Source organism: Erigeron canadensis, chromosome 6 (genome assembly GCF_010389155.1).
Source record: "Erigeron canadensis isolate Cc75 chromosome 6, C_canadensis_v1, whole genome shotgun sequence".
In the NCBI taxonomy this organism is placed as follows: Eukaryota; Viridiplantae; Streptophyta; class Magnoliopsida; order Asterales; family Asteraceae; genus Erigeron; species Erigeron canadensis.
In genome coordinates this window covers 23,131,517-23,203,605 of record NC_057766.1, presented here as the reverse complement: position 1 = coordinate 23,203,605, position 72,089 = coordinate 23,131,517, and the positions used below count along the sequence as shown (strand labels likewise).

The 72,089-nt window shown below is 33.2% G+C and overlaps 5 protein-coding genes and 1 long non-coding RNA gene across 8 annotated transcripts; 3 read left to right on the top strand and 3 right to left on the bottom strand.

Moving 5' to 3' along the window:
- The first annotated feature begins 3,044 nt into the window (after nt 1–3,044).
- Nucleotides 3,045–9,227, top strand: LOC122606339 (potassium transporter 10-like). The gene is made up of 8 exons (XM_043779294.1): nt 3,045–3,339; nt 5,051–5,276; nt 5,359–5,604; nt 6,019–6,069; nt 6,172–6,432; nt 6,694–6,861; nt 7,023–7,277; nt 7,904–9,227. Exons 1-8 carry the CDS (start codon nt 3,226–3,228, stop codon nt 8,950–8,952), a joined length of 2,370 nt encoding a protein of 789 aa, XP_043635229.1. The 5' UTR covers nt 3,045–3,225; the 3' UTR covers nt 8,953–9,227.
- An 11,818-nt stretch (nt 9,228–21,045) lies between these two features.
- On the top strand, nt 21,046–32,017 carry LOC122602883 (protein CHROMATIN REMODELING 4). Of its 2 annotated transcripts, none has more exons than XM_043775492.1 (12): nt 21,046–21,155; nt 23,096–23,394; nt 23,476–23,577; nt 23,676–24,236; nt 24,334–24,438; nt 24,526–27,129; nt 27,211–27,368; nt 27,706–27,817; nt 29,517–29,587; nt 29,692–29,839; nt 29,919–30,143; nt 30,244–32,017. In XM_043775492.1, exons 2-12 carry the CDS (start codon nt 23,164–23,166, stop codon nt 31,813–31,815), a joined length of 5,889 nt encoding a protein of 1,962 aa, XP_043631427.1. In that variant the 5' UTR covers nt 21,046–21,155; nt 23,096–23,163; the 3' UTR covers nt 31,816–32,017. The 2 variants fall into 2 exon arrangements, with proteins under 2 accessions (XP_043631427.1, XP_043631426.1); XM_043775491.1 differs by having other exon boundaries at nt 30,241–32,017.
- An 838-nt stretch (nt 32,018–32,855) lies between these two features.
- Nucleotides 32,856–37,394, bottom strand: LOC122603320 (UDP-N-acetylglucosamine diphosphorylase 1-like). The gene is made up of 14 exons (XM_043775996.1): nt 36,989–37,394; nt 36,628–36,682; nt 36,380–36,531; nt 35,014–35,053; nt 34,770–34,862; nt 34,578–34,690; nt 34,377–34,491; nt 34,222–34,304; nt 34,051–34,128; nt 33,827–33,970; nt 33,666–33,733; nt 33,456–33,570; nt 33,211–33,367; nt 32,856–33,088 (listed from the first exon to the last, which is right to left on the bottom strand). Exons 1-14 carry the CDS (start codon nt 37,187–37,189, stop codon nt 32,991–32,993), a joined length of 1,512 nt encoding a protein of 503 aa, XP_043631931.1. The 5' UTR covers nt 37,190–37,394; the 3' UTR covers nt 32,856–32,990.
- A 5,834-nt stretch (nt 37,395–43,228) lies between these two features.
- LOC122603421 (WD repeat-containing protein 91 homolog) lies at nt 43,229–47,516 on the bottom strand. The gene is made up of 14 exons (XM_043776116.1): nt 47,064–47,516; nt 46,857–46,979; nt 46,296–46,437; nt 45,983–46,223; nt 45,762–45,856; nt 45,559–45,661; nt 44,953–45,047; nt 44,771–44,833; nt 44,591–44,666; nt 44,372–44,480; nt 44,171–44,283; nt 44,027–44,085; nt 43,834–43,942; nt 43,229–43,725 (listed from the first exon to the last, which is right to left on the bottom strand). Exons 1-14 carry the CDS (start codon nt 47,455–47,457, stop codon nt 43,591–43,593), a joined length of 1,857 nt encoding a protein of 618 aa, XP_043632051.1. The 5' UTR covers nt 47,458–47,516; the 3' UTR covers nt 43,229–43,590.
- A 3,884-nt stretch (nt 47,517–51,400) lies between these two features.
- Nucleotides 51,401–54,368, bottom strand: LOC122604484 (craniofacial development protein 2-like). Its single transcript, XM_043777377.1, has 3 exons — nt 54,361–54,368; nt 52,091–52,421; nt 51,401–52,033 (listed from the first exon to the last, which is right to left on the bottom strand). Exons 1-3 carry the CDS (start codon nt 54,366–54,368, stop codon nt 51,401–51,403), a joined length of 972 nt encoding a protein of 323 aa, XP_043633312.1.
- An 822-nt stretch (nt 54,369–55,190) lies between these two features.
- Nucleotides 55,191–56,888, top strand: LOC122606150. 2 transcript variants are annotated; one of them, XR_006324819.1, is made up of 3 exons: nt 55,191–55,391; nt 55,911–56,240; nt 56,665–56,888. It is a non-coding gene; the product is annotated as an uncharacterized LOC122606150 (long non-coding RNA). The 2 variants fall into 2 exon arrangements; XR_006324820.1 differs by lacking the exon at nt 55,191–55,391 and having other exon boundaries at nt 55,731–56,061; nt 56,151–56,240.
- The last annotated feature ends 15,201 nt before the right edge of the window (nt 56,889–72,089 follow it).

The following is a 72,089-nucleotide window of genomic DNA, read 5'->3' as shown; positions in this document are numbered from 1 at the left end:
GTTAAACTTTCACAAATTCTTTCCCACTCAAATTTTTCTCCTTCTATTTTACGGAACTTCTATATTTGTCTCTTGTTTTTACAAGCCAATAAGAACTGTAATCTTACTTTTATTTGTATCTTTTATAATTTTCGAAAATGATTAATATCATTTATTTGATTTAAATGATTTACCAACTGAAGATATGTTTGGAAGTCCCAATGAGAATTTTGAAAACCTAAAACACAAATTTGATACATCATTTGTGGGTCAATGTTTTTTTAATGAAGAAACATTCTATTAAAATTTTGCAAAAATAATGGATTTGTTTCCAATTAAAAAAATAGGTTTGTCAATAAAAATGGCAAAAAGCAACAAAGAGATTTTTTTTCACCATGAAGGATTTTCATAGGTTAAATTGATAGATTATACAAAAGAGCAAAAAATTCGGATTTAACAAGATGCAAATGCAAGGCTCATATGCATATAACATTGAAAAAAGCAAATGAAAATTTTCAAAGGAATGACAAGTTACTACTTTTATTTTAAATCCCATTTTTTGTTTGAAATTTTAATTTGTTGGTTAGTTTATTGTTTGTTTTGGATTTTAACTTTTACTATTTGATCTATGAATAATCAATTGGAATGTTATATTGAGATGAGATTAGTCTAGGTTTTTTATCTTGTTATAACGGAATTAAATTATTATTGGTCTAGTAAAATTTGTATTGATTAGACTAAAACAATGAAATACATTATGGAGATCTACTAAATAAATAAAAAATTAATTTTGTATGTTGAGATATTATTGTACTGATAAATAATTGCTAAATTTAAGAAACATTAAATTGGGAGCTACAAAAAGAAAAAAAAAATAGTATTAATGATGTTTATGTAAGGAAAGATTAGGAAATAAATTAATTACTATCATATGCCTAATAGGCACATAATAAAAATCTCTATTAATAATAGATAAATAGATACCTAAACAAACCATATCATTAAACTCTTATATCACAATAACTATCTATAAATATAACACAATAACTATCTATAAATATAAATAAATAAATGAGATTGAAGATAAATATAAATAAATGGGATTGAAGATGAATATAATGGAATGGAAATCATGTTCCTCTCGGCTAAAACAAAGGATACCTTATTTGTTACATATTCATCTATATCTCTTATATAAAGAAATAAATAATAAATATATAAAAATTAGAAGACAAAAAAAAAAAAGAGAGAAAAGAATTAAGCCTAAAAAAAAAAATCAGGGTGCCAAGTGTACCCCTAACCTCCTCTTTTAGTTATATTATTATTATATAGATTAGCAAATAACATTTTGAACTTTCAACATTCAACAATTTATCAAAACAACATTACAATAATAAGACTATCTCTCATGGGATGTCTTTGCATTAAAGCTTGTCCAAAAATAAAGATTTTTGTTTATGTATATCTTTATCTAAGGGCATGTCCTTAGGCTATCTATAATATTAATTTTTTTTGCTTGTATATAGATGTAAGGATATATAAGGATGTTTATATAGTTTGAGGTAAAACTAAAGGATTTTAAGGATTTTAAGGATTTGTAAGGATATGATGTGGCAGCTCAAGGACGCATGTCCTTAGCATTGGACATAGTCTAACCTACACTACTCACCGCCACCACCACCAATCGTCTTTGCCACCGCCACACGCTGACGCCACCTATCACCACCACTACCACCACCGCCGCTACTGCCTCAAGCCACCACCATCCATCACCACCATCGCCGTTCTGGTCTCTCTTAAAAGATAAAATATATTTAATAGAAATGATAAGTCCTAAATTAATAGTAGTTGAGCACCAACTTTATATGCTGGAGGTCTCGAGTTCGAAATATGGGAATGACATTTGAAGGAACTTTACAATAAAGTATTCCAGTTAAACAGGTTTAAGTCCTGCAAAGGGAACAGAGTTTTATCTCAACTAAATGTCGTGCCTTCGGGCGGTTTAGTTGGGAGTTTCACTTCCTACTAGGGATTGATGAGGGGCTCTCAAGCGCGGACCTGGTTAAAACAACGTAAGTTAGATACCCTAATACGAGCAAATGATCCACACTTTAAAAAAAAAAAAACTATTAGATGAAGTTGTGTGTTAAAATCATGAGATAAGATTATGAAAGAAGTATTAATGGAATTCACATATCACCCTTTATAGTTTCAGATAGATTTTTCAAATAGTCTTTAAATGGCTAATGATAAATTTATATCAAATTTTTGTCATCTAAAATAAATGTATATATTATACCCCACATTACTATATAAAACATGTATATTGTTGTATATGACAAAAACTTGTTTTACATTTATCAATTTCCTAACGATTGGTGTAATTTTAATTTCGTGTAAATAAGTGTATATATGGGCTGCCGGTGTTTTACCAGAGCATACATGAATAGAAGTTCAATTTTAAAAAATAGAAAAAAACATTTATCAATTTCCTTATTAAAATCATATACAGTACCATTTTCCTATATATAAAATTCTATTTTGTCAGAATCCAGAAGAATATTTAAACTTTCAGTGACGTTTATAAACGTGTTACCATGAAAACAACTGCAACCAATTTTCTCTCTCATGTCTCTCTCTCTCTCTCAATAATGTAAAAGACGACTTATTATTATATTATATATTTTTATTTTAACTCCATTAATGCTTCTGCCTTCTGTTAGTAAATAACAGCAAAACATAAAATTGTTCACCTCAACATCACTTCCATCCAAAACTTTGTTTTGCAACAAAAACATATCTTGTCATTATCATTCATACATATCTGTTTTTCTTGTTTGTGTTTTCTGTAGGGTCCTGTCACTCAAAAAATTTGTGGCTCATATCTATTAGTCCTTTTAACAAAAACCCACAAAGGAATAACAAAAAAGATCATTTCTTGAGCTATTTCAAAAGAATATATTATAATATAAGTTATATATATATTTATTAATATAATAAGAAAAACCACAGTGTTAAAAAATTGTGAGGAATTTGATTGAGAAAGGTGGTGACCCACTTGAATAATAGTGTTAAAGTTTGATTTTTGTTAGTGGGCTTTATTCCATTTAGTTGATTGGGAATTCACATGAAGTGAGTTTTGGATGGTTTGTAAAATTCTCAAACAAAAAAATTTTCTTTTTTAAATCTTGTGAATAGATTTAAAAGGAAAAAAAAAAAGGAAGTGGGTTATAGGAGGGGGTTGAAATGGATATGAGTGATGAAGATGGGTCAAAAGGTGGTATGTGGGCTTTGGAACAGAAGATTGACCAACCTATGGATGAAGAGGCTGGTAGGCTTAAAAATATGTATAGAGAAAAGGTAATTATACTCTTTTTTTTCTTCATCAAACTTTTTTAAGTTAATTTTCTATCTTTGTAGGCTTGCATTGGTTCTTTGTGTTTGACTTTTTTCAATGCTTATTCTTGTGTTTTTGGACCTTTCTTGTTGTTGCTGTTGTTGTTGTTCTAGTGTTCATCACCAAAGTTAGTTCTATTTGTGTTTGTCTTGATTGGGGTTGAATTTTATTTTTTTTTCATGAATAGTCAAAGTAATTAAGAAAATTGATGTATTTGACTACAATGGGGTTTGAACCCCAAATCTCACTAGTGAAAACTGCAACTGATATCGTTGGACCAGAACCCCGTTGGGTGATTGTAATTGGGCCTGAACTTATTTGGTGATAAGTGAGTAGTTTATTGATAAGATTAATCTTATTTTTGTTTGTGTGTTAGTTTTGATTTTGGTTTAACTTATTTATACGGGTGAAAGCTATACTTAATGGTTTTCAGATTTGTTTAATAAGATGAATCTTGTGGTGGTATTTGTGTTTTGGTTGACTAAATGGATGAAGAAAAGTGTGAGGTGTGTTTGATTTTGCAAGTTTTAATCTTATACCTATATAACTTTAACTTCTTATTTGACAATTAATCAAAGTTACGATTGCCCTCTCATGACCAATAGCATGGCTAAGTTGTAAGCGCATATGGTATAGAAGGGCTCTCATACACTCCTCACATTGTCATGTCAGCATCACACAATACTCAAATCCCATTAAAAGTGCACGAGGGGCATCACACCCTTCCAGCCGCGCAACTTTCCTCACCTTGCCTATATGGCGTCACTTTCAAGGGGAGATTGAGCCTGCTCACCCATGCCTCACACGCCTGCCGCTCGTGTCACTTGGGCTTACTTGTGCCATACCGATGCTCTGATGCTGACAATGGGTTCAATAGGTATCTTCAATTCAAAAATGGAACCCTGTGCAATTTTCATACTCTTTTGTAGGATTAGAAACTATGAGTTGTTTTAATCTATTTAGTAGAAGTACTTCCAAGATTTTGTGTAAAAACTATTCAAATGATGCTATTGTTTATAGAAACCTGGATTTTTTTTGTCATCATGGTGTATTTTTGTTGTAGATTTAGTTTTTATATTCGTACGAGGTCAATGCAAAATCACCTAAATTTAGATGACCCGGTAGCACTGCTCGTGAATTCACCAGACTTGTTAACAGGAAAGAACATATATGCACTTGTTCTATCTAAGTTTTACTAATTTCAATGTAATTGGACAAAAGAATAAAGGTAGAAAAAGCTGAGGAGGGAGATGAGGACTTCGAAGTTGAGAATATAGGAGGGTAAATTTCACTTGACAAGACAACTGTGGTTCTGGTTAAAAAGAAATGAATTGAAGATAAAGACAGCCACTTAACAAGTATTTACCATTTGCTTTTTTACCAGATATTTCATGTTACTTTTAATGCTAGCAAACTTGTTTCTGGGCGGGTATGCACCACCTTCTCAACAACTTTATACTCAAACGCCCAAAAATGGATGCACACCTGTCCACGTATCACTATATCCCTCCTTACTACCCTTTTTACCATAACTTTCTTGCTATAATAACCAACCTTTATTAATGTCCTGACTCTTATGAGATGACAACTGTTTAAAAAATGAAGGTAAAATTTTTTTGGTACTGTTAAAGAAATGAACGTATTAATTGTTTTGGTGCATCATTGTTGATGCAGACATTCTCTTCAATTTTGCTCCTGCGACTTGCGTTTCAGAGTCTTGGTGTTGTCTATGGAGATTTGGGTACTTCTCCTTTGTATGTATTTTACAATACTTTTCCTAAAGGGGTCGACGATACTGAAGACATTGTCGGTGCACTTTCCTTAATCATTTACTCTCTTACTCTAATACCACTCATCAAATATGTTTTCATTGTTTGTCGCGCAAATGACAATGGTCAAGGTACATATTTTTCGCCATACATTACTTAGAACGTACTAATATTACATTGTTATTGCATTCAATGATTTTGATTGCTTTTTAGGTGGAACTTTTGCTCTTTACTCACTTCTGTGTCGACACGCAAAAGTTAATACTATTCCTAATCAACATCGAACTGACGAGGAATTGACAACTTATAGTCGCAGCATAATCCGTGAGAGATCGTTTGCTGCAAAAACCAGGAAATGGTTGGAAGGACATGCGTTTAAAAAGAATTCACTTCTTCTACTTGTCCTAGTTGGTACTTGCATGGCTGTTGGAGATGGAATTCTTACTCCAGCTATTTCAGGTAAAAATCGCCTAAATATATATAATCTTTTAATTTCTCTGCATGGCTGCTGCCTTTTGAGTATTGACCTCTAATTCCTTTAAACAACCAGATAGGCAGAAGTAGAATATGCTCTCCTAACCCTCCTTCTTAATACTTGTATGTGTATATGTTACACTACTTTAACCAGTTATTGTAATTAATTTTGTTTTTCTAGTTTTCTTTTCTAGGCCAGATTGCCATGTATCAGTGAGGAAGATCATTTTTTTGCCAAAAATAGACCACAAAGTTCATATGTACTGTAATAGATATCTATTTTACGTATAACATTTACTTCGAACGGATTCATGCATACACATGTCTATACTTAGATCAGCTAGCATCTGATTTTTGTATATGTTACAAAATGTCTGACTAAATTAGCCTTGTTACCAGTTTTATCAGCTTCTGGTGGCATCAAGATCGACCACCCTAAGATGAGTAACGGTATGTTTTGAATATAGACGACTAAAAATTCTATATGTTTTCTGTTCACGTTTGAAAATTTTTGAATTTTGCTTAGTTTTTACAATTCGTTGTTTGTTGCAGATGTTGTTATAGTTGTTGCAGTTATTATACTGGTAGGTTTGTTTAGTCTACAACACTATGGTGTTGACAAAGTTGGATGGCTCTTTGCTCCGATCGTCTTGCTTTGGTTTCTTTTAATTGGAGGAATTGGGATTATCAATATCTGCAAGCATGACAGAGGGGTGTTGCGGGCGTTTTCACCGGTATATATATTCCTCTACTTTAAAAGAAGAGGAAAAGATGGTTGGACATCACTCGGAGGGATCATGCTTAGTATAACTGGTAATTTATCTCTCTCTAGGAAAAAGACAACATATATCCATTCTAAAAGTTAGATATTTATACAAATAATATCATCTTTGAAACTATTTGACTTGCATATTGTTAATCATTAAAAACAAAGGTATAAATGGTTTGAAAAATAGTGGTTTGGGGCACCCCACCCGAGGATGCTCGACTAGTACAATAAACTTGCACTGTCTGGAAACTGTGTAAGACATTCTTTATTGAGGTTGTACTGATTAACTGCTTACATTTTTACAGGGACTGAGGCACTTTTTGCTGATCTTGCCCATTTTCCAGTCTCGGCAATCCAGCTTGCTTTTACAGTTATTGTATTTCCTTGCCTTCTTCTAGCCTATTCCGGACAAGCAGCCTACCTCATGAAGCACAAGGAGCATGCACATGATGCTTTTTATCGTTCTATCCCAGGTTTATAATGCTAATTTAGATATCATTTACAAAATGTGATGACATTGATACGAGTGTATTTTGGTATTTACTGTAGTATAATGCTTTATTTGTCATATATACACGTGGATATATTATAATTTAGAGGAAGTTGAAGTAATAGGTATTTTGTGATTTTGCAGATGGTGTATACTGGCCTATGTTTATTATTGCGACACTAGCTGCTATTGTCGCAAGTCAGGCAACCATTTCTGCTACATTTTCAATAATTAAGCAGGCAAATGCACTTGGTTGTTTTCCAAGAGTTAAGGTCATTCATACATCAAGTAAATTTCTTGGGCAGATATACATTCCTGATATCAATTGGATCCTTATGGTTCTTTGCATCATTGTAACCGCTGCATTCAAAAATCAGAGTCAAATTGGCAATGCTTATGGTCAGTATATTATTTATCGCATTAAACAGATCATATACCGGTTATCATGTTTATTAATGTGTATGGCTGATGTTTTATATATATGCCACAGTCTGATGAGCACAGTATAAGCTAAATGGACTATACGAAATACAATAGCTATATACATTAATAAGTTAACATATACTCAGTATGAGCAGTAAACCTTATACATTAATAAGTTAACGTACACTCCATATGAGCAATTTGGTTCTACAATGTCTTTCTTCTTGATGAATATTGAATACCCAAAACTGAAAAACACCAGTATAACAAATAAACACTGCCAAAATTTAATAAGTTGTGTCTTTATTAATGCAAAAAATAATCCCTTTAAAATGAAGTATTGGACATTTAGACCGTATAAATGTGAATTGACTTTGTATAATCTATAAAGCCATTTTAGAGTAGATCGTCAGGAGAAAATTTTGGGAGGATAAATATTTCTGAATGATTCTTTTTTCTCTATATGTATAGATAGAGATAGAGTTATGGATAGTTAGAGATGCGTTACTGCTTATCTTTTCAAAATAAAGACATTGAAACACCATTTTATCATACTCTCTAAAGTATTTAAGACAATTACTTAATGTATATAATGTTTACAGGGACGGCAGTTGTCATAGTCATGCTTGTAACCACTTTTCTCATGATATTGATCATGTTATTAGTCTGGCGCTGTCACTGGATTCTTGTCTTAATCTTTGCTGCATTATCTCTAGTAGTTGAATGCACTTATTTCTCAGCTGTCCTGTTTAAAGTCGATCAAGGTGGATGGGTCCCACTTGTCATCGCGGCAGTTTTCCTTTTCATTATGTACGTTTGGCATTATGGTACGGTGAAAAGATACGAGTTTGAGATGCATAGTAAGATCTCGATGGCATGGATTCTTGGTCTTGGTCCCAGTTTAGGGCTTGTTCGGGTCCCCGGAATAGGACTAGTGTACACTGAACTTGCAAGCGGGGTTCCACATATATTCTCCCATTTCATTACGAATCTACCTGCCATCCATTCAGTAGTTGTTTTTGTATGTGTTAAGTACCTTCCTGTTTACACAGTCCCTGAAGATGAAAGATTTCTGGTAAAAAGAATTGGGCCAAAGAATTTTCACATGTTTAGGTGTGTTGCAAGGTATGGGTATAAAGATCTGCACAAGAAAGATGACGGATTTGAAAAGAAACTCTTTGATAATCTTTTTATGTTTGTAAGACTCGAGTCAATGATGGAAGGAGGATCTGATTCAGATGATTACAGCGTATATGGTCAGCAAAATTCTCGCTCCAAAGATTTCTTGCTGCCTAATAGTTCCAACAACAATACGTTTTCTTCAGTTGTTGACTTAACGGTTTCGTCTGGTGACTCCATAGTTCCTGCTAGATCACCATTGCAGGTTATCAATTCAGGGATGTCATCTGGGCAGGTAAGTAGTCATACAGAGGTTGATGAAATGGAGTTTTTAACGACCTGTAGAGATGCAGGGGTGGTGCACATTATGGGGAATACAGTAGTGAGAGCAAGGAGAGATTCAGCATTTTATAAGAAAATTAGTATAGATTACGTGTATGCGTTTTTGAGGAAGATTTGCAGGGAAAATAGTGTGATCTTTAATGTTCCCCATGAGAGCCTTTTGAATGTTGGGCAGGTGTTTTATGTGTAAATCATAGTATTGGATTCGGATTATCAATGTTTATAGTTCGTTCATGTCACCAGTCGATGACTGTGCATGATCATTAGTCTCTTTTTTTTCGCTTCTCATTTTTATTTATTTTTACATCTGAACGAATGTAAAGAACTAGCATATTAGATCTCATACCGATAGGGACATAAGGTCAAGTCGTCATAATTCGTACCATGTGAATAGAAGGTGAGAATAAGTCGAGACTAAAAAGTTTATGACACTCCCTAATGAATAAAGTGTAAAAAGTTTGAGCATCTTATAAGCTTAAAGTTGCGTGTAATTATGTGGTGATTCTATTATTTCAGATGCACCATATGCCATCGATCAATTATTTTCATTTTGCCAGGCTTTGTAAACATCCGTATATTTTTAACCTAAAATAATACTACGTGGGAATGACATGATTCATATTTATATATCATGTTTTTAGCTTCAAAGTTCAAATAGTATTACTTTGTCATTACCAGACCAAAAGAACCCAATCTGAACCACCCTATTGTTTTGTTTTATCTATGAATTTATTGGCTTGTAGCTATATATAAAGTTATAAAACTAATCATTTTGTTAAGTTAAAACTATATTTACTGTTCTTGATGCTATATTAATTCTTTCCATGGATATCCTCTACTTCCTTCCGCGATTCACATCTTTTGTTTCTAATATAAAACAAAAGTATACTTCATACAAGTTTATGGTGTATGAAGTTTTTTGGTCTAATATAAACCATACAAGTTTTTTAGCAACAATTATAGTGCATGCGGTAATTTTTTATGGTGTAATTACGTCATGTTATATGGTTTGGTTTTGACTACAACTCTTTAGTTTGTGCATAAACTTTGGAAGCCAACTCAAGTGTGAAAAAAACTTTTGCACCTATTTGATGAGTGTGGCAGCTACACCCACTGAACTACCCGTATCCTTTGTATAGCATCCTAATGTAAGTTTTAATGTTTTTTCACCTTTTGAAGTTGCATTTTACATCAAAGGTCACCAGCAATATCTACTATTGTCTCAAAAAAGTTGCATTCTATAGGTGGCCACAAAATATTAGCAACTTTTGTCAACAATATTATTCTCAAATTCTCATTCAGATTACGTATGACATTTGATTGTCATAGAGTATATATATATATATATATATTCATCTAATATACTTATAATATTTTTAATGAAATAACTTTACAAACGTAAATCCATCAAGTCTTAAAATATTACACTACATCCTTTAACATCAATTACTTTTACACTCACCATCATTACCCGTCACCGCCACCAGTTGTCCCCCCCCCCCCCCCATGCCGCTACCGCAATCGCTGCCGCATTGCACAGACATATGACTCGTATTTTGTTAAAAGGTTTCAGGTTCAAAATACTCTTAAATAAATATCTTGTAGGTGGCTTGGAAAATATTCGAAAATGATCATGAGAATTGAGATGTCCCAATTAAGTTGTGTACATCTAAGTTAAAAAAAACTAATCATCATTAGATAACTCGAATAAAAAAACCTTTTACCACATATCTAAATAAAAAGCCTTATTTGATGGGAAGTGATAAATCTACAACAAGTTTTTGTCATCTATCACAATGCATGATTTATACAGTTGTATATTGTGCAGTATAATATGTATAATTATTATAGATGCTAAAAATTTGATGTAAATTTATCATTACCCTTGTTTGATTCTTTAGGTAATATATAGTATCCTATGATGAAAGATTGAATGGAACACATCATTGGAACATGACGGGCACAATTTTGGTGCAACGGAATAGGAGATTATCGTTGACCACATTTTATGACATATAAGTATTGGTTGAAATTGAACATCTCTAATGATTGAATTGTTTGAGATATGAGGAACTATTATATTAATGGTCAAATTAAGCTTAAGAGCATGCTTCTTTATATATTCAATTTCAATTTCATAAAAAATTTTGATTTTTTTTTAAATAATATTTGTCTCCAACCCGATAGATTTTATTCACACCAGACTTAAGTTTTATATTATTTTTAAAAGCATAAACAAAGTCGTCATATTATATATAGAAATCTTTAAACACAAAGAAACTAAAATAAATATAAAAAGGAAAAGAAAACCAACAAAAACTTTGGTTTCTTTATGACAAAAATGCACACATTAAGTCCTTAACATGTTTTAAAATGTGGTTTTTTTTTAAACAAATCAAAATAACAAATGATATATGCTAAAAAATATCATGTAATAAAAAAAGTATTTGTATATATTTAAGTTTTAATTAAAACAAAACTAACACAAATAAAGTGTTTATAAAATAATATTTATCAGTAGAGTTAAAAATAAAGATAAGTACCTTTCAGACTAATGATGGTTTGAAAGGGTCAAGCGTTAGAGAAAACTAAGCATTAAGGGCCAAGTGAAAGTCTAAGGGTTATGGAAAATTAAGAAATGAAGATTTAAAGGGAGTGACTAGGTGATAAGCCTGATAATGATGAAGAGAGTGATAGCCACTTAGTTATTATAGAGGTGAAGAGTCTCATTTCTTTTATTTAAGTAGAAAACATTCTTTCAATAAATGTTTAATAAATTATATACCACCACGTATCGTGTGAGTATGATTCAAGTTAGTATTCATATTCAAAGCCTTGATAAACTAAGAAAATGCTAACTTTAAATAATAGAGAAAAAACATAACATATTATTAGTTATTCTAGTTTGTTTATATATAATAAAAAACTAATAAAGTAGGTAATATAATTTACATTTATTAGATATATTTAAAAGGATACTATTAATTATAAGTTAAATTTATGAAAAAAATTAAATACTCTATAAAAAAAAATTAATATATTAAACGAGAAGAAGGGGATGAAGTTTTTTTTTTTCCAAAAATATTCTAAAAGTGATATTTTCTCTCAGATCATGTTTTAGTTAGTCAATAGATATGAATATTGTATTTCTCATAAACTCAAATTTAAAGGGAACGGCTAGTTGACAGTGGTGATAATGATGAAAAAGTGATACTCACTTGGAGTTGAAGAGTCTCATTTCCTTATTTTAAGAGAAAAAAAATCCTTTGAAAAATGTTTATAAATTATATATCACCACACATCATGCGAATATGATTTAAGTTAGATAGTATTCGTATTCAAAGTCTAATAAATTAAATAATCTACATCTATTAGATATATGATATGAAAAGAAAAATCTTAATTATAAGTTAATATTAATGAAATAAAAAAATTATAAATAACATGTTAAAAAGAGAAAAAGTTAATTTTAATATATTAAATGAGGAGAGAGAAGGGATGAATTTTTTGTTTCTCTCAAAGGTGTTCTAGAAATGACATTCTCTATAGTTAGTCAATGGATATTAATATATTATAGTCTTTGTAAACTAAAAAAAATTAGTGAGAGAATTATACATCAATGGTGAATTGGAGGGTAACATATGAGAAAGAAAAATAAATATGAGAAAGAAATTATTTATGTGGAAAAAACCAGAAAACAACGAGAAAAATATAATTTAGTTCATATTTAAATGCAAATTAATTGCAACATTATTAAATATGTATTAGGTGCATATTAAAAACAAAAGCAAAAGCTGATAAATAAAAGTAAAAAAAATAACTCATTTTATGGTTTGATATTGCCATAAAATATTCTGCCATGCTAAACATTTTAACTATCATATAACAAAGGTTAACACATAATATATACTATTAGATAAATCATTTGGAGGATGTCTAAAAAAAATTGAAGGTCACTTTTTTTATGGATATGTTTGACAAAAATAGCTGGTAACTGTAACTTGTAGCTGTAATTTTTAGTTGGAGTTGTAAGATGTAACTTTTAAGCAAAACTTTTAGCTAGAGCTTTTATTTTTTAAAGTGTTTGGTATGTTAGATGTAGCTCTAACTTTAAGAGGTATTTGTGTAACTTTTAAATATTAAAAGCTTTATCGAAAAACTAAAGCTCTTGAAACGTTACTTAAAGTAGCGTTTCATTTTGGATCTTTTTCTTTCAAATAAAAACCAAAGTTAGTTGCATTTAAACAAAACTTTTAATACTTTAGGAGCTTTTAGTTTATAACAAAAAGTTAAAGCTCCTGAAAAGTTTGTGCTAAACATAGCCTATATCACGATTGATTACCGGCAGTCGACAGATCCGGACGCATTTACCCTTAATCTTATCTCTATGTTTAAACTGTACAACTTCTCACACTTCTAGTCGGATACAAATAACAATGATCCAGTTAACCCATTTAAGTTCCACATATTTTTTAGATCGTCTTAGGATTGGAACTTCATACACGGTTACTTCCAAGCTCTTAACCACTGAACGAGGTGTTAAAAGTAGATTTTCAGCCTATTAACCATAATGACTAGTTACATTTTTAAAATTAAACTTTACATTTAGTCATTAAAGCCATAATCCTTAGCTTGTCGAGTTGTCATAACTGTAATTTTTAGGTTTTGACATTTTGTCGAAATCAAGTTTTATCTATCTTTCTATAAATCTATAAACCCTTATAAAGAGAATAAGGTTTAAGACTTTAAGCACTTTTTACAATATCCTTAAATTACTCATAACTCTAAAATAAGTAACACAGTACTGCACGTTCACTTCACACCACTTATTTGTCTCCCTTTCCAGTGTGACAGTGTCCATCATCACCGACACCCCGACCATCGTCTTCCGTATACATCATCACCACACTTAACTATCGTTTTTTAAATGATACCGTTGCAACGCGCAGGCACCCATCTAGTTATAAAAGGCTGTTCTAAAAAAAAAATTAAAGCCATAATCCTAAATTCCTAATTAATGAATTTCTAACATAACCAACGTTTAACTTTTCTTAAATACAGCCAAATAAACTGGACTAGTCCACCATAATCATGGATTAATATATCTCTATCCATTTTGATCATTTGTAATTTTGTATACCAAAATCATCTTTTTCGGTATTACCGGTATTATTAGTATTACCGGAAATACCGGTCGGTACGACTATTTTAATTAATTTCATTAATTTTTTTAATGATCCTACAAAACTTGTTATAGTTTAACGAAAATAGTCAAAATATAATTATAATTCACTCAAAATAATACTCCCTCCATCCCACTTTAATTGTCTTATTTTGACTGGTCAAGTCTTTTTCTTTCGATTTTGACTGTAAATTCTTTTGTATGTGTTATATTTTAGTTGATGAAAGTTATATCTACAAAAAGTACATTTAAAACTCAATCAATTCATATATGTTATATCAATCGTTATATAACACAAACAAAAATATTTACGGGCAAAGTTGAAAGAAAAAGACTAAAAGGGTCAAACTGTGACACTTAATATGGGACGGATGGAGTACTAAATAGGTATTTCATAACAAAATATAAGGTTTAAAGTTCACAAATAACAACAAATAACATTAAAGTATCATAAATATAAAAATTTTAAGAATTAAAAAAAAATGAAGATACCAGAATAGTAATACCGGGAATACCGGCCGGTATTAAATAGTAAAAATACCAAAAAAATACCGGAGTATCCTTCAATACCGATATTTAAAACATTGCTTTTATAAGGGACTCAACACATACGACACATACATTCATAATACGCCATTTAAATAATCGATATATGGATAAATAATGATAAAATAATGATAAAAAACAGCAATACTAATAATAATATTATCTTAAAATTTAATGTGTTACTGTGTATGACATATTGACATGATATACTATGTTGATGACTGATGAGTAAGGCCATATTTTAATTTGTCGTATAAGTAATAACCAATAAATGTGCACCATGATAATAATTTAGCTTTACACTACTAACAATACGATCATGGTCAAAAGACAGACAATGTGCCTACCATGACTCTATTTGTTGATAATTTTTAGATAATTTGTACGTGTTTTGTTTGTTTAACATGCTCCAAGGGTTTTCACAAGCTAGGACGGTGTGCAATCTAAATGCTCGCTTGTAAGTTGTAATTCATATACTCCGTCCTACCTAGTTTCAAGTATTGAGATTTTTTTAATTAAAAGAGTATTTTATTTCAAATATATAATGTTCGTTAATTGTAGGTTGTATTTCAATTTTCTACAACTGAAAAGGTGCCAAATTGTGAATGTTAAAATCATTTCACGCTTGAAATAATATTTGAAAAAAATAATATTTTGACTATGAAGGCTAGATCAACTGGCTGGAGTCATCCTTGGTTTTACCGTAGGTCATGGGTTCGATTCTCTAGAGTGACATGGCCTGGGGGTTTTTTCTTTGAATCACTTGTAATGGCTTATGGTCTACATCTCGTAGTCTATAGTACGTGCAGGGCTTCACCATTATATGGTGAGGTTTCCCCTGATATCGAATACCGACTGGCTGTTAAAAAAAAACTAATTATGAATGTGAAAACATGTAACAAAACATTAAAAGTCTTGCTAATGACATCCCTTTGGAAATTATTTTTGGAGCAATGTCTCCCTGTGCCGCCCCTTGTGGGTCATGGGTCAACTTTGTTTAACCCATGACAAATGGTTGGCCCGTGGTTAGGGGTGAGCAAAAACCGAACCGAAAACCGAAAAAACCATAAAAACCGAAAAAACCCATAAAAAATGAAAAATCCGAACCGAAAAGTGTAACATCCCGAACTTTCTAGTTAACGGTTGACTTTACTCGTTAAGTCAAAATTCCGTGTCTATTAAGTCTTTAGATGATTCAATGCGTCTATATGTTTAATATGCTTTAAATGCAAGACTTTAATGCCTTAATAATTGATGTGTATAAGGGTTTAAAGGTATATTTAAATGCCTTTAGAGGTTCTTAAAGTGTTTAATGTGTTGTAAGTGTTCCCTATAGGTGTTTTGAGCTTAATATGAGTCGTTTGGAAGCTTAGGGACTACTTTTGACATAGGGTTAAACTCAAAAACGGGTTAAGGGTCTTGTAAACTATCATTAGACTCATAACACAGAGATTATACTCTTCCTTTGAAGCCCTAGCTGTCCCCTTGGTTCCATAGCATTCTATTATTCGATTTCATCGTCGTTTGGGTGATTCGATGGTGTTTTGATTAAGTTTTGCATCCCCTTTGCTATCTCCAGGTAATTGATGATTAGCCACATTGATTTTATGCATAATAAGTCCTTTCAACCCATTGATTTCTGGTTTTAGGGTTTGGGTTGGATTCAATTACGTTTATAATCGATTTTAGGGCATTACGGGTTTTAAATCGATTGTATAAAGTTGGTATATGATTCAAGGATTAATTGGTGTTTTCAATGAGTGATTTTGGTCTTATTTTAAGTGTATTTGATGTTCATAAAACCTGGAGTTGTGTTAAAGCCGTTGGAGATATGTTTGGTTAGGTTTTGGAGTTGTTTTTCACGACTGGTCGTCGTAACTCCCGTTATGGTTGTGTAACTCCCGTTAGCTGGGTAATTGCGATAACACCTCCACTGTAACTCCCGTTACAAATTTTCATAACTCCCGTTCTGTGCGTAACTCCCGTTAGGGACTGATTTTGTTAACATTTATAAACGACCATAACTTTTGAACTGTAACTCCGATTTTGACAAATAAGCTATCCACGGAACCGTGAGAGAGTCTACTTTCTAATGGTTATGATTTTAAAAGATGATGATAATTTCAAGTGTTCAGAAAGGTTAAATTAGTGAGTGAATGTCGAGTTCCGTCGAGTTATGTAAGTTCTAAAGCATTAATCGAACCTCCAACGCATCAAGTCTTGTCGTGAGTCATGTTTATAGGTATCGAGACTTGAGTTATGACCATAAGTAAGTGGGTATTTTATTAGCTCATTATGTCGTTTAATGATTATAGGTAGTCAGAATACTTGCAAAGCTCGGTAACTTACGTTATCATTTGTTGTGTGCTCCTACGAGATAAGATACACTACTTTGACACGCTGAGGGTTCAACAAAAACATAGTTTTCATATAATAACTTCCCCTAATGATATCTTGTTTGCTTATGGGTATTCGGGATTTTACGGGAGGTGGTATGAGCTATGTAAATGCATATGAAAGCCTGAAATGCTACCACAATGATACGTATTGCTATGAGATGTTATGTATGCTTAATAGATGATATGATATGAAATGATGTACGATCTAAGATGATAAATGTTATGCAATGTTGTAATGATATACGATATGCAATGATATATGACGATGTACGTGATGTAACAATGTATGCGATGTGATGACATGAAATGAAATGCTATGAAATGTGATGTATGATGATGATATGTGAAATGTGCATGATTACATGGCTTGTTCATCTAGTTCACTAGACTTACTAAGTTGTCATGACACGTGCACGTTTAAGGGTCCAAACGTAAAAGATGTATATGTGATGATTGTTTAGGTTGTGTAAACACCTAAACTATATGTGATGTGAAATTGAGCTCGTAAATTTGATGTGAAAGTGTTAAGCTTAACCCGTACTTGCCCTAGCCCGGTTAAGTGCGTTGATGTGGTTGCTCGGGTAGCTCCTTGCAACGAGGTACAACGTGAAAAGTAATACGGGAGGTCTTACCAGCCCCATTGTCCTTGAACATACGGATTACTCCTGGAATTGGCTTGCCATTCCTTAATGACATTGATGTACAACCGTAAGGTTGTTCATCTAGTCGGGTGTGACTTATGTCTCACTTATAATGATGTATATGTTATACGAGATGCGTAACTTATGTCACAATTATAAAGATGTTCAGATGTGATATGTGATGATGCAAAAGATGAATAGACACATTAGGATGACCCATCCTAATATGAATGATGTTGATGCTATGATATGTATATGAGATGATATGTTCGATGATATGTGCCTTAACGACTTAATATGACTTTTATATAATGTTTTAAATGGACAAACGTTTTATAAATTATGTGTTATCTTACTTAGCTAATTCGTTACCTAACACTTGCTCTTTTAAATGTGTTGTGCCCTCAGGTCCAACAATAGTGAGCAGGTAGATGTGAGAAGATGTGAGATATGGGTAGATGATCTTGAAGCTAGCTATAGTTTACCCATAGTGGCTGCTCGCTTTAGACATTTACTTTATGTTTAAATATTAATGACTTGTATTGATAATGTACTCGGTTGTTTAATGTTGGGCAACCGATGGATTTCCATTTAGACTTATTTTGATGATATGGCTAGTAACACCATTTAATGAATAAACCAAACAGATTTTACGGGTTTGGATTTTTAAAGTTAATTCCGCTTCTTTTAACGCCGTTAGGCAAAAGTTTTTGGAAATCCATATTTTTAAACGATGGGTGTTACAAAAAGACCGAAAACCGAAAAAACCAAAACCAATAACCGAAAGTTATGGTTCGGTTTTGGTTTCCAATTAAAAACCGAACCATAAAAAACAAACCGAACCAAAAATATATAGTGTTTACTTTATTTTATATTTATATCATTTTACTATTAGTTTTTGGTAATATATTTGCATTTTAAGTGTATATAATAATATCATTATATGTTTCAAATGAAAATACACAACAAGATTGATTTGTTTTAACAACTGTATAATTAAAAGCGCGCAAAATATATGAATAGTTATATATAAAATTTGTTTTAAGTTTGTACAACTTACTTTTATAAATTTGTTGTCATTGTTGTAGTGTCATTATTACTAATATTGTTTGAAAACTTGTTGAAATTATTTATGGTGTAATTATAGGGTATAAACTTATAAACTTTTCAACCCAATTTGACCCAAACCACAAGTGGTTAAAAACCGACTTAAACCGAACCGAAATAGACCCAAACCGAAAAAACCGAAACCGAAACCCAATGGTTTTAGTTTTCAAAAACCGAATTATAACGGTTCGGTTTTCGGTTTTAGTCAAAAACCGATCCAAATCGAACCGTACTCACCCCTACCCGTGGTTGTTGGTGCCCGACTCATTTCACAGTTTAAACTCACTCACCATTTTCAATCTATTTTTGTAGCTATTAGTTATTTAATTAATGATAGAATTTATTATAAATGAAGTTGAACTAACGTCTCGCTACTTTTCATGTGTGATTCTAAAAGCTTGTAAAAACTGAGCGTATATTTATATTGGAATATTTTCGCCATTTCAACACTCTAACCCGAGGATATCTGAATATAAGTAAAGTATAATCACAATGAACGTTCGTCTAGCAACACAAAATACATATTCATTCACGTATAGGGGCATTGTTGCTAAAATCTCAATTATAAATCTAACTAATTCCAATCCTAACTTTCTTACATGTCAATTATAACAACATAAAATGCTCATATAACTTCATAATTCAACCCTTCAAATCTCCAAAAACTACCTCTTTTTCCACCAACAGTTCAAAAGTACGAGAATTAAAAGACTACATTGAGTTAGGAATGATTATACTAGTTTAAATCCAATTTCTTGCATTCTTGGTCATTGATTTGATGATTTTTAGCTTAAACCCTTGTTTTCTACCCTAAACCCTAAACTCTAAACCCTAAAGAAACGACCTTATTTGCTTGCAATAGATTTGTTATTAATAGAGTATTTACATCCACAGTCCCTTTAGTCTTGGCCACTTAAATGAATACAACTTTTTTTTTTTGAACGACATTCTATCATACTCATACTCCTAAATTACACGTATGCCTGGAAACCAGGACTCTCGAAAAAACCCTGTTAATCCACCCCCACAAATGTGGTAAATGAGACTTGAACCCATGTGGATCCTCCCAAAGTCAAAGACCTTACCAATAGGCCACCAACCCCATTGGCCAATATTTAAACAACTAAATACGTAACTGATCATTACATGACTGACATCGAGAAACTTCACGCCCACATCCCCTCACAGTTCTTGACAATATTTGTGACTAGTATTGTTTTTTGCTCTTACGCGATTATTATTTTTTCTACTATGTTTAGATTGTTCTATTTATAACTTGTTTCAATTCTATATATAAAAATATAATATAAACTTATCTCAAAAGTTACTTACCAAATTATCTGAAATACCATCAATACTTTCCATTAAGATCTTAAAAATGAGATTACAAACCATACAATGGAGAATTAACAAATTACACTATTTATATATCTTATTTTTTTAACCATCAGTCGAAAATCGACTTTCACAAAACACTGAGCCATACAACAGACCAGCCCAATAAAACATTCATACAAACTAAAAGTTTAGGAGTTGTCAAAGGTATTCAGGAAAAAGACTTAAAAACTTGTCAATCAAGAAAATCTGACACAAAACATGTGAAAAAACCAAGGATTCAAAGTCGTTTGCTTACATTAGTCATATTATCACATTAAACGAATTGAGTAGTTGGATATAATGGTTGGAGCTTTTATCTTTTGAGACAAAGACCAAGAGTTTGATCATATTAGTGAGCTAGACATATAAGTTGTTAAAAAAACTATTATATTCGTTTTTTAAATTTTTAAAAGCGTATAGCATTTTTAATATAAAACAATATCTTTAACCAACATTTCCTTAAATAGATACAATCAACTTATAAATTTCACTCAAGTTCATAGATCTTCTGATTCCTCATCCTACCTAGTGTTTAAGGAATCTTTATTATTAACTAAATAATAATAATAATAATAAAATAAAATAAAAAATGTATAATTTTTCTTTTTAAAAAAAGGGTAAAAAAGAAAGAAAAGGCAAACTGCTGGCTACATTGCTGCTGCAACTACAAAAAAAAATGCACTACACAGAAAAGCACTTGATGATGATGATGATCATGAGAAGAAGACCAGTCTTTCCTTCATTATCTCTCTCCATCACTTTGTTTCTCTCAAGAAGAAGAAGAAGAAAAGAAAAAGGTGAAGTCTTGAGTTGAGAATTGAGATGAGAGTTCAAGAAAGGGGCACAGACAGTAGTTGTCCTGATGGTTCCACGTGGCACCACGACATTGGTTAAAGCAACTCCCTTTTTTCTCTCTCTCATCACAACAACAAAAACCCATGTCAGTATGTGTTTTCCAAAGTCATATATCTCTCTCTATATATATCTATAATCTATCTCTATATGTATTACGTGTCATATACTCTTTCTTTCTTTATTTCTCTCTCTTTATATTTATTCGTTTTGCCCCCTTTCTACCGCTTGCCCTAAACTCACACACATCTCTTCAAAACCCATCAATCAATCTCTTTGATCTGCTCTGGTGAGTGAATCTGGGCTTGTTTTTTGGTTAATTTGATGGTTTTTTGTATCAATTTTGTGTCTTTTTGGCTAAAAATGATAAATTTTGGTGTTTAAAGTTGTAAAGTTTGAATCTTTTGTGGTTCTGTGATATGAGTTTTGTTGGATTGAGAGTCTGCTGAATGTATGTGTTTGATCAAGCTCAAAAAGTGTCTTTCTTGAATTAGCTTTGACTGCTTTTTTTATGTTTGACTTTGTGGATGTTGTTTGAATTTGGGGTTTAATAGGATTGTTATGTCAATGCTGAATCTTGTTTAAATATTTGAACATTGTGCAGATTTGATGGAATTTGATAATTATAATGTGTTTGTTTTTGTTTTAAGCTGTCTGGACCGTTTTCTATATTAATAGGGAGGAAAATGGGCTGTTAAATGTAATTTCGGTTAAACATTTTTGCTTTTCGTGTAGCTGCAATCTTAGTGTATTAATGGTTTGTTTAGATTTATGTCTAGATTTAGGTAGGATTGTGTATAACGCTCATTGACGTCACCGAAAACGCCAAATTGTAGTTTGATTGAAAACTTTTTTGTATGGTTAGTGTCGATGGTTTTTTGTATTAGTTTTGTGTCCTTTCAATTAAAAATGATGAATTTTGGTGTTTGAAGTTATAAACATTGAACCTTTTGTGATTTTATGATGCGGGTTTTGTTGGATTGATGTATGTATTTGATGAAGCTCAGAAAAGGTGCTTTCTTGATTGGCTTTTTCATATGTTTGAATTTATATATATTGTTTGAATTTGGGTTTTGATGGATTAGTATATGAATGCTGAATGTATTTTGTATAGTTAAGCTTTTGCAGATTTGATGGAATATGATACATATGATGACTTTGTTTATGTTTTGGATTTTGTTATGTATGAATAGTCAGTGGAATAAGCGGATACTTTCGTTTCGGTTAAAGATTTTTGGTTTTCATGTAGCTACAATTCTAGCTCATTAATGGTGTATATTTAGGTAGGATTGTGTATAATGCTCATTGACGTCACGAAAACTGCCAAATTATTTGATTTTTATGGTTAGTTTGTTGGTTTGTTGTTTTAATTGTGTTTTTTTTTGGTTAAAATTGATGAATTTTGATGTTTAAAGTTATAAAGTTTGAAACTTTTGGGATTTGACAATATGGTTTTGTTGAATTGAGATGTTGAATGTATGTGTTTAATCAAGCTGAAAAAAGACGATTTCTTGAATTAGCTTTGACTGTTTATTTTAAGTCTGACTTTGTGGATGTTTTTTGAATTTGGGGTTTATGGGAATAGTATATGAATGCTGAATCTAGTTTGTGTATATGAACATCGTGAAGATTTGATTAATGAAGCGATAATAATGAGCTTTTTATTGGCTTTGTTGTATGTTGTTTGGATGCGTCATGCAATTAATAGGCAGTTAAATGGGCTAAATGTAGTTATCGGCCAAAGATTTTTTACTTGTCGTGTAGTTGCATACTAGTTCATTTATTGTTAATTTAGATTTATGGTCTAGATTTAGGTTGCATTTTCTACGATACTCATTAACGTTACGGAAACCACCAAAAATGTGGTTGTGATTGACGTAGCTGCCGACCAAGTTCATTCATTGTTTGATAAAAAAATTATCCCATGGCATTGTTTATCATTCTCATTGACTTCACATAAAACTGCATATTTTCTTGTTTATAAACCTTTTTGTGGTGTTTTGGTTCTATTTTGGATATCCTTTTTGTCAAATTTTCTTCAACGGAATTCTCAACTTCCTTGCAGAAATGTTGCAGTAATAGGTAGATACATAATGATATATACTCTAGAAACATGAATGTGTCAATGAAGTATACTTTTATTAGGAGGTTAAAGGACTTCCCTTACTGACATCCGCCGTTTATACTTTATTTTAACGCAATTAATATATGTGTTGTCTATTAATGCAGAGCGTTGAAGGTTAACTCATTAGACATGCAATGATTGTTCAAGTTAATGGTCTAAACCTAGCTGCTAAATGAAACAGCTAGATCCTAAAATGAAGAATAATGAATCTTCAACGAGCGATGTAATAAATGGAAATTGGGTTTTGAAGCGCAAGCGGAAAAAGATTGTCCCTGTCAAGTCAAATGGCAACAAAACCATATCTATACCAGTAGAGTCTCATACAAGCACTTCATCTAAATGCAAAGTTAAAAAAGAAGACTCGTCAGATACCTCACCTTCAAAAAAGAAAGGAAATGCCGGGGTGGGTTCTCATTTTTGATTTCAATCAAATAGGTTACTTGTTTATCGGCCATGCTTTAATTTGCTTCCTTTTTTTTTACAGTCTGATTATAACTGCGTCATATGTGCTCATGGTGGCGACTTGCTCTGCTGTGATGGATGCTCGGAAAATTATCATATTTCATGCCTCGATCCGCCTCTTAAGGTTGGTCTGATACATATTTGCTCATGCAGCTCTTAATGCAACATGTTGAAAATTATAATCTTTCTTTGTCTTGATTTATATTTTATTGTGATTTTCAGCGAATCCCAAATGGCACGTGGCAATGTCCAAACTGCTGCTCAGAAAATAATAGAGTTGAGGTGAATGACAAACCTGCTTCTACTTCAAAAAAGGCAAGAACAAAGCTTACGATTGGTAAATCTAAGGGTGAAAGCAAATCTGCAAAATCTGATGAGGTATCTCGAATTTTGAGGAGCACGGATATTAGGAACAAAAAGTCATCAAGAAAAGCAAGATCACATGTTTCATCCTTGGATGGCTCTTCAGAAAGGAGCACATCATTGAAAGAAAAGGCGGCCATGGAGTTGGAGAAAAATGAAGAACATCCCAAAAAGAAGCGTAATAAGGATCAATCTAAAGAAAACAAAGCTGTTCCTGCTGAAGATTCCAAGAAAAGGAAGAGAAATGCTCCTTCAGATGACGTGGAGAAAGAATCCCAAGATCAGGATAATTCTAATTTAGGAATTAGTGAAACAAGGAAATCTCAAAGAATTCGGAAGCCAGTTAAGCATCTAAAGACCAAGTCTTTATCAAAAAATGGCATGGGAAGTAAGATTGGTGATACCCGGATGAAAGACAAGGTATAAGTTTCTATAAACAACAAGATTTTACTTATTACTGTAATTAGAAGTAAATTTGTTTGAAACTAATTATGGTAAACTTGTTTCTACTAAACAGATAGAACCCAAAAAAGGAGCAAATACGTCAACCGAATCAAATGAAGCAGGAAACGTTGCTGAATTGCTCAAGCATTCTATACATGCCCAGCACAATATGCAACAAGTAAAGTTTCTCAATAAAATGCAAGGACATATATTAGTATGACCAAAATACTCATAAAAATGTGTTTTTGATCTTTGAATTTTTCAGGTTGATCGGATTTTGGGCTGTCGAGTGCAATGTGGTGAAAGTAAATCTGAAGTCTCTGCGTCCGAGATTAAAGAAATCCCACAAAGTTTAGTGACGCTTGACAACAAAGATGGAGAACCAGAGAAGAACCCAACAACTCTGGATGTTCAAGATGTCAGAATCCTGACTGAGGTCAACAAGAATATCGAGAGCAGTCCAAATCAAATGGTTATCGAGAACAATACAGGCTTAGAGAAGATAAATGAACCTGTGGTCAGTGATTCAACCGGTCAAGCCGCCGATGATCTTGGATCTATATTGATAGATGAGAGAAATAATAGTGATTCTGCTTTGACATCAGAAGATCTGGCAAAATCAACTGAAAAGCTTCCAATTGGGGACAACACTGATGTTATTGTAGATGATAAGAAGCTGGATTCAGCTAACTGTAGCACATCTGTATCGAATAACGAAAAGATAGTAGTATCGTATGAGTTTTTAGTTAAATGGGTCGGAAAATCTAATTTACACAATAGTTGGGTATCTGAATCTCAGTTGAAAGTTTTAGCCAAGAAGAAACTTGACAACTACAAGTTTAAATACGGGACAACCGTGATAAATATTAGTGAAGAACGTTGGAAGGTACCACAACGGGTGATTGCCATGCGTTCATCAAATGATTCAACAGAAGTACTTGTAAAATGGACTGGTCTTCCTTATGATGAATGCACTTGGGAAAAGACAGACGAACCCGTGATTGCAAAATCTTCACATCTTACTGATTTATTTAATCAATTTGAGTCCCGGACAGTTGAAAAAGATGCTTTAAATGATGAAATTATTAGGGGAAAAGGGGATGTAGATACATTAACCGAACAGCCTAAAGATTTGGGTGGTTCGTTATTTCCACATCAACTTGAAGCATTAAATTGGTTACGAAAATGCTGGCACAGAAGTAGAAACGTAATTCTTGCTGATGAAATGGGGCTTGGCAAAACAATTTCTGCCTGTGCGTTTCTATCATCATTATACTTTGAGTTTAAAGCTCGATTACCCTGTCTGGTTTTAGTTCCTCTTTCCACAATGCCTAATTGGATGTCGGAATTCTCACTATGGGCCCCAAATTTGAATGTTGTGGAGTATCATGGGTGTGCACGTGCACGAGCATTGATGCGACAGTATGAATGGCATGCAAATGATGTAGATTCAAATAAACAAACAAACAGTTTCAAGTTTAATGTTCTTTTGACTACATATGAAATGGTTCTTGCTGATTCAACCCATCTACGTGGGGTCCCATGGGAGGTTCTAGTAGTTGACGAGGGTCATCGATTGAAGAATGCAAGTAGTAAGCTTTTTGGATTGCTTAACACCTTTTCCTTCCAGCACCGTGTCCTATTGACTGGAACGCCCTTACAGAACAACATCGGGGAAATGTACAATTTGTTGAATTTTTTGCAGCCAACTTCATTTCCATCTTTATCAGCATTTGAGGATAGATTTAATGATCTTTCAAGTGCTGAAAAGGTTGATGAATTGAAGAAACTTGTCGCGCCACATATGCTTCGGAGACTTAAAAAAGATGCCATGCAGAATATACCCCCGAAAACAGAGCGGATGGTTCCGGTTGAGTTGTCTTCTATCCAAGCTGAATATTATCGCGCTATGCTGACCAAGAATTATCAAATATTGAGAAACATTGGAAAGGGTGTTCCTCAGCAATCGATGTTGAATATAGTGATGCAGTTACGGAAAGTTTGTAACCATCCTTATCTGATACCGGGAACTGAACCAGAATCCGGATCGGTTGAGTTTCTTCATGATATGCGAATTAAGGCATCTGCAAAGTTGACTTTGTTGCATTCCATGCTTAAGATCCTGAACAAAGAAGGTCACCGGGTGCTCATTTTTTCACAAATGACAAAACTTCTAGATATTCTTGAGGATTACTTGAACATTGAATTTGGGCCGAAAACATTTGAGAGAGTTGATGGTTCGGTTTCGATTGCTGATCGCCAAATGGCGATTCAACGATTTAATAACGACAAGAGTCGGTTTGTATTTTTGTTATCCACAAGATCTTGTGGGCTTGGCATCAACTTGGCAACTGCTGACACTGTTATAATCTATGATTCTGATTTCAACCCGCATGCTGATATCCAGGCAATGAATCGTGCACACCGAATCGGCCAATCAAAACGGCTTCTTGTGTATAGACTTGTAGTTCGGGCTAGTGTTGAGGAAAGAATCTTGCAATTAGCAAAGAAGAAATTGATGCTCGATCAGCTTTTTGTGAACAAATCAGGGTCACAAAAGGAGGTTGAGGATATTTTGAGATGGGGCACTGAGGAACTTTTTAATGATTCTCCCTCTACACAAGTTGAGAAAGAAGTAGGTGAAAACAATGTTAACGATGTGGATGAAAGTGTAGCTGTTGAACGCAAGAATAAGAGGCGGGTTGGGGGTTTGGGAGATGTCTACCAGGATAAGTGTACAGATGGGAATTCCATGATCACATGGGATGAATCTGCTATTATGAAGTTGCTTGACCGGTCCAATATTGAATCCGTTTCAACTGACAATAATGAAGGTGATCTAGAAAACGATATGCTTGGCTCCGTGAAGGTACAGCATCATACCATTTTTTGAGGTTTATATGTATTCTAAGATTCTGTTAATCACTTTTTACGTTATGTGTTGAGTTAGTCTCTGGATTGGAATGATGAATTAACCGAAGACCAAGCAGGAAGCGATTCGCCTATGGATATACTTGATGATGCTACTGCCCAGGATATTGAAAAGAAAGAGGATTGTTCAAGAAATGTTGCAGAAGAAAATGAATGGGATAGGCTTCTTCGAGTCAGGTAAAGTAGTGTTATCACCAGACCATATTTATATAATGAACTAATGATAAAGGAAAAGGAACTGCCCACTACCGCCTTCCGCGGTTTTTGGGGCCCAATACCTCGACGGTGTATGGGGGAGGTTAAGATGTAGACAGCCTTACCTCTACCTTTGTAGAGAGGCTGCTTCCAGGTTCTACATAAATGGTAGAAAAGGACCTCCGGCCTTTGCATGGGATGAGGATTGAACCTCTGATCTCTGTCTCCAGAGGCCGGGGTGTTTACTACTGATCCAAACCATGCTGCTTGTTATGAACTAATAATCTGTTATTGATTTTAATTTTTAATGGACTTGTAGATGGGAGAAATACCAAAGTGAGGAGGAAGCTACTCTCGGTAGAGGAAAAAGACAAAGAAAGGCTATTTCGTATAAGGAAGCATATGCTCCACGGCCTATTGAGCCGCTTGAGGTATAGTTTCTAACTATATATCGACTTTGTATTAATAAAATTCTGATTCTGCATATATATGTTACCCTTGTTATTTATTCCCCTAAGTATCATTAAAATTATATACCCAAATACAAAAATATCTTGTAAAACAGGCCCTATACTGCACATAGAGCCTAAAATTTCAGGTTAAGCATGGTATGTGGCGCATAAGCCTCGGACCTGGATAGCTCCTACTATTATGTCTAAGACTCAAACCCAATTTCCGTAAACAAATGCCATTACCAAGACACATAAACCTGCATTTTACTTCCCAAAAACTATGCTTATACGTACAATCAAAACATCTTAACACGACCAAGGTTTACTTCCGCATTACAAAACCAACAAAAGACAACTTGGTAAGTTTATAATCAAATGAAGGCTTTGGTAGCAAGTTAGGCAGCAACGGCTGTGATTTAAAAGAAAACATTTGTATAACCTTTCAGCAAATGTTTACCTCTTCATTACACCCTTTCCATCCCTTTGCCTGTCCATAGTACCTGACCCACTTGCACCTACAGCCATAACATCTATAAAAGTAAGCGCAACGCTTAGTAATTATATAAACATATAATATGCTGCCGTAATAAACATAGATTCAGCCCACTAGTAACGCCCTATAATGGATGCATTCCGCTTTATGATATTTTCCGCCTTTCATACAATTCATACAACATAAGCAAATATAGACGTGTATAAAAAACTAAGCAAACAATAGGATATCAGTTTGTAAACAGCCATCTCAGCCTCGTGATCATACAAAATCTCTTACACGGATGTTTTCCGATTTCATATGATCAACCTATCCGTTTAATTCCCATATACTTTCAATTTTGGCTTAGAATGCTAAATTTGCACTCAAAAAATTCCAAGTCCTTAGCAGTTAAATAAAACTTGTAAATCAACTTAATAAACATGCTAAGAACCTAATTTAGTCATCTTCCCCACTGTGACCACCTTAACTTTTTAAAGTCAAACCTCCATAATCTTTTAGTTAAACTTAAAGTTCATCCTATCATCTTAACTTAAACTTCATTCTAGTATCTTAACATCCTTAATATCAGTTTAATCATTATTACTATTATCGAATGAATCCTTTTAAGCCGATAAAATCATGGGCTAACCTCCTTCTATAGAAATCCAACTGTGATACAGTAATATTTATGAACAAAAATCAACCTTCTATCATAGATCATTCTTGTAATCAAAATATATGATTCCTAAATACATGATAACATCAAAGGAAGGTAACCACTTTTTATATCATTAAAATTTGTCACCAAATCCAGATAATCGCCATATCTCTTCATTTTTAGATTGAAATGACATGAAATCAACTTCTTGATGCTTAGTTTTGAGGATTTTAGCCTTGGTTCTCTCTCTCTCTCCCCCCTTCTCCCTCCAGCTCGATCTCTTGAAAGTCCCAGCTGATTTTGTGCTTACGTGTTTAATGTTATGTTAATATGTGTTTTAAGTGTTTAAATGGTTATTTACAATCCCAGTCCCTCTAGTTTCAGTCATTAAACACTAGTCACCTAAGTTTAGACAGGCAAGACTCGTATCTGAAATGACTTTTAAATACATCATACCTAATAATAATACAACGGGCTTTAAAATACTACATATGCATATATTATAATAATACCTTAAGTTTTGGGGTGTTACACTATGATTGCAGAATGGTGGTGATGTGGAGCCAGAGCCTGTACGTGAATATACACCAGCTGGGCAAGCCCTTAAAACTAAATTGTGAGTTTCATAAATCTGATTTAAAAGCATATTGTGTGTACATGACACTTAATATTGGAATACAGAAATAGATAATTATGTGATAAAATCTTCTGCTTCAACAGTGCTAAGCTTCGAGCAAGACAAAAGCTAAGGTTGGCTCAGGTGAAAGCTATCAGAGAATCCCTTCTCACCGGCGGTCCTGGTTTAGTGTGGAGATCAGATCAACCAATAAAAGAGAAGCCCATGACAGAAGACAAACCAACTAGCAAGGTACCAAAGCATGACTGAGTACTCACTCATGTATTTTTCTTTTATATACAGTTTGATTTACAATATTTTCCATTTACAGGGTCGGGATCGACTATTACTACCAGTTCTTGGACTACGTGCTCCAAATGCAGAACTAGCGGAGTCATCTCTGAGGAACATTTCTAAATCATCCAGAAAAAACAAACATGTTATGAATCACGAATTCCCGTTTCACCTAGCACAAACGACTTCGAATGATGCGGATGTCAAACCTCATGGAACCAACGACACCTTGTCTGACAGACATGTACCAATATTCAATTCGGTATGGTCTCTTTTAGGAAGAAAGAAAACTCATTTGCTGTCATTATTTCTGGCAGTTAGTCGTACTTCTAGATTGGATAATCTTGGTCTCTTTGCAGCAGGTTGCTTCAGAGACCTCTGGTGACGATTTATCTCGCAGTAACGAAAAGATGGGCTTGCCTAAGTTACCATTTGACGAATCATTTTTGTCCAAGTTTAATTTTTCAGTAAAAAACCTCGGTCAACACCAAGCTGACTTTTTCCCGAATTTAACTTTAGGGAGATCAGTAGGAGGAGAGTCGAGTGTGCCTCTTCAAGATTTCAGTCAAATACCATTCTTGCCAAATTTTAGATTTCCACAGCAAGATATGGAAACTATGCATCTCCCATTGATGGGCGTGGGTCAAATGCCATCTTCTCTTCCTGAAAACCACAGGAAGGTTCTAGAGAACATAATGTTGCGAACTGGTTCTGCATCAGGGAATTCACTCAAAAGGAAGCTTGTCAAAGACTTTTGGTCTGAAGAGGAACTTGATTTTTTGTGGATTGGCGTTCGTAGACACGGGAGGGGTGGTTGGGAGACTATGTTGCGGGACCCAAGACTGAAGTTTGCTAGATTTAGGACTGCGGATGACTTGGCTGCAAGATGGGAAGAGGAGCAGATCAAGGTCTTAGAAATGCCGACTCAAAAGCAATCCAGTGGTTCAAAATCTGGAAAATCTCCTGCATTTCCAAACATTTCTGATGGAATGATGAAACGGGCTTTGCATAGAAGTCGGTTTACTAATGCTCCTACTTTTCCAGCCCATTTGATGGATATGAAATTGGCACTGGACGGTCCTTCCACATCTATGGAAAATCAAGATCCACGTGGCTTCCAACCTGACATATTCACAACTTTTCCAACATGGATTCCAGACAGGTTGCGTTCTAACTTTAATGGAGGATCATCAACCGAACCAGTTCTTCCGAATCAGTTTACACCTGCTAGTTTAGGGTCGCTTGATTTGAATGGGTTGGGAGTTAGTGATTTACAGCGAAAGGAGGAAGAAAAACATGTAAATGGGCGTTTTAAAATGCCAGAATTTGTTAATAACGAGTCTCATTCAAAGAATGAAGTTGGCGGGAGTAGTTCTTCAGAGAACACTAAACTTCCACATTGGCTTCGGGAAGCAGTGAGTGTTCCAGCTCGATCCCAAGAACCCCAACTGCCACCTACTGTTTCTGCAATCGCACATTCGGTGCGTTTGCTATATGGAGATGAAAATCCAACTATTCCTCCATTTATTGCTCCTGGCTCACTCCCTTTGCCACCTAAAGATCCTCGCCAGATTGTGATGAAGAAGAAAAGCAGCAGCTCACATGGAGTGCTCTACCAGCAACCGCCGCCAGATAGTGATCATGATGCTACTACTTCTGGAAGCAATTTGGTGGCACCACCACCAAAGCTTCCAGAATCAGTATCAAAGCCATCTTGGGCCGAAACGGACCTCAATGCTCCACCACCTGTTAGCCAAGACATGCTTGAACTGTCGGAACCAGAAACGGAACCAACCTTGCTTGGAAGCATTGGCACAGCAATGGAAATGGGCCCAACAAAAGAGGGAGTGACTGAGGAGTTAAGCAAGAGCCAGGTGGATCAGACAATTCAGGAGGTTTCATTAGAAGAGACAGTATCGGACCATGAATCTTGAAAAGTGCGGCCCTATTTTTGTAGGCGTATGCTGCAGTTAAGTAGCAACATATAGGTTTTCTTTGTTTTGTAAAACTGTGTATGAAAAGTTGGTGAAATATATGATAGACTGTACATCTGTGGATTTCAGGGAGGTGTTTCGCCCCAGCCAGTACTCAAGTAGTGGACTTTTAAAACATAATTTTTATACATTTTTACAAATATATTGGTATCTCTTTTTTTTTCTTCTTTTTTTTCTTTTTTTGAACAGCAGATTTATATTGGTATGTCTTAATTTATCAAAATACTATGGTTATAAACAAGATTGAAAAACTGGTGACTCGGGATCGGATCAACAAGGGAGTTGGGATTTTTTATTTTAAACTCACGATACAATCAGGGAGAAATCAGATTGGGTATTTTATATATAATTTTTTTTTTTGAAATAAATGAAAGTTAAACATAATTGTTCAGAAACATTAACATAATAATTCAAGTTCAAACAATTAATACAAACCAAATTAGGATTCTTAAAAGTGTATTATAGAAAAGAATTAAGTTGACCAGAATAAGCCAATTTTTAACCAAATTAGGATTCTTAAAGGTGTATTATATAAAAGAATCAAGTTGACCCGAATCCGCCAATTTTTAACCGAGTTGGCCGAGTTTTATCAATGCTGACCCGATTTTGAGTCGTTGACCATATTTAGTCCGATCCGGTCCTACTCGTCTCTTGAGACAGCCGATCCCCAATCCGATCCTGATTTCTCGGCCTATCCAGCTGACTTATACAACCATGGTTATAAATGTCAAACACTCGTTTTTGATGAGGCATTGCAAACTTATTAGTTAGTATTATACCTTGCATTTGGCTCCTTAGCACTTGGTGGCTTGTTGCCAACATAACATAGATGGATAGGTGGGGAAGGTTTTTCACAGTCGTGCTCTTTTTTAGCCCATAGATAGATCCAACCATTTCTCTAGCCACCCTTTAAGTTAATTGCCCAAAGCATAATTCAAACTTAAGAATTCTTATTGCCGATGTACATAAGTGGGCAAATAGAATCATAAAATAGAAGCCGCGTTTCACAAACAAACTCAATTACAGTAGAGCTATAGGACAATTGTTACAAATTCTCAGATATCATGTATGAAGAAACTAAAATACCAAAAGAGCAAAAAGGTAAAAGTGAAAAACTAGTAAGTGATTTCACAAGGTGCATGAAACGTTCTACCACGACAAATTGCTTCAAGATTTTCTCCAGCATATGAAACAAGTGGTGAAACCTCGACACCTACACGGTATAAAAGCAACACAACCTACTAATTAGCAATGGGTAATTTAAATATTTCATATAACAATTTTTTCTATGGAATTCGTTATTAAAGAAATGCTACATTGTAATTAATTTATTACCAGTTGAATACAACGGCACTGAATGTGTTAAGAAGCCACCTGCTGCGACCACCCAGCGTGTATGCAGACGAAGAACCAAAAGCCGAGCACTGTCTGGAGTGTCAAAGTTGGAACCATTCGCATTTTTCACAGGGGCAAATTCTTCTTCACGTAAAACCTACAGTATAGCAAGAGAATTAAGATCGGGAAACTAATGGAATGGATACTTATCTTCCAATTTGATATTAGAATAGAACAAAGATAACCTCAAAAAGTGCTGTTGAAGGTGCATATGGAAATGCATCAAATATGAATTGTTCTAGCTTGTATCCAAGCGTTTGTCCATGGATTGATGGAATTTTCTTCTCGGCAAGGTGGTATCTGTCATTTTTCCAGTTGATCATTAGAATTTCAAAAGAGTGAAGAGTCTAAACGAGGCAATACCAAGATACTAGAAAGGTTTAGTTAATACTGACATGCTGTCTTTTTCAAGACCATTTGCAACTTGGTTCAAAAAGTCCAAAGTGAACATATGGAGGCAAACCTAAAAATACAAGCCGGACAATAATTTTACTAAAGGATTAACATTGAAGAGAGGTAAATATACGTACATAGAAAGTAATATGATAGACTATACATTACTCCAACAATATCGAAGTCGGCCCGTCCCCTGGTTAATTTCACTCGCCAATGACTGATCCAACTCACTATATTCAACTACAGTTACAGGTCCTCCTTTACCACGCCTAACAAATACACCAACCTTCTCTTGGGGGTATGCCTGTAAATAGCTAGTCGATCAATAAAACTCACATTGTTCTTCATTCGGCTAATTACAAAATGAGCATTTAGAGAACTCACCTTACGGACAACTTTAGCAGCAGAAGCTACTCCTTTATCAATGAAATACCCCAGGAAAGTAGGATCACCAACACGAACCTGATATCAAAACATTATTTGCTATCACTTTTTTTTGAAGTTGATGCACATAAAATAGAGAGGAAGAGATTAAAATAAATAAAAATTACACACCAAAGCATTGTCAACTCCATAGCAATCCACGTATTTGACGCCTCTCGAGGACATGTCTTCTAATAGCCTTGAATACTTCAATGCTAAAATTTACAGTCAAAATCTAAGCATTTCGAAATAACCAGGCTTTTATAATTAGTCATGTCGGATAATACCTGAATAAACTCCTCCATTCCCATCAGGAGCTTTCGCCACCTGGTATGGAGTTTCCATAATAAATCTGCCGTCCCTTGACACACAAGGTATGGTGCCTTGAGAGAAAAATGTAACCTGCACCAAATAGCTTCCAACATAAACAAAATATGTATCTAATAAAAAATCTAAAAATTACATTTTTCTGGAAAAAATTAACTCACCTGATCAGCATCGAGACCAAAATATTTGTGTTGTTTGAAAAAATCACGTGTTGCTTTATCGGTAAATGGGCTGGTCATTATGTACCAATGTATTGGTACAACATTACCAGAACCTGCAGATACCAAAAAAAGATTAGGACAGCATGGAAAAAGAGATTAAATGCATCAAACTTTACAAGAACAAAAATTCACCCTCGTTAATGGATTGAGTTGCCAATCTTTGGAGACAGAGAATTCGTTCAGCCTGGAGTTGGAAAAGTGATTTTCCTGATGGAAGTCCAATATCTATAACGAAAAAGAAAAACAGTTTCATCAATAATCAAATGTATACACAAAACTTGGCTGACTAAAAAAGAAACAATGTATTTAATATCTGTAATTGTAATATGGTGAAACACGTTGGAAAGTAACAATGAATCACATTTAAAACACTTACTAAAACATCCTTTAGGAGCAGAACTTCCAAGACGCGTACCCTGAATTTTTATATTCATCATCAAAATGAATATATAGAATAAGAGAAAAAGTTTTCGCTACTATGAATAATTTGAGAAGATTGAATTACCCTTAAAACTATCAAAAATACATTAACTTTATGTTGTTAAAATGCCTTTAATATCTATAACTATCATCTTATCTTATAAGTTCATATACAAGTCATCAGACCCACGTGGATACAGGGAATCACGGGTAGTGTATAATATCCGATTATAAATATTTAAATGACAAATAAGTACTACTGAATATTTTGTTTGCGTATAAAACACTTTATATTAAGTACGAATTATTACTCTCATGAGAAATAAGATTTTTGTTTGCATAACACTTATTAGTGTTGTTATGTTAGTTTCATATATTATGTGTTGCATGAATATTAATATCACATCATGGTAATTTACATAGTTAAGTTAGATTTTTAGGAAGAAAACTAAAGTAATCGTGAATGAATTTTAGTACTTGTTCAATCAACTTCAACTAAATTACTAATTATAGTTTTTGTAATGTGTGTAAAAACTATGCAAATTTGTCAAAGTTGATGGCAAATCATCTAATAATGGTTATAAACTAATATGTTAATAATGATTATCAACTAATAAGTTAAACTGATGAGTTAAATGATGTATTTTCCTTTATTTGTAAGAAACTTTTGTGTAGCTATTTATTTGTAATAAGAAAGATTGTGATTGGTCAATTATAAAAGTAAAAAAAAAAAAACTAGAATTGCTTTTCCTATAATTACATAGATCGATATTTTCTCCTAGGCGAGTTCTGGTTACTTGCGAACTTCAACTAATCTAGCTCCAAGTCTCGAACCAAAGCAGATAACCATACATTTCACTAACTCCCTTTTGTTTTTTGTATCTAGTAATCATGATCATTTGGTTGTTTGAGTTTTGTATCTTGTGATGAAGAATCAAAATCTGTATAACGAAACTTTTTTTGTAAAAACATCAATTATTCATTCAGTATGCACTTTTCATAAAGCATAAAACTACTTTCCACCACCTTTAATTATGCCCATAGATTAATCATTAAGTTTGTCATTAGTGGGCATCTCAAGAAACAAAAAGGCATAATGAAACTTAATATAATTGCCATATTTATCTTAAGTTGAGTAAATCAATCCAAACAAGACTCATTGTATACGACTATTTCAAACATAATTTAGTGAAAATCTAAGCACATTTCCTTACATCCTTTTTATTCCACAAAACAAATAGTCTTTAACTACTAATTTTACTATTGATTAATCCTTAGTTTATAAATCAACATTACTAAATCTTGTGAGTCATAATCAATACCTGTCCGCCGGATAAAAGCAAAATAGCTAATTTCCCATCCGAAATTGCCTTTAGTCCCATTTTCCACCACTTTTCTCTATCTTCAAGTGTCCTATCTTCTACAGTTGAAACCGAACTCTCTGGCACTGGCTCTATAGCCGCGGCCGGTAGCCCTAAAAAGATTCATGACCCAGTAACCAATTATTTCTTTACACCATTAAAACACAAACGCAAATTACCCAAAACACAAATTTTAAAAAATCACGAACCATGTGACTGAAACGAACACCGAATCATTCGATCAATCCTTGGAAGATCCAAACTCTGCCAAACCAATATCAAACAATCCCACATTACGCATTTTCCCATTTGGGTATTTCCAATAACTAAATCATCAAATCTAATCCAAAAACAATCCCACATTGCACACACACACAAATTTATATACCCTATATATATATATCAAATTTTCCCAATATTTTCCATTTGGGTATTTCCAAATATCCAAAAAGATTACAAAATCTAATCACAAAACATGACCTAATCAATAAAGTTTGTAACTTTATCCACACAAAAATGCAAGGAACTGTGTAAAAACTAATAAAGGTGATAAATTTAGAAGAATTAGACCTCAAATTCTTGAACAAGAAAGTTTTGTTGGTGAGAAGAGAGTTGATCCCAGAAAGCAAAAGCATCTTCTTGACCATAATCTTTAAGTCTTTCAACAAGTGCCTGTGGTGGTGGTGGAGGTGGTGATGATGAGCCATTACTGCTACTGTTATTATTATTATTGTGATGATTATTGTTTTCTATTGTGGCAGGTTCACTCATTGTAACACTCTTCCAAGATTCTTTCTTGTGTGTGTGTGTGTATATATATATATGGATCTATATGTATATGTATGTATGTGTTTTCTGTGTGTGTGTGTAATATAGATATAGATATAGATCTTAAAATGTAAAGAGAGAGTGTGGTGGGAAGTAACGATCTGGGGGTTGAGTTGGTAGTGTGAAGTTGGCTTATTAGTTGGGTGACAAAATGGAAAATGGAAAATGAAAATGATTTGATTTGATTTGATTAATGATGAGATTTAAATGATGACAATTCAACTAATTATCATTATGATGATATTGGGTGTACAAATACAAAAGAAAGAAGAAGGAAACCGTGTGTGTGTTTTGGTACCAAAAGTCTTTTTAATCACTATCTCATAATAACAAACCCAATCTTTGAAACCATAGTGGTTTACTTGCTTTATACAACATACAATAAAGTAATGTTTATGATTTGATATAATTTGGAGTAATAGTGTTTTAACACTCTTCACATACTATTTAAATTTGTGAATTCACATTTTACAAAAACAATACATTTTAAAGATTTTAAGTCTATCAAATCACCGAATTATTTAAAATCATTAAAAAAAAAAATTTATACACTTTCAATTTAAATCTTGATTTGGTAAATATTTATTAAAAATTAAAAATTAAAAATTAAATAATAAGCAAACTAAATCAATAATTTTGAAAATTATTTTTCATAATTATAAGATTATAATTAATATAACATAATTAGATAATTTATATATAATATTATAATAAAAGGGTACTCGCGTAAAACGACGATGATGTAATGGTGGCGACGGCAACGAGTGGTGGCCGCGACGGCGGGTAATAGCGATGGTGTAGTGCCGGTGGTGGTGAAAGTAATGGTGTGGTTATTAACGGATTTAATTGATGTAAAAATGAAATAGTGTTGTCAATTTAGGAGTTGAGAAACCTATCTTGTGAATTATTTAGTTAAGAATAAGTACATAAAGTAAAGATATTTAAATTAGTAAAGATATTTAAATTAGTAAATATAATAGTTAACCAATTTGGATTATTTTTTTAACACTTTGATATTTAAAGAGGAGGTAATTTGTTTTATTTAATAGTATAAATCGATATAAATGTTTTAAATATATATATATATATATCATTAAAAGAATTGCATATAATGTCTTAACTGAAATATAAAATATCAACACCACGCTAATCTTTACTAAAACAACCTATGATGTTAAATAAGAAAAACAATATATATTTTAGAACTGGTTATTATCATCATCATATCATTAAATGTGAGGCCAATGAACAGTGTCGCCGTTATGTGACACTGTTCTATTGGTCCACTTATATCCGTGTTTTAATTCGGATCTTGTCATATCAGATTCCGTTTGAGTTTTTTTCTTTTGGTTTTTCTAGGTTTCTTGCATAATTTTTTTTCCTTTTATGCTCTTTTCTATTGGTCCATCTTATACCCCGCATCACTATTTAGATTTTGCCATATCGTATCCGTTTGGAGTTTTTCTTTCTATATTTTTATAGTTTTTTTGTTTTTGTTTTATTAAACGTGAGGCTAATTGTAACACCCCGAGCTAGGCTCGAAATACTACCGAAAAGATATAGCGTATACATGGGATTATCGTAGAACATGAACTATATGAAAACAAAGAGATTTGGAGAATCCATCATCAACAAACAAGTACATAAAGCATAATGCAAATAGGGGAAAATGAATCCTTGATCCATGTAAGACTAAGCCCAAACTCTAGCGCAAGCATCCATCAACCATCACGTCTTAGATTCACAAGGTTACCTGAAAAGTGTACTAAACAAGGTCAACACTAGGTTGGTGAGTTCGTAGGGGCGTATGACGAGGATCTAATGCCAAAGCCATTCACAATATGAACTAAGCTAACGAACAAGGAACACACTTACAGTAAGCCCTTAAAAGGCACGAGTACTCAATATAGGTTGGCTCGTAGCGCAACCTGGACCCACATGTATCCATTGCACAATCATACCATAGCTAGAACACACATAATGCACAAGAACACAGAATGTCGACATCAACAAATATCCATCAAGTTCAAAAATGTCAAACATGTCCATCAATGTCCCTCAATTGTTCTCATGTCATCTAATTGTCATCAAGTACGTATAGCACCCGTTTATTGCACATGCACACATTGTCCCCCTATTGTCATCGATATTGTCATCAAGTACATAAGTACCCGTTTAATGTCATCAAGTACATAAGTACCCGTTTAATGTCGTCAAGTACGTAAGTACCCGTTTATTTGTACATGCACACATTGTCCCTCTATTGTCATCGATATTGTCATCAAGTACATAAGTACCCGTTTAATGTCATCAAGTACATAAGTACCCGTTTAATGTCATCAAGTACGTAAGTACCCATTTATTGTCATCAAATACGTAAGTACCCGGTAATGTCATCATGTCCATCATGTCCATCAACTCAACCATGCACAATGCACATACATTTCATACGACTTTACATTTAAGGAATCTTAGATGTTTGTATACAGGGTCACCCGCAGCCTTCCCACCACATCTCCAACTCATTAAATGTATCATCGTCTTCCATGTATGTACAACTACCCTAATCATAAATAAATCAATCATACTCAAACAATACATAATCAATCAATGTCCATCAATGACCCTCACATATGTACTCACATAATGAACTACGCAAGGTATTTAGAATACGCATAGTAAACAAGAACAAGTAATAATGATATCAAGAAGTATCTAACAAGTTCTATAATGCCCAACATGTCTATCAATGTCCCTCAATTGCACTCACTACACGTAATGTACCTGATTGTACTCAATTGTGCGTAATGTACTTCATTGTACTCAATTGCACCATGACCATCAATGTCCACCCAGGAACAAACACTATGTGTATATACTTCGTACGATACTACTTTTGAAAGGCCTTTGATGCTTATATATAGGGTCACCCGCAGCCTTCCCACCACATCTCCAACCTTTCGAAAGTATTACCGTCTTCCATATATGCACGACTAACCTAATAATCAACCAAACATGCACATACAATAATCATATAACAACCACGTATTTACACGTTAACAATTCCATCAATCAAACAATGTCATCACTCAAGACACTTAACATATGCACAATCAAGTCATGTCATCATCAAGGAAATCAAACGTATGCTCAATTGAACTATGTCATCAATCAAGGCAACACAGAATTGCACAAACAAACAAGTAATCACACAAAGGTTGTACACTTTTCAGCCCGAATCTCAAACGAGTAGGGAGCTACGAACTCACCTTGATCGGCAATAGCAAGTTAATATCAAGCTACGAATGCCCAATGGTCGTCAAAAGTCCACAACCTAACAATATATGTCACAATACAAGACATGGTCAATACTAGTTATACTATACCACAATTTCCCCTAAAGATGTTTTATAAGTCATTCGAGAACGTTTAAATGACAAATGAAGAGTTTTGGTTAGACACGGTTCAATAACTTAGCACCAAAATTCCACTTGAAAATCAAAGTGTTTAGAAATGTGTTTAACCAATTTTGTTAACCTTAGTATGTTAATATAAGACCAACAAACAAGTTTTGGATCATTAAAAGTCGACCGATAACTGAACGAAAAAGTTGGGGAAGGAACAGAAATACTGCAGCCGCTCGCACGGTCGGCCGTGTGAGCATCTGTATTATGGGAAAACTGCAGCCACAAGCACTGAGCGTCTGTCTGAGCGGCCGTGCTCCTACTGGCAGATTTTTTGACTCCAAGATCGACTAAGAAAGCTCCAAAACACATTTTTATGCATAAATCACCATATTTTAACATCATTGAACATAACCCACATCATAATTTCAATCCATAAAATCAAATCCTTGCTCAAATCCATTTTGACCCATTTCGAAACCCTAATTGAACCCTAATTCGTTTTTGAACCCGAAATTGACCAACAACTCATGGGTTTGTTTTAGAAACATGATTATTAACATAAAATGATGAATTTGAGATGAGTTAACTTACCAAATCTTCTCCCAAGTGTCAAAAACCCGTTTTTGAGCTATGATGGAAGGTTTCTTGCACTTTAAATTCCAAATATTTTTGATATGATGAAGAAATGATGATAATGATGATGATTCTTGTATAAATCTTGCTCAAACAACACTAATTGAAGAAGAAATTTAGAGATTGAGAGAGATGAGTATGTGTGTGTGTTCTTGGGTGTGTTTAGAGAGAAAAAGTGAAAGAGAAATGAATGGATGGGGAAAGATAAGAGTATGGTGAGTTGGGTAGGTCATGGGTTGGGTGAAACCCATGGAGGATCCATTTCAAGTTTCTAACTAGATTAAGTGTCGTCTAACACCGCAAAGCCAATTAATCTAAACGTCATCTCAAGATGTAAATTTGATTAGCATGACTAATGACCTCAACTAGAACATAAGTCCCGAGTTGAACGATAAATTGATCTATATGAACACATTGCACTTAAATGAACTCCAAAAGACTTAAATTATATTGCTAACTAAATTGTTAGCCAAGTTGCACAAATAGTCAACGGGTCAAAAGTCAGGGTTGTTACACTAATGAACAGTGCCACCGCCACCACCACGTGACACTGTTCTATTGGTCCACCTACACCCTACGTTTCTACTCAAATTTTGTCATATCGGATTCCATTCGGGTTTTTTTCCTTTTGGTTTCTCTTGGTTTCTTGCACAAATATTTTTTTATTGGTACATCTTATACCCCGCATCACTATTTAGATTTTGCCAAAATGTATACTGTTTAGAGTTCTTTCTTTCGGTATTTTTCATAGTTTTTTTTGTTTTTGTGTTCTCAACTAATATATTGAAAACTTTTACTCAACATTTTGTTTTTTCTTTGTTTTTGTTTTTTTTATTGAACAAACCAAAAGTATGTAATAGATATTGCAAACTTTTTTATTCGGTTTTCTTAGTTTTCTCGCAAAAACATTATTTGTTTTATTCAAGTTTTTTCTTGAGTTTTCATACTTTATCTTTTGAATTATTAAATTGGTTCAACACAAATAGATTAACATAACGAAACTGTATTAACATGACAATTGGAACCCCGCAAAGCAGGGCCCAAACGTTACTAGTTTTAAACAAGATCAAAAACTAAATAATAATACATTAACATTTCAGGTAAGTCGGTAAAAATAAAACTAAAACTTCTTACAAGGTTTCAAACCGAAAAATATTTCATAGTTTTCCCATTACTATTTTTAATTAAGACATAATTTGAGTATATGGTACTAATCAATAATTCACACTCATTTTGGCCAGATCGCTATTTATCAACCTTATATGGATGGAAAGTACACATTTTGATTGCTATTTTGTTTCTTTTCGGGTATATTTCATCTATAACTTTAAATAATTATTACTTTTAAAATCTATATTGACTGGTGGGTTCAATTGATAGATAAAGTTTATCGTTTTGTTCTTTTAAAATACAAGGCAGGTCCTTATGAATTATCAGCATGGGTCTAAAAGAATGATCACATATGCTCTAAAAAAAACTAGAAACCAAAGTAGGTAAATTACATGAATGTGATATATGTTTTGATCATAATTTGATAGTGTAAACTCAAAGAGGCGTATGCCTCATAAACCGTTGGTCAAATTGTAGATAATAAGCTGAATTGCATAACATTTAAGTCGAAATCCCCACCAGCATTCAGTTCGAATTCTCAAAAGCAATTCGAAGAGAAACAAAAGACAGCATATGATCGCCAGCATATGGGATACGATATTCAGGTCGTTGACTAGTATGTCATTGGCTGTAATGCTGTCCCCTGTTTTTGCTGAAAACACATCAATAAAGAGTGAGAAAATTCGACTTTCCAACATCATCAATTGCAAATACCATCACAAACCATACCGCTTCCAACGTTTGACAACATTTATAGCTTGTTCTACAAGTTTGTGAATGCAACTTAATTTTCTTCCTAATCCCAAGTGAAAATGCAACTCAATAGTCAATACACAGGCAAATGATGTGTAATATTAACATGTACAACTTGTTACATACAGAGTAAGAAGTTTACTATTCAGCTCTAATCCAACCATGAATATTTAAACCTTTTCTGTAACTAGTTTCCCTCAAACAAAACCAGGGCCGTATTTGAAGTGAACTAGTCATGAACTTCTTGTGATCAATCTCATGTTGGGTACTGATGTCAACAGATTTTGATCAGTCACTATCAACTGCTAAAACAACCTCTATATTGAAAACAAAACCCTCTTCTATAAGAAACTAAACACACAAAACTCCAAAGAAACTACTCTCTTCACGACCAATGAAACCATCAGCCAAAGACAATGAAAGGCATCAAACAGTAAACCATCATAAGATTGATGTGACCCGAACGGAGTTGTCCACTGATCCTGTCAAGAAGATAGGCAAGGTCGGATGCCAGTCTACAGTCGATATGGCTGCACTATGAGGAAGCGTTTTTAGCCCGTTCATATGATCCTGAACCTGGTTACACACAAAATTGTTTAGAGCATGACACGTTATTCCAAATATTTCAACATTTAGTATAACAAGAAACAAGTATCTATATAGAGGGAGAGATGTGTATTGGACCTGGTATATTGGAGCTCTGACTGAATCAGATGTCACCAAAAGTCGTTTACCATTTGCATCTAGAGCCATTTCATGTCTATAATATTGTGAACTTTGGAGATTACAAAACCTGCATAATGGAAGACATTTAGATCAATAACTTATATATCCATAAGTTAGGAGCCAAAGGCTAAAAGGCCCAGAATACGCATACCTGTTAATATTTTTCGACCAGAGAACCTTACCCGGACTTTGCAAGCTCCACTCAAATACCTGCAACAACCATTGATTAATGTATATAACCTTCCAAACATAATTAAATATAATTAATGTATAAGTGAATAAGTCAAGAACTTACCTTTCCATCTATACCCAAAGTAAATATGCTAGTCTCGTCTGGCCCAAAAAGAACAGAGCTGATAGCAGAATCATGAGCTGGCCATCCGGTGATTTGCAGACCGGCTGACATATCTGAGTCTTGTCAAGGTGCAAGCATTTTGTTCTTTCTACTATGTACTCATTTAGCAAAAAATAAAAATAAAGGAATTTTAAAGGATACCAAACATGTGAATCATTCCATCGGTTGCTGCAGCCGCTAAAATCTTTCCGTTGTGGTTGAAGCATAGGGATGTAATTGCAGGTGGATCTTTCCCAAGAGGAAGGACTGTCTTCAATAAAATCGATAAGTAAGACTCCTTTATTTCTTATGTATGTAGGTATATAGGAGTAATGTAGAACAATTCTAGTACTTTGGCTACAACGATCCACAAACACATACCATGGCCTTCCATGTTCTCATATTCCACACGGTCAGTGAAGCAAATCCCAGCTTATCAATATAACTTGAGCCATGCCTATTAGTAGCGCAGAAGTGAATTAAAAGCACAAAAAGTGGATCAAATATCTAGTAAACAAATAACATAGATCTTTACAAATAAACTAGGCAGAGAGTAAGTACCCTCGGGATGCGGCCGCAGACACAAATAATGGTTCCACAGGGCTGCATTTTAGATCCAGAACACTGCAAACACAAAACATACACAAAGATGAACCGCCATCAATCTTCACGCTGTGTATTTCTTTAATCCTAACAGCCAACAAAATAAGAAAAGGCGTGCACAAACTAGACTAAAAACAAACCATGGAAATGCATCAGTCGTACTGAGATCACAAACAACTCTCTTTGCATCAACATTCCATGCTTTTATACCTCCATCAGCAGTGCCTATGAGAAGCTTTGTCAAAATGGACAATTAAATGCAGGACCTTTATTTCCTGGTTTCCAACCATCATAACCCCCCAAAAAACAATGATAATTTAACCAATCTTCATAAATTGATAGATGTACATTTTTCCACTGTTATATATGCTTGGAAACTGTGCACCTTCATATTAATAATAAACATATACTAACGTTTCAGAAATCAATAAGCAGTCATAGTAATGTCTAAAATGTAACATTTTCCATTGTTTATCTACGGATCTAACGCAATTCTCTAAAACTTCAGTCATATTTAGAGTAAATACACATAGAGGGACAGTGAGATGGTCAAATTATAGTATGTTAAGCATAGAGAGATTAACACTCAAATCATCATTCATTGTCGTTCTGAGGATGTTTTTACCTATTTACTATCAACAAGTGTAAGGGAAATGTTCATCTAAAGACAAAAAATAGCATTGCACTACCATCATAATCATATACAAACTTTCAAACTAAAAAGGTTATTGCTTGAAATAGCATACCAAGCGGTCAGATTTGCAGTCCCATTCGAGTGACATGATCTCTGCCCCACAATAGATGGTTGCATTCCTTGATGCTGAAGTTGATGAGTCGTATGTCCATATCCTTCATTAGGATACAGGAAAAATCAAAAAAAAAAAGGAAACGATACTTTGGAACTTTCTCATTTATAAGACATATAGAAATTAAATGCTTTATTATCTACCTGACTGTGCCATCAACAGAAGCACTTGCAATGTTGTCCCCTGATGTAGAGAACCTGCAACAGCTAATAGGACTTGTGTGTCCCAAGAAAGTCTCCTACAAAACACAAGTCCAAGATAACAAGACCAATATCACAATCCAGCAATAGCCAAAAGACATATAATAAACAAAGATATGAATAAGAGAATGCGAATGATAATGATGATAAATGAGCAATCTCACCTGAAAGTCAACTTTGACTTCTGCAAAATCATCCTCTTGTTGAATTTCATCATCTCCTGAACCCTCGGGTAGATTAACATCCTTGCCTAATGACTGTCTCCCACTCAAATTACTAGTACGTGTTTCTTTGGATGTAACAGATGGTTCATTAGGTAAATAGCTTGGCCGATTCTGAGGTGCAGATGAGCACACCGATTCATTGATATGCCCGATGCTTAGTTGGCGAGTAGTTGCAATATTACTGAATATAAAAACATGGTCAGGAAAAGTCTTTAACTTTTGCATTAATCAGACAGTAACGAAACAACTTTACCTCCTTGACTGAGATAACTGAGATTCCTTTTCCTCTAACAAAGCCTGAAGTTGTGACAATCTAGTATTAAGATGCTTAATGTCATTCTTGAGACGATTCACAGCATGCTTTTCCGAACTAATTTTCAACAATGCAGGAATGCGTGGCTTAGTTAAGGAATTTTTGCATTGGCCTTTGATTAAGAGTAAATACATCATCAAAACTAATGAGCTAGTCAGCATTCTTATATAGAATAGCAACCGAATTTACATATTTTGATTGCAATTTAAACGAAATCATCAATGAGTAACCTCCTTGAATAATGTACTAAGCATAGAAATATAACCTAACGCCATATTGTTATTATTGGTAATCAAAATGCAGATACATTATCATTACAAATAATTTTCATGACAGCTTGCCATTATCGATGTAAGTGAACAAGTTGCTACTCTAAATCGTTAACCCGAGTTAGCTACGCAATTACTTATTAGTTATTATAGATTTAAAAACTACAAAATTCATAAGAAAAGATTCCAAAACACATTGTATTAAACAAAAGAAGAAAAAAAAAAAGGATATGAGTTCCATTAAACACTTCACTCAAAAAATTCCTAACAGAAAGATTCAGACCATCAATCCATTCCTTGGTAAAATAAACCCGAAACAACGGATCCAAGCTCGGGTTCTTCATATATGGAATTGCTGCAACAAACAAACAAAAAGCAATCAAATTTCCAACTTTCACAACAAAACAAACAAAACCCAGAAGCAAAACAAAAAACCCACCAAACCAAGACACCCAACCATGATTTTGTTTCATCAGATCATCACCATGAACTTTAAAAAGCTCAACAATTTTATCATTTCTGCCAGCTTGAAAAGCAAAAACAATGTAATATTTAAGGATGGAGATCTGTAATTTGGATAAAGTATGAATCAAATGAGAATCTTGATGAGAAGAAAAGGATTGTTTGAAAAAGGAGAAAAGAGATATAAGATTTTGAGGCTGGAAATTAGGAATGTAAATAGAGAAAATAAGATCAAAGATTTTGTGTTGATTATGAAAAGAATTGCCAAAATCTGATGATAATTCTTTTTCATAAGATTGTAATGTTGTTGTGAATCCTCTGAAGATTAGGAATTCTCTTACAAGTTCCTCGCCGTAATTCATGTTTTCCATTGTACTTGTCTTTTTTTTTAAGGATGTTGTGTTTTTTCTAGGGTACAATGAAAGGGATGTATGAATTAAGATGATCGGACATGTAAATGATAAATCCTTTGGGGCAAATATTTAGAAAATGATAAAATTTAATATGTGGAATATCCATCATTTGCACCATATCCGCGCAATATAATGACAAAGTAATGGTGGTGACGGCCGCGTTGAATGGTGTATTTTGATATAAATAAAAATATAATTAATGTAAAGGTGATAGTGAAAATATTTTTATATATTAACAGAGAGATATATATATATATATGAAAATAGTTAATTACATTTAGTTGAGATTATTAAAATGTTTGTTTGTATTATCCGAGTCGAGTTTTACAAGTAATGAGCCTTTGAATGGGTGGGTTTTCTTAGGGATATGAATAAGTGGGTCATGAGTTGGTTTGTATATCTTTCACTATTGACACATTCGGTCTAAAATACCTTATAAACCTTACGTGTTATCAGTTTAGTTAACAATTATATATAATCTTATGAAAAAAGATTAAGCGGCTTCTAAACTATGCCGTCTCAATTCATATGCAAATTATTATCAATATGATGAATATAAGGACAACTTTAATTTTACAAGTAGTAAGGTTATAAATTCTTAATTTATAAATTAAAATCAAAAGTTGATATTTACATTTAATCTATAAATTGTGATTTTGATTTCATCTCTAAAATTGATTCTAATCCGATTTGACTTTAGTTATCAATAACGATCTTTTATTGTTCGGAGTATTTTAAAATGAGGAAGAGATTCCCTCAAATTTTGTATTAAGAAATTTTTTATCTATAAATTAAAATCAAAATCAAAACTTTTTAATAATGCATCAACTTGACCTCTTGAAAACAAATTGCCATAACATTTTTATTTACCATCTGTTAATACTGTATTCTTGAGGGTTTTTTTCCCAGATTAAGAAAAGAAATGAAAAGAAATTCTTTTAAATCTTCATTCTTTAGTTTATTTTATAAAAAAAAAAAGATAGGAAAAGTTAGATGTTTTAAGGCTTAAAGTTTTTTGCCAATTTGGCATGATTTGAGAAAAAACCACAACAACAACAACAAGTGTACCCAATCCCTATGCGGGGTATGGGGGAGGTGAGCTGTAGACAGTCTTACATCTACCCAAAGGTGGAGAGACTGCTTCCATTAGGACCTACGGCCAGGAAGATATAAAAGTCGTAAAAGGGTAAAGTGTTTATACCTGTCTGCCGAGAACATGATAAGACGATAATACCTGTCCTCTGGGTCTGCCGGGTATGCCTCCTTACGAGTAGGGAAGGGTAGCAAGCGTACGGTAACAAAGCCTTAGCACATAACATAAACTCTAGCAACCATATTACGCAAATAACAACATAAAAAGTAAGAGCATAATAAACAAAGCCTACCTATACATAAGAAATGACTAAAAACTAAGGAGGTTAAAGTATTTTCTAAACAACCTACGGAGCTAGATACCTTAGGCCGCTACGGTAAACTAAAATAACGGGTGGTGCGCAACCTATGAAACACACTGATAAAGCCGCCTAGCTACATTAAACTTAGTCCTCTCCCAAGCACCCAAAACCCCTAAACTAGTCCTAGTCCTCTAATAAACCCTCATCGGTCATGTCCTCCAACGCAGCCAAGAGTAACCTCCCCCCTCGATTTTGGCCTCCCTCTACTCAGGCCAAAACCACTACGGAGGTTACCAAGAACCAAAGTCTATGACAAAAGTCTACAAAAACCTATTCCCATTTGCCTTACCCTCACTGACCACCTCCTCCATCAGGAAACTCCATCGTAACCTGCGGTATTCTGTCCTTCCACCTCCGTCGACCTACCTCTCCTTCTGTCAGGACAAAGCCTTCTTTGGCGGCGAGTCACCAAAGTTGGGTCTACTTCACCCGGTCAAACCAACACAAACCACCTTAGGCAAGGCAAAATAGGAAAAGCATGCAAAAGACAAACCCTACCCTAATCCTCTACTCTAATCCGAGTTCTCCAGGTCGTCCTATCCGACGTCAAGTCCTCCGACAAACCAAGTTCTATTAGGTCCTTCGCTAATCGGTCATCCCACCTCATCTTAGGCCTTCCTCTTCTTCGTGTGCCTTCGACGTGAATAGACTCCGCTCTCCTTAGTGGTGCTGTTCGATCCCTTCTCCTAACATGGTCAAACCATCTCAAGGGCCCTTCTCTTAGCTTGTTAATGATGGTCCCTACTTCAAGTTCTGCTCTAAAAACTCCTGTGGCGATCCTGTCTGATAGGGTCTTCCCGCAAGACCACCTTAGCATCCTCATCTCTGCTACCTCTACTCGAGATGCTTGGGCTTTCGTCATCGGCCAACATTCTGACCCGTATAACATAGCCGGTCTAATAGCGACTCTGTAAAACTTCCCTTTCAGTTTTAGCGGGATCCGCTTATCACACATGACTCCAGAAGATGCCCTCCACTGCATCCATCCAGCTTCGATTCGATGTGTCACGTCTTCGTCTATCCCCCCCCCCCGATTTGTGTATCACCGATCCCCGGTACCTAAAAGACGCCTTCAGACCCAATATCCGTTCCCCAATGCGAATAACCTCATCCCCATTTTGACTTATCCCCTGTTTATCGAAGTCACATCGTAGGTATTCAGTCTTTTCTCGGCTCACACACAAAACATTGTCTTCAAGGGCTTCTCTCCATTTCTCCAACCTTCGGTTTAGCTCCTCTGTCGATCTCGCAATCAGAGCAATGTCATCGGCAAAAATCATGCACCACGGTAGTTCCTCCTGAAGGCCACTGGACAACTCGTCTAAGATCAATGTAAAAAGGTATGGGCTAAGCGCCGAACCCTGGTGTAGGCCCATTTCTACCGAGAAAAGCTCTGTGCTCCCCACCGATGTTCGAACACCGGTCTTCGCCCTGTCATACATGTCCCTGATAACACTAATGTATCTCCCAGTAACTCCTTTCTCTTGGAGCGTCCTCCAGATCAGCTCTCGTGGTACACTATCGTATGCCTTATCCAAATCTAGGAAGGCACAGTGCAACGCTTTTTGTCTTTCCCTATACTTTTCCATAAGGCTTCTGGTGATGTGGATAGCCTCTATCGTCGACCTCCCTGGCATAAAACCAAATTGGTTCTCTGCCACCTTCGTAACTCTTCTAAGCCTCGTCTCAATCACTCCCTCCCAGAGCTTCATGGTATGACTTAGAAGTTTAATGCCCCTATAGTTGCTACAACTCTGCACGTCCCCCTTGTTCTTATAGATAGGTATAACCTCACTAAGTCTCCATTCTTCTAGAATTTTTGCTCTCGTCCAAATCTTGTTGAATAGGCTTGTGAACAAGCTTATCCCCACGTCCCCCAAGTATCTCCATGCCTCAACTGGAATTTGATCTGGACCTACTGCTTTGTTTCTCCCCATCTTCTTTAGGGCGATTCTTACTTCCTCTTGGCTGATCCTCGTAGCATCATCGTCGTCGTAACGTGTGTTTGGGTGTGCGGTGATGACCTCTCCTCCTTCAATTTTTCCCGACCCTCTCCCATTAAACAGGTTGGCGAAGTACTCTTCCTATCTTTTCCTAATATCTCCCTCCTTCACAATGCTCTATCCACTTTTGTCTTTGATATAAATGACGTCCCCTAAATCCCTACGTCTTCTCTCCCTTGCCTTAGCAATTCTGAAGATTTCGTTTTCGCCTTCTTTGGAATCTAGTTTCTTGTACAGCTCTTCGTACGCTCTTTCTCTTGCTATAGCAACAGTCCTCTTTGCTTCTTTCTTGGCTTCGTAGTACCTCTGCCTAGCCAAAGACCATTCTTCATTTGTCCCGTTCTGGCGGCTTTTGACAAGATCCTTAAAGCACTTAAGTTTTGTCGCGACCTTGGACTGGACCTCTTCGCTAATCCACCAAGATTCCCTACCCATTCTCCGTTGTCATCCAGTTCCTCTAGTTACCCCTAGTACCTCCTTTTCCGTCTCCCTCATACCCCCTGCCAAGAGTGTCCACAACTCATCAGCTTCCATATGCGAACCTTCTCTTATCTCCTTTGTGAACCTTGAACTAGTCTCCGACCTAAACCTCTCTGCTGCTTCACCCATCAGGTTTTTCCAGAGGATTCTTGGTTTTACAGCCTTCTCTGTCTTGGTTGCTCTTCTACTCAGGAGCAAATCAATTACCAAAAGTTTATGTTGGGAGAAACCCGCCTCTCTCGGGAGTACCTTGCAATCTTTGCAAGCCCTAAAATCGCCTTTACGCACCAAAAAGTAGTCGATTTGAGTTTTATTTAGGCCACTCTGAAAGGTAATCATCTGAGAATCCCTCTTTCGGAAAAAAGAGTTTACAATAACCAGATCGTGGGCAGTAGCAAAGTCCAATATCGTGCGACCCTCATCGTTCCTCACTCCAAACCCTAAACCCCCGTGTACACTCGCGTAGCCGTCTGACTCAACTCCTATATGCCCGTGTAAGTCTCCTCCTAACACTAGTCGTTGGTCAACAGGGCAGCTCCTCACAAGCTCATCCAGTGAGTCCCAAAAACTTTTCTTCTCTCCCGCTCCCAAGCCCGACTAGGGAGCATACGTGCTGATCACATTGATTGTCTCCTTTTGTATCACCAATCTCACCAACATCAACCTATCCCCGTGTCTTTCCACGAGCACAACGAAGTCTTTAAGTCGTTCGATGATCCCTACTCCATTAATCGACTTAGGCGCTCCAGAGTACCATAGCTTGTATCCATTCACCTTTCTAGTACTTTTCCCCGTCCACTTAGTTTCTTGAAAGCATGCAATGTCTACATTACATCTACCCAGGGCATCTGCTAGTTCTAAAAACTTTCCCGTAAGGGTGCCTACATTCCAACTGCCGAATCTAAGCCTAAAGGTTCTCTTTACTTTAGCCAAAACCCCCCTATGCCTGCCCGCCCCTAAATCCGAAGGACATGACCTCACATAGCTATTTGACAGAGACAGCTTAGACTAAAACACAACAAATAAATGTACCAAACAAAATAATAAAGTCCGACAAAGAATACTAATTTTAGTGGCACAAAAGCAGCAATGAGATTTATTAACTGTAATATGCTTAATACGTATGGAAACTATTATTTTACACGAATCCACAAAATTTATTTAAAAGTGAAAGAAATTAACAATTTTGAAGAGTGTAGAACAGTAAATAAAAACAAATTCTTCAGATTAGATATCAATTAGACTAAGTAATCAGCAGATATGAAGTTATAATCAACAAATAACGGTTAAACACTAACTATATATATCAATAATTGAGAGAGCAGATCTGAAAAATATATATATATATACTACAATACTTCAGAATTCAAACTAAACAAGCAGACTATTAGTGATTTATTAAAACTGATAAACCCAAATTATACGGGCAAATTATAGATAAAATATATTAAAAGTGAGTCAATTTTTTTTTCCAGTTCAATGGCCACAGAAAGTATCTAAGAAGAAAAGTAAAATAGAGGGATGAGGAGGCAAACTATGGTGGAGTCCAGGTCCCTTGCCGGAAAAACGGCAGAGGAGGCAGCCAAAGATGATGATGGCCGGGATGTTCCTGTAGCGGGTAAAATATGGCCCCGAAGTGGTTGGTTTCTTAGATGAGGAACCTGTAAGGGTTTCGGGGGTAAAGATGGTAGCAGAAGATCGGTGAAAGAATTCCGGTGAGATTGGCCGGGGGTGAAGTCCGGCTGTAACGGTCAAAAATATATAATTCTTGATTTTGCGAAGAAAGGAAGAATATGACAATCTTTCAGATGATTTTGTGAAGAAAAGATCGATTGAGATTATTATTATTATTATTAGAATAAATATTTGCAAAGATTTTGATTCAGATCGCTACTGCCACATATATATATATATATATATGACAACGTACAGTAGTTAATAAAGTCAATAGCTAAATTGAGTATATATCTTCTTTCAAATCTGGTTTGTTTGTGTTAATGTTTATGATAGTATGATTCTAGAAAGAGAAGAAGAGAATTGAAAGAGAGAAGAAGAGAATGATAAATATATAAAATTACCACTTCACCCTTCAATTAATTCTTTCTTTTCTTTCCATTTCTTTTATTTTTCATAAAACTTAATAATGCATCATATCATATGTATACACTTTATTTCCCTCCCCTCTTCTATCCAATCTTATCCATTATTTTCTTTTAATTATAAACTCGAGAATATAGTGTAAAAGGGTGACAATTCCTACAAGTTGATTTCTCAATTTGAGTCGAGCCGAAAAAATCTTAACTCCTAAATAAAAATCAAAGGTCAAAATTCAAATATGATATTTAAGTTTTCACCTTTAATTTTCATTTAAAGACAAGATACTTCTAAATTAACTACTCAAATTTCTTTGAATTTTGCCCTTAGTTTTCATAAATACTTCTAACTTGACCTCGTGCAGGCTTCACAATATAGTCATGTTAGGCATGAGCCTAAGGCCCCCAAAATATAAAGGCCTCCATTTTTATATTCTAAGACAACTGTTTTAGACTTTCGACTTTTGGGATGGATATTATCGACCTAGACAAATACACCTCACGGCTCCCTTTAAAAAAGGCCACCACACATACATTTGAAGCAATAGCCGCTCAAAAAAATATATAAAAAAGAAACTAAACAACCAGTTAAGAAATCGACGAGTCCAACCGATAGCCAATTACTTATTAAATTTTGATTACAAAAGAGATTGTTTCCTAAAATGTGGGACTATACTTCTTTGCTTTCTTTTCACAATAACAACCTAGGTACATGAGATAAATTATCATTTTTTTTTAGTTTCTTTGGTTATTCTAATTTAAAAGTTAATAGACTAGACCTCCCAAATTAATCTTGCTTAAGGCCTCGACAAAGCTTAAGCCGACACTGACTTGACCATATCAAATTTACACTACATTGCCCCAAATACTCCTTAGTCTATCAACAATGCTAAATACGCTTGAGCTGCCACATCATATCCTTACAAATTCTTACACATCCTTATAAATCTTTAAAATCCTTACATATCCTTTAACTTCACTAAAAACAAAAATAATATAAGTAACGACACCTAAGGGCATGCCCTTGGGTAAGGACATACACCAAAAAACCTTTAGTTTTGAACAAGTTTCAACCGCAAAGGATATCTACGGGGCTTCCAAAAACATCACATCCTACCGTTTTTAATTTTTATTAACTATTTAATTAACAGGAAAAATTAGAAATCAATTTTTGTAGGGTTCCTCGACTCAACAGAGTTCGCCGTCTCGTACACTTCCTTCCTTGGTTTTATAATTATTATATTAAACCCCTTATTTGTATTTTTCTCCATTCAGTATGAGGTAAAACAAAATGGTAACAACCATTTTGAAACGCAAATTAATTGGTAGTATTTATATATATTGTTTTCATGTTTTAGCTGTAAGTTTTATTATCGTTGATTGCTATTTTTTAAATTAAAAGGAACAAATTGTTTCATGTGAATGTTTAGGATATTGATTCAACTCGGTATTGTAGTTTATAAAAAAAGACACCATTTTTATGATTTTACAGTCTGGTCGGCATTGATATGCAACTAACCGGAGCATTTGAAACGGGTCGTCCTAAATTTGGATGATGCTCTTATCTAACATATATATATATATATATATATATATCGTGCTCCCAAAGTTATTTATCGGCTTCTGATGACTACACATGTTAAGAACCATTGTGTGGACAGATACGGGCCGTACATTTTAACTAAGTCCCCAATTATGTAGGAGAGAACTAGAATGCTAAATTGTAGCATTCTTTTCAGTTAGAGAATTAGAGAACTTTAATTTTTTTGGTGTCGTGTACTTAGTTAAGAAGTCAAGAGCTCCAGCATGCTTATTTGGGCCACATTTTCGGGATATTGGATAAGTTTTACATATTCTATAAGGTATAAAGCTTGTTTCTTTTAGTAAGAGTTGGCAATCCCATCTTTTTGATAAATTTTGGTATACTTTATATAGAGATAAGGATAATGGGGATCCTCTTATATTGGGCAGGTCTTTCATAGCAGCTTAACGGGCTTATAGTAATGTATGCAATAAAAGGGTTCACACTTAGTTTTTGGTGATAGTAGCAAACTTTAATCGACTAATCCGTGAGAAAGAAAAATGACGTTGCCAAACAAACTAAAACCGCCTAAAAATCCCCCAAGTGGAGATTCTTTTTTTTTTTTTTTTTTTTTTTTGCATTTTTTAGACCTTGGACCTCTAATTCCCAGTACTCGAACACATGCTTTACCCATGTATGTTACAAACAGTTGGCACCTAGGGCAGGGATTGATGTCTGCGTCTTTTTCATGACCAATCCATGTAAAATTGTGACTGTCTTTGTCATATAGGCTATTAACTTTTCGGTTGAAGATTTGATACATAATTCGTTGACAATGATTCGTTTGATGCCAATGTAGTTAGGGATTGGGATGTTGATTTTGATCCAGAGAAATAATAGCCTACAGGCTTGACAATTATTCCCCACTTCTTTAGGAGATTACAAGTAATGGATACCCCAAAGTTGAAACCTTTCTTCGAAGATTTATTCACTTTGCTAGTCATTATTAAGTATGCACACAGTTCTTAAGTCACACCCCAATGATCAATAATGAGTCATTACTGATATGCGTTCAGAAGCTCAATTTTTCTTTTAACAGTGAAATTCAGGTGGTCATATGTTTGATATTCAGAATGGATGGGGGACGGGGACTATGAATTCAAGTTATAGCAGCGTTGATAACAATCAGGTACCATGAAACAAAAGCTTTACCAAGTTTTTTCTGAATACTTCGCTGTTACTTTTGTGAAGATAACAAATCTAGATCCATTTACTCAAAATCGATTACAATCAGGTACCTTAAAAAGCCATAGGCATATCTCTTATAAAGTTATCAAAGTGATAATTCTTACGTGACTTCTCAGTGTTCTATTGTTTCTGCGCCATTTAGTTTGCACTTTCTGTGCTTCAGTTTTTTTGTTTGTTTTAGGCGTTATCCCCTTAAGAAAGGTGGGCCAATGTGGGGCTAGCCCACTTGGTAGAGGCTTATGCCTCTTGCGGAGAAGAACTAAGTTCAAATCTTGGCATAGGCATAAGCGGTAGTTTTAGGAGTAGAATAAACTTGGTGTAATATTTCGCCGTTTAAATAATTTAACGGTGAATCTTTTTGACAGTAAATTTGGCAAGCTCACAAATCACAACAAACATACACACTGACATCATATCGTAGAGTTGCCCACGGAAGTCTTTTGTATTTATTTGATTGAGATGATTTTACGTGGATTTGTTTGAATCTGGAAGAAGCTCATTCTATCTTTACTTTAATCATGTAAACCACTTTTCAAATATTGATACTTTGCGTCATAATCGTTATTGTCAACAGTAATTTTTAACCTAATTTATTATGACATTCGTGTTATTTCTTTGAACAGAAACTTACACAATATGTTGTAAGTCGATTCAAGCTCTCATGAATCCTCTTATATGGAATATGATATTCCATATAAAATAACGAGATATTCCGAATATCTCGTTATATTATATGAATAACTTGAGTCCAAGAACTTCAATTGATTATATCTTGGATATCTTTTTTATCATGATACTTACAAGATGTTCTAGAGTCTCAGATGGCATTTTCTCGATTTGGGCTTGTCTAAGTGGTATTTTTAGGAGTTAAAACTTAAAAAAAGAAAAACTTTGAAAACAACTCCTTAGTAATTATGCACAAAGACAAAGTAAATTCACCTGCTTAGTTAATGAATAAAGAGCTCCATTGTGCTATTTTAGATAAGGTTTCATTATAGGGAATAACCTATATGCTTTCGGAAGCACCTAACTTAGGTTCTTTTAAAGCAAATTTGTAATACAAATTTATATTTTCGGTTCTCCAACTTTTATGAAAATACACATGTAATACTTGATTTACTTTTGGAAGCACCTAAGTTAGGTGCTTCCAGATGCATATAGGTTATTCCCTTCATTATATTGCCTAAGTTATACATTTCAGTTATGTGGATTTACATTATACTCCTAATCTTTATAAATTGATGTCATATCGTCATGTCAGTTGTCATGTATGCGGCTTAAAACATTTTTATTAGTTATTTAGTTTGGATAAAGCAAAAGGAATCAAGGCATAAATACTTTACAGTAACATTAGTAAGCCATTTTTATTAGCTCAATTGGGTTCCTTTCTCTCAATAAGAACTAAAATCTGTGATTTATGTGCTTTAGTGCAACATGTGACATAGAATGATCATTGGTTTAACATTATGCAACTTAATTATATAATCACCCATTTAAAGATAAAGAGGGGCTCTTAGATACTTAACAAACTTGATCAATCTTTAATTTTGTAGTTGCTATTCGAATCGGAATTTGTATGATAGACCAGATCATTGTAGTCTTTTATCGTCATTGAGATACATCTATGGCATTGATTAGTGTTACAGAACTTTTGTCCGGGTTTCTTTCCTGAACCACACAAACATTGAGCTTAACTTTCATAACTATTTGCTGTTCATATGCTACTTTATTATTCTCTCAACTTTTAAGGGTCCTACATTCAATTAGAGGTGGCAAACAGGTAGGGGTGTTCACGGTTTGATTTTTACCCGGTTAAACTGTAAACCGAACCGTTTAAAAAACCGAAAAAAACCAAACCGTTTTTGAATTTGGTTTGTAACCGAAACCGAATTATATATTCGGATTTTGGTTTGGTTATGGGTAAAGGATAATGAATTTGGTTAAATCGAAAAAACCGAAAAACTTATATTACTATTATGTATTATTAAAAATATTTAATTCGTATCTTTTTTTATGGACAATTATTAATGTATTTTTACTTTATATGTCTATTTGTTTATCATATTAACTTTTTTATGAAATTAGATAAATTTAATTTTGATGAATAATTTTTAATAATGATGACAAACAAGAGTTTAGTTGTTTCACTTATATTATTTGTTTATCCATATGGTTTAAATTTACTACTTTGGTGAAAATTAAAATTATGAACCTATTTTGGTTAATCACAACTTAGACAAAAAGAAATGGTAAATTTGTGTTTTTCATATTTGGTTTTTTCGGTTTTAAACCGAACCGAATTCTAATTTGGTTTTCGGTTTGGTTTTTTTATTTTGAATTAGGTTTTGGTTCGGTTTTGGTTTTGAAAAATAAAAATAAAAAAACCGAAAAACCCGAACCAAATAGACCAAATAACCGAAAACCGAACCGATAAACACCCCTACAAACAGGCATGGTTGACAGTAACGAGTCATTACTGATATGCCTTCAAAGGCTCTTTTTTTTGCTTGTGTAAAAATGTTTGAGGTTGGGACATTTGATTATTGTGGTTTTACCTTTGAACTTTAGGATGAAGGGAGGACTATGGACTCAAAAGTTTTAACAAGTGGTTTTTAAATAATTCACTGTTACTTTTGCGAAGGTATGGAATTTTGATCTATTTATGATCGACTGGAATCAGGTACCCGAAATAGCCATAAATCCCTTATAAAGCTATCTAAGTAGTAATGTTTTTTGAACTAAAAATACAATAATAAAACGTTTGTGATCGGGAATTGTTTGTATAAACCAAGAGACATCGATTTTTGGTAATTTTAGTTTAGTGAAGTGATTTCATTACTTACGAGGCAATGAGAATGGACTTCGAAACTGATATCACTTTCAATATCAGTTTCATTATGGTTGTGTTATGTTTATAACTGGATGCCAGTTTGTATTATGAATTACATATTGTTTATCGTGATTGTAACTTTAGATGTTTTTATTAGAAAGTGTGTTTCTGATACAAAGGTCTAAAAGAGTAGTTTCAAGTTTCATCTCCATATGTTAATGGAATTATTGGTCTTAGGGAAGCAATACCGATTCTATCCGAGCTCTCTTGGAATAAGTTAGGCAGCGGATCACGAGTCTGCTTATCTTTTCTCTGATTTTTTCTTAGTAAATAAGTATTTGATATTTAAAGAGTAACTAAATCTTCTGCTCGATCAATGAAGTATTTGATATATCTTTTTCCTGTATATGTCTGGTCATCCTTTTTTTTTTCTTTTTCTTTTTTGTAGAGTTGTACATTTTACATGTTAATAAACTTATTTGGTTGATTAAAAAAATAGAAAAAAGACATCCTAAATAGCTTCTTACTTGATTTAAAAAATAAAAAACATCCGTTTTAGATTTTTTACGACTATCTATCTACCAATATATTAAAACAGGATTGATACTTTTATTAATGAACACTTGGCTTATTATTTAAATGACACGTGTCCTTTTTAGTTCTTAATTTTAAGTTACCTTATTACTATCAAACACTAATTTTTAATCATTAATATAATTTCATATAAGTATACATCTTTTGCTAATTAAAGTATTTTAATACTTTATAAAAGTTTACGTACATAGTGATTTAATTAATCTCGGACATACACTTTCCTACTTTCATGCATACTTCAATTTATATTCTTAACCAATTATAAAACTAAAAGATGTTAAAACATGATCGACTTTGTATATTAATTACTTTTAGTTTTGTGTATCTTCTATCATTGTATTTTATTATTAATTTAACATAATTTTTCATGTTATCTACCAATAAATTAAAACAGGATTGAGATGTACTTGAAACAACACGTGGCGTAATCCTTTATTGACATGTGTTTTAATTTGTTTATTTTTATTAAATTAGTTTTTTTTATTGTATATAGATTCAATTTTCTTATTAGTTTTAAAAGTAAACTCTAACTTTTGGCCTATAAATACAAAACACGTTATAACCTTATTTGATTGATCGTTTTCTCATTAATAAAATTGTTTCTTTTTCTTTTTCAATTCTTCAACTCCTATCACTATAACATGATGACTCCAAAAATTTGAGTTTACGATCCGAATTCACAAGGCTATGTCGTCATCCACTATGCTTACAAATTCCAATTTTGATTTGATTGTAATAATCTAAGGTAAATCCAAATTTTTAACTATACATATATTACTTCAACCACAATTTATTCCATATTCACAAATCATGTATAAGGCATACTTGAATTTATTTATGAAACAATTTATATAGCTATCGTACATCGTAAGGATATTAGGACTAGTATATATATATATATATATATTTTGTGTGTGTGTGTGTGTGTTAGCCTAAAAATTCTCCTAGTTAATAGGATTGTGACATGTGAAAAATCATGGGGTGAGATCAAGAAAGAGAATTAGTGGTATTCACATGTCATCATCTAAAGCTATTAGGAGGATTTTTAAACTAACTTTTTAGGAGGATAAATCATTTTCATATACAGTATATATATATAGGGGGAAGTGAGTATAAGGTTGTCCCCCATCTAAGCTTAGATGAGGAACCTCTCACATTTAGTTTTTATAATCATGAAAATCATGGGGGCCATGTATTTGTTTTAAATTCAAACAAATAATAAAATATTTTTATGTGAGGGATTCTCATCTAAGCTTAGATGGGGAACAACCACATACTCATTTTTCCAATATATATATATCATTAAAGATGTGTTTTGATATGTTTACACTCATTTATTGTAATTTGAAGTTTTAGATTCAGTTGTCCCACCTTTGTCAACTTAGATTCTGTTTTTAAGTAAATTTCAGCTACAAAGTGTTAGATGAATCAAATCTACATTTGTGATATTATGTAACCAATTTCAATCTCATCAGCAGTTCAGCACAGTTCATTATTCAGTCTAATAGAGTTACAGTTATTGGGGGTAGTTGCATCGGGTTATTTCAATTTAAGTTGGACCTTGGTTGAGAGGAAGTCATCTTTCATCAAAGAGTTCAAATTCTTTCAAATATTACGTAACAGGTATGGTTATAGTAGAAAAGATAGAAAAAGAATGTAAAAAGCACGAGAAAAGTTGTGAGCAAAATATTTTGATTAGTTTGACGAAGACAATGAAGATGACAATGATAAAGACAGACTTGTTTTTTTAACTATTATAGATATTTTATTAATATATGGATATTCGTATTCTAGAATGTTCTCTATAGCCTATAAATACTAGGCCTTGTTGTAACATTATTTACACTCTCATTAATAGAATTTCTCTCCATTCTCTCCTCTCTTTTCACTCTCAATATTATAATACGTTATTAGTCCAAAACCCTAAAAAAAAAAAAAAAATCGGCCAACAACTTTTTCTTGGAACAAGAGATATATTTTTTTAGAGTTTTTTTCCAAACTAATATAATAAGAAAACTTATTTACCAAACTAGTATGGTTTCAAAAATATTTATTATTCTAGTTAAAACCTTATTAAACATTAAATACAACTTGAAAAAGGAATCCGTTGACACTTTACGAAGACCATACTATGAGTTTGTAACATATGATACAAGACTACTCCAACAACTAAAATAAGACATTGGTCAATCCTCATGTACCTACACTTGAGATGTGACCATCATCATTAAAACTTTTTTAATATGATACCAAGTGCCAAGAGAAGTATAGTTCAAATGAAATAACTTCAAGTGTCAATATTGAAAGAATTTTTTTCAACTCAAGAACAAAATTATTTTTATGCTTAGAATATGATTTTAACCAATCGTTATTAACTTGTAAATTATTTTCATCTAAACTGGTGTAAGTGGAAGATATTTCGATGTTACCATATGATATTTCATCTCGATGATCTTGTGTTTCACTTTCATCCTCAATTTCATCTTCTTCAAGAACATCATCCATATTAATTTCATCTTTTAAAGCATTATTAACATCGAATTTATTCGCAACAGCAGCACGAGATATATATTATATTGAAATTTTAATTTGGGTCATGTAAAGGACCGTGTTCAATTGGTTCATTGTACTAGTTGCCGATAAAAACATCACAATAAAGATGAGAAAAGACACATACAAAAAAAAAAAAACAATTTAAGATTAAAAAAAAATGTCACTATCAAATTTGCTATGTGTACGTAATTAAACATAGATACATGGGGAATATTACAATTGTTACCACAAGACAATCATTACAGAGAAAAAAGGTTTTAAATCCAATCCAGAAAACAGAGATGGAGAATAGCTAATGAATGGATTTAGTTTAAATTAAGTTTTAACTAAAATGGTAAATAATTTTAAAACTATACTAGTTTGGTAAATAAATTTCTCTATTTTGGAAAAAAACTCTATTTTTTATCTTCTTTCTTTGAAACATATAACCACTCTTCTTATTATTTTAGGGTAATGATCAATCCTCCTAAGTTATCAGCCTATAAATCTTCCTAATTAATAGCATTTTGACATGTGGAAAATCAGGGGGTAAGATTAGGAAAGAGAATTAGTGAATTACATGTGTTAACAAGTAGATATATTAGGGATATTTAGGATAATTTATCATTTTCCTTCTTTAAAAACTGTTTTTTTTTTCATAATTAAACAAAGATTTTTTTTTTTGGGATAAAAACAACTTCGGAAGAAACAAGTGTACTGTTTTTTTATTCCAAAAGCATCATCACCCAATCTATATTCATGGGTTTCTCAATAATCACAGAACTATAGTTTTTGTTTTGGAAGAGCATGAATTTTTATTTTGCTACTCTTTGAATATATATTCAAAGTATAAATAATTGTAGCTTGAATTCATTATAAGCTAATAAATCAAGATTTATTATGTAAGAACTACAATTGACTAGATATTGTCCTATTTTGTAGTTATGGCAAATCTTACAAAGCTGGAATTCAGTTCTTTTGATATATCGGGAAAATACTATCTTTCCTGGACTCTTGATGCTAAGATCCATCTCACTGCTAATAATATTGGAGATACCATCAAAAAGGATAACACGACTTCTTTGCAAGATCGTGCAAAAGCAATGATTTTTCTCCGACATCACCTCCATGAGGATCTTAAAAAGGAATACTTAACGGTGGAAGATCTGTTTGATTTATAGGAACACTTGAGAAAACGATATGACCATCAAAAGCAAGTGCTTCTCCCAAACGCTCGCTACAAATGGTTGCACCTAAGGTTGCAAGATTTCAAAAGTGTGAGCAAGTATAATTCTGCTATGTTTAGCATCACATCTGAATTGAAATTGTGCGGATAAAAGGTCACGAATGCTGACATGCTAGAGAAAACTTTCTCTACTTTTCATGCTTCCAATCTGCTTCTTCAGCAGCAATATCGAAAACGTGGCTTTAAAGAATATCATGAGCTCATATCTGTTCTTCTTGTTGCCGAACAAAATAACGAGCTTCTATTGAAAAACCATCAATCGCGTCCTACCGGCTCTAATCCACTCCCAGAAGCAAATGCATCATATATGAGGGGACGTGGTCGTGGACGTGGTAACTACCACGGGAATACTCATAATAATGGCGGACGTGGTAACTACCGTGGCAATACTAATAACAATGGTCGTAAACATGGTCATAATAACGATTGGCGACGTGATGGTGAAAGCTCTAAGTCATATGATAATAAGCTTAAGGCTGGGAAAGGCAACAATTCACAATATGAGCATCCTGGAAAGAAGCATGTAAAATCTTGCTATAAGTGTGGAATGCGGAATCATCTTTCAAAGACATGTAGTATGCCTAAATATTTTGTTGATCTTTATCAAGCATCACTTAAAAATGGAAAAGGTGTGGAGACAAATTTCATAGAGAATGCACCAAATATGGATGTAAACTTTGATATTAATCTTCTTTCTCGAAAGCGAGCCAACTCCAAATTTTCTCCATGATGATTCAATTTCAAAGGGAAATCTTGAACTCAATTCCATTGAGCATGACCCAAATATGGGAGTTAACTTTGGTGTTTTTAATTTCTTAAATGACATTGAAGAGGAAGAATTAGTTTATGCTAAAGATGGAAACTCTGCCAGCTAGTACTATTACGTTTTTTTTTTACTCCATGGTGTTTAGCTACAATTTTTTTTTATTTTTTGAATTCGAAGTGTCATTAATAAATGGATTCAATGTGTTTTTAGGATGTCTGTTTGATTTTTGATTAATAAATGATGTTTGTTTCTAGTTTAAATTTATACCGGATGCATTATGATAATTGTGGATAGTCAGTTGATTTTATTCCTAGCCACATCTTTACTCATTATATTTTGTTTTTCAATGGACACTATTATATTAATGGCATTCATATCAACATCTTATTATCTATACAACTAATAAAACAATAAAAATCCTAGCTTTATAAAGCCATCTAACTCAACTTAAAAATATTTTTAGACTTTGTCACGTAGGAATTTTCTTACGTGTCGCCTCCATATTTTTTTCAAATATTTATATACAATATAATAAAATAATAATATAAATATATTTTAAAAATATTTTTAGACTTTGCCACATAGGAATTTTCTTACGTGTCGCCTCCATATTTTTTTTGAATATTTATATACAATATAATAAAATAATAATATAAATATATTTTATATAATAAAATAAAATATATTATTATCAAAGAAAATCTAGACAAAGATATTATTGTATCTTACGAAACTTGACAGTGTATACTCAATTATATTTATTGATATAGTATGTTAAATAACCTAAACCTAAATATATAAAATCCTTCGAATCAAAATCAAAAGAAGCCAAATCAAATGGTTTATAATACCAACCGTAAAAAATAGTCTACATAGGAGGTTTGTTAATGTTAACATAATATATTATATAATATTATATAATATAATAACAAATTTTAGAAGCATGTACGTATTCTTTTTCGTGATTTCATCTCTTTTAATGGATGATTTTATGAATTTGTAACATATACATCTTAATGGTAATACAATAATTTTTTTGCTTTTGTTTTAGTTTTTGTAACCAGAATGACATTACTTTTCATCTTAAAGTTTGGTTATGTTAAAAAATATTTGTTTTTGTTTTCAGTAAAATTTACTTTTAAATTTTCATTCCCTATTTGAGTTAATTACTTCATGATATAGGATAGTACATTCACTTTTGAGTTCCATATGATTATTTTGGTCCTCATTTTTAAAGTGAAACTTTAAATGTATGTTTTCATTCCCTGGCAAAGTGCACCTTTTGTTATATTGTTTAAACAAATGTTAGTATTAGTTAATAATCTGGCAAGGGTGATGCGCCATTTTGTAGTAAATTAAGAGTAGTCTAGATCGGGGCCAATTTAGATCCATGAAACACACAAAAAGAAAATATATCTCGCTGTTTAGATCAAAGCATCGAGAAAAAACAAGAGCCTGATAATTATATTATATCTAACATTTTTCATTACGAATAATTTATTTTTATTTTTTTATATTTTAAATGGTTTTTTTTGTTATTTATTTATAATTTTCTGACAATGTCTATGTGTTCTTTTAATTCTTTTTATCCAAATAGTTTAAAATGTGACAACGGCATTTTAAGTGATGATATATTTGGATTTTACAACCTTCTCTAACAATGTTATATGTTTAAGGTGAATTTGAGTTTTTAAGATTCTTGCAACATGATAATATTTTTTTTTCATTTTTAATTCAAAATAACTTTTTTGTTAATGATATGTTTTTTTAATATATTATAATTAATCTAAAATGTCATGAGTTTTTATTGTATCATAATTATAATATGTGTTTTAAGAGGTAATCATGAATTTTTATTGTATCTTGAACTACAACAGCCGCACATCGTGCGGGTAAAAAAACCTATATATATATATATATTAAAACAATAGGAATCATAGTCTTCTAAAGTCTTCTTTCAAGCTAAGCTAACTTTAAACGTTGATACATATGATTTATCCTACGTGGGATTTTCACACTTTTTTTATAATATTTATTTTATGACCTCTATATCTCCTCAAACTAATCTAACTTATTTTATTAATTAATATAAAATATTAAATCAAAACTATATACACAAGATTAAAAATAAAAAATCAAAACCCATATTGTATAATAAAAAGACGTCCATGTCTACTATTTTGGCAATGATAGTTTACAAACATAATATTATTTAAAATATATAAAATTTTGAAGACTCATATCAATTTTAGAATTTATTTAAAAGTATTATTAGATTATATAAGATAAAACAATCATGTTGTTTATCTCCTTCGTTCTCTTGGCCAAAACACATAAAATAAAGCAATTAAAATTGGTTGTTATCTAGGCATAAAACAAAGTCTATTATATAATGATAATAATAGTTACTTAGAGTTTTACAAATGATTTTCTTGATTGACATAGATAAAAATACTTTATTTCTTAGTTATGTTTAGGATTATTTTTTTTCAGTCATTACATAAGGTATTTTCTTCATCTCTTAAACATAACTGAAAACAAAAACTATATGATTTTCTCTTATTTATCTTATTGTTTTTTTTTTTACCTTTTTGTATTGTATTAATGTATATCTTATATGACTATATTGTTGTCATGCTTAGTTTTTTGCTTTGTAGATATATATTATTATTAAGTTTGATGAATAGATAGCATGCTACATTATCGATTTACATTTGATTTATTTTTACACAAATGGTGTTGTTGATGATATCAAAATATCTTAGGGTAAATGTTCTCAAAAGAAGTGTTTAATAACTACGGTAGGTTGAGTGATTGTAATATTGACATGTCAGAAAAGTCAAAAGGTGACCAGAATTTAAGCATGAACTATAACATAATCAATTTCCACATAATAAACTTATAGCATACCTATTTACTAATGTATAAAATAACATTTTTAACTAGCCGCGCATCGCGCGAGGTAAAATACCTAGTATCATATAAATATTTAATCTGCTTTGATTAAATAACTATATGTATTGATTTGTCTTATAAATAACATGAAAAAGTGGCTATTATTTTTGACATATACAAGTTTTTCTCTCGTCAATTTTTTTTCCAAAACAAGAGTCCTTGTTAGAAACAAAGATTTTTAGTCTTAGTATCATTAAAATTTTACCTTATTTTAACAATTCATTTTATTTTATCACTTATTTATTTTTATTATGTTTAAGGATATGAATATCGCTATAGCAAATGGTGAAGATGCATGTCTCGTTGACAGCGCAATAACAAATACCATTTTGAAAAATAAAAAATATTTTTATGAGTTGCATCTTGCAAAAGCTAATGTTAGTACAATTTCTGGGACTAGTAACATGATTGAAGGCTTTGGCAAAGCTTGTATTGTATTGCCAAATGGAACACAGTTACTAGTCAATAATGCATTATATTCTAGTAAATCTAGAAGAAATTTATTGAGCTTCAAAGATATAAGGTGTAATGATTATCACCTTGAAACTATGACTGAAAATGGCATTGAATATCTTTTGATCACATCCACTGAAAATGACCATAAATCAATAGTGGAAAAATTGAAAGGCTTATCTTCTAGCTTATATTCTACATGTATAAACGAACTAGAAGTTAATATGGTCTCTAGCAAAAGGCTAGCAAATCCAAAATTATTTGCTTTATGGCATGATAGATTGGGGCATCCTGGCAATACAATGATGTCAAGAATTATTCAAAATTCTAATGGCCATCCACTAAAAGATATTAAGATCCTAATAGCAAAAGATTTATCATGTAAGGCTTGCTCTCTTGCAAAATTGATAATTAGGTCCTCTACATGCAAAGTTGAGAATGAATCTTCTCAATTTTTGGAACGTATTGAAGGAGATATTTGTGGGCTAATTACTCCTCCATGTGGACCATTTCGGTATTTTATGGTTCTAATTGATGCATCAACTCGATGGTCACATGTTTGCTTGTTATCAACAAGAAATGTTGCATTCGCTAAGTTATTGGCGCAAATAATTAAATATAGGGCACATTTTCCTGATCATCACATCAGGAATATAAGGCTTGATAATGCAGCGGAATTTACATCCCAATCTTTAATGATTATTGTATGTCAATTGGGATACATGTGGAGCATTCGGTTGCACATGTACATACACAAAATGGTCTAGCTGAATCATTCATTAAAAGATTGCAGTTAATTGCAAGATCATTAATTATGAAATCTAATCTCCCATCATCTGCATGGGGACATGCTATTTTACACGTTGCAACATTGGTTAGATTAAGACCAACTGCATATCACAAGTATTCTCCACTACAATTGGTCTCTGGAAGAGAACCAAGTTTGCCCCATCTAAAAGTCTTTGGTTGTGTTGTTTATGTGCCAATATCTCCCCCACAACGTACAAAGATGGGACCACAAAGATCTTTGGGAATATACATTGGGTTTAATTCTCCATCAATTATCAAGTATATGAAAACATTAACTGGAGATGTTTTTACAGCACGCTTTGCTGATTGTCATTTTGATGAAACAACATTCCCAAAGTTATGGGGAGCAAAAGAAAAACTTGAAAAAGAAGGTTTAACATGGAATGCCACATCCATATTATATCTTGACCCTCAAAATGGGAAAAGTGAACTTGAAGTTCAAAAGATTATTCAATTACAAAAAATAGCAAATGAATTGCCGGATGCATTCACTGATGCAAAAAGAGTTACTAAATCACATATACCGGCTGTAAATGCTCCTGCCCGAATTGATATTCCGAATATCTCGGATGAGTCCACGAAAAAAGAAAGAACAAAATAATATGATTGGCAAAACCGTGGAAAAGGTAAATACTGTGCCAAAAGAAGTGGATAATATCCCGAAAGAACATGATAATTCCATTGTTGATGGTTTTTCAGAAGACATGTACCTAATAATGAGATCTCAATTAGTTATGTACAAAATGGTACATCATGGGATAGAAATAAAACACGTGTTGATGAAATTTTTGCATATGCTATAGCAAGTGATGTGATAAATGATGAAATCACTGTTCCCAGATATATCAAAGAATGTCGTCAAAGTAAAGATTGGGAAAAATGGAAAGAAGCTATTCAAGCAGAGATAGAATCACTTGAAAAACGTCAAGTGTTTGGCAAAATGGTTTTAACCCCACAAAATGTTAAACCGGTTGGCTATAAGTGGATATTTGTGATAAAAAGAAATGAGAAAAATGAAATTGTTAGATATAAAGCAAGAATTGTGGCACAAGGATTTTTTCAAATGTCGGGTGTTGATTATGAGGAAACATATTCACCCGTTGTGGATGCTTCTACCCTAAGATTAGTCTTGCAAATATGGAGAAACTCCAAATGCGCCTCATGGATGTTGTTACGGCGTACTTATATGGATCACTTGACAGTGATATTTACATGAAAGTCCCTGAAGGACTTAAGATGCCTGAGGCATGTCAATCAAAACCCCGTGAGATGTTTTCTATAAAACTACAACGATCCTTATATGGATTAAAGCAATCAGGGCGAATGTGGTATAATCGCCTGAGTGAATATCTTCTGAAAGAAGGATACAAGACTAATCCTATTAGTCCTTGTGTTTTTATTAAAAGATCGGAAAGGGGTTTTGCAATTGTTGCAGTATATGTTGATGATCTAAATATTATTGGAACTCCAGAAGAGAATAAAAATACTGCAAAGTTGTTGAAAAATGAATTTGAAATGAAAAACCTTGGCATAACCAAAATTTTTTTTGGATTACAAATTGAGCATTTTCAGAATTGAATTTTTGTCCATCAATCAAACTATGTAGAGAAAATGTTGACAAAGTTTAATATGGACAAAGCTCATCCATTAACATCGCCAATGGTCGTTAGATCACTTAATCGGGAAGATGATCCATCCCGTCCCAAAGAAAGTGATGAAGAAGTTCTTGGTTCAGAAATACCATATCTAAGCGCAATTGGAGCTTTGATGTATCTTGCTAATTATACATGTCTGGATATTGCATTTTCTGTAAATGTATTAGCAAGACATAGTTCGATGCTGACACGAAGACACTGGAATGGTATCAAACATATATTTTGTTATCTCTATGGCACACGTGATATGGGATTATTTTATCAGAAGAATTCAAAGTCAAAGATATGCTGATGCTAGATATTTGTCAGACCCGCACAAAGCAAAGTCACAAACAGGTTATGTTTTCACATATGGTGACACGACAACTTCATGGAGATCGACCAAGCAAACACTTACAGCTACATCATCAAACCATGCTGAACTTATTGCACTTTATGAAGCTGGTCGAGAATGTGTATGGTTAAGATCAATGATTCAACATATTCAAGAAGAATGCGGACTTATGTCAATCAAAGATACTCCAACAATTTTGTATGAAGATAATGTTGCATGTATCGCTAAAATCAAAGAAGGATATATTAAAGGAGATGGAACAAAACACATTTCACCAAAGTTTTTCTCGACACATGATCTTCAAAAGAATGTCACGATAGATATTTGTCAGATTCGATCAAGCAAGAACTTGGCGGACTTGTTTACAAAGTCTTTATCACCAAAAGTTTTTGAGCAACTTGCATACAAGATTGGAACGTGACGATTGAAAGATATATGTTGAATTGAGGGGAGTATTATACGCACTGCACTCTTTTTCCCTTCACCGATTTTTATCCCACTGGGTTTTCTTGGTAAGGTTTTTAATGAGGCAACAAGTACCACATTTGCGTATAATTAAATATGTATATCCAAGGGGGAGTATTATAGATATTTTATTAATATATGGATATTCATATTCTAGAATGTTCTCTATAGCCTATAAATACCAAGCCTTGTTGTAACATTATTTACACTCCTATTAATAGAATTTCTCCATTCTCTCCTCTCTTTTCATTCTCAATATTATAATATTAACCAATTTAATTTTTTTTTATTACATTTACTACTTGTAATTTTTACTGCTTTTAACTTTTTTAATGTAATTTTATTTAATAATATATTGTTTTAGTTATATACTAGATTTTAGGCATGTGTTAAATACACGAGCTTACGACATTATTAATACTAAAAAGACTTGATCTATATATTGAAATTTGAGCTTTATATTGATATATTATTTATAAATTTGTCATTGAAGTGGTTTATTTGATGTTTATCAATATTTGGATATTACAAAATAATGATATGTTCATTGAAATTGTTCATTGTGACATATTTAATAATATTTGAATATTAAAAGAAAAATCATGTTAGTATCCATAAATTTAAAAATATACAAAATAAATATATATTTTTATGAAGAGATATTTATCTTTTTCTAATATATTAATATTTGTAGTCGATAGTTCTAGTATATAATGATTTGTTTATGTATTTATCTTTTTTTAATATATAGATAGATATAGGTAGTCGATCGAGATTCTTAATCCATGGTAATCGTTTAATCTTTTTATTTATATAAAAAAAGTCAATAAAAGTCAAAATTAAAAATTTAAAGAAATCAAAAGATTTAATTGGTCAATAAGTTATTAGAGCACTATGTTTTCGTATAATAAAAGATAGGTTTTTGAGAGGAAGTTCATACTTGTACCATAACTTTTTATTAATCTACCACACTTTATAAATAACATATTAATATGCTATAGAAATATATAATGAATAGTACAATTTCTTTTTTAAAAAGGTTAAGTGACAATGTTGGTTCCATAACACAGTAACTTAGTTTTCGGAACAAGGGATTCATCTTCCACTAGTTACAAGTTGATAAGGTAATAAATGTAGTTCAGTTCGTAGA

Excerpts from the sequence above, each read along its gene's own strand:
- LOC122606339 (XM_043779294.1), top strand. The coding sequence starts at position 3,226 with ATGGATATGAGTGATGAAGATGGGTCAAAAGGTGGTATGTGGGCTTTG. Across the intron at positions 3,340-5,050 it reads AAAATATGTATAGAGAAAAG|ACATTCTCTTCAATTTTGCT; the intron begins GTAATTATACTC and ends TTGTTGATGCAG. Across the intron at positions 6,433-6,693 it reads GATCATGCTTAGTATAACTG|GGACTGAGGCACTTTTTGCT; the intron begins GTAATTTATCTC and ends ACATTTTTACAG.
- LOC122602883 (XM_043775491.1), top strand. The coding sequence starts at position 23,164 with ATGAAACAGCTAGATCCTAAAATGAAGAATAATGAATCTTCAACGAGC. Across the intron at positions 23,578-23,675 it reads GCCTCGATCCGCCTCTTAAG|CGAATCCCAAATGGCACGTG; the intron begins GTTGGTCTGATA and ends TGTGATTTTCAG. Across the intron at positions 27,818-29,516 it reads GGCCTATTGAGCCGCTTGAG|AATGGTGGTGATGTGGAGCC; the intron begins GTATAGTTTCTA and ends CTATGATTGCAG.
- LOC122603320 (XM_043775996.1), bottom strand. The coding sequence starts at position 37,189 with ATGAGTGAACCTGCCACAATAGAAAACAATAATCATCACAATAATAAT. Across the intron at positions 34,305-34,376 it reads GAATGGAGGAGTTTATTCAG|CATTGAAGTATTCAAGGCTA; the intron begins GTATTATCCGAC and ends TGTAAATTTTAG. Across the intron at positions 33,089-33,210 it reads AGTGCCGTTGTATTCAACTG|GTGTCGAGGTTTCACCACTT; the intron begins GTAATAAATTAA and ends TATACCGTGTAG.
- LOC122603421 (XM_043776116.1), bottom strand. The coding sequence starts at position 47,457 with ATGGAAAACATGAATTACGGCGAGGAACTTGTAAGAGAATTCCTAATC. Across the intron at positions 46,980-47,063 it reads TGGTTGGGTGTCTTGGTTTG|CAATTCCATATATGAAGAAC; the intron begins GTGGGTTTTTTG and ends TGTTTGTTGCAG. Across the intron at positions 45,857-45,982 it reads AAGTCAAAGTTGACTTTCAG|GAGACTTTCTTGGGACACAC; the intron begins GTGAGATTGCTC and ends TGTGTTTTGTAG.
- LOC122604484 (XM_043777377.1), bottom strand. Across the intron at positions 52,034-52,090 it reads ACGGGGATAGGTTGATGTTG|TCGGGCTTGGGAGCGGGAGA; the intron begins GTGAGATTGGTG and ends TATGCTCCCTAG.